This window comes from Hevea brasiliensis, chromosome 4, assembly GCF_030052815.1.
Source record: "Hevea brasiliensis isolate MT/VB/25A 57/8 chromosome 4, ASM3005281v1, whole genome shotgun sequence".
In the NCBI taxonomy this organism is placed as follows: domain Eukaryota; kingdom Viridiplantae; phylum Streptophyta; class Magnoliopsida; order Malpighiales; family Euphorbiaceae; genus Hevea; species Hevea brasiliensis.
The window spans coordinates 27,681,105-27,753,193 of NC_079496.1; the positions used below are offsets into that span (position 1 = coordinate 27,681,105).

The 72,089-nt window shown below is 32.8% G+C and overlaps 1 protein-coding gene across 3 annotated transcripts in view; it reads right to left on the reverse strand.

The window, feature by feature from the left end:
- The window catches only part of LOC110665144 (uncharacterized), an 8,732-nt gene extending 7,632 nt beyond the window's left edge, over window positions 1-1,100 (reverse strand). For 2 of the 3 annotated variants that reach the window (XM_058145665.1, XM_058145663.1), the window contains exon 1: window positions 392-1,098. The gene's annotated coding sequence lies outside the window, so the exon portion shown is untranslated. Of the gene's footprint in view, window positions 1-391 lie in introns of all 3 variants that reach the window. The other variant, XM_058145664.1, reaches the window with a different exon arrangement.
- Between the last annotated feature and the right edge of the window lie 70,989 nt (window positions 1,101-72,089).

Below are 72,089 nucleotides of genomic sequence, written 5' to 3' on the forward strand. Positions count from 1 at the left end.
AAACAGAAGTAAAAAATTCTAAGGAAACTTTGGCAGAGTTTCAACATGACATTATGTTTCTCCAAGTGAAAATCTCAAATGGCAACACACATCTCAAGTCTCAACAAAATCTCAAACCTCCAATAATTAACCCCAAGCCTGAACCATAAAGAAACTCCTCAAGTATCAATTCATCAAATTTAAACCCATTCAGTTCTGACAATGGAAAGAATGAATTATCTGAGATTCTCAAGTCCATACAATCTAGATATCAAATTATGACGAAACTATAAACTCCAATATGACAAATTTCAAACGAATATGTAGATCTAAGATTAGAAATGAAATCAAAGTATCAAAACAATGATGTGAAGGGTAAAGCAAATTAGGGTTTTGGAAGAAAAATTGTCACCTGATATATTTTTGTAGTAGAAGGAACTACTGCCGAGAAAGAATGGGAAAACAACAAGGAGAAACTGTTGCCACAGTGGTTGCCGCCACATCACCAGCGAGTGTTGGATAGTCTCTGGAGGCGCAGCCGGATATTTAACAGAGACTTGCCATGCATTCGCAACGCCAAGAAGAGCGTTCCGCCACAGATCACGTGCCTAGGAACTTCTCTCTTTTGGCGGAACAGGGGCCCATTGGGTTCTGCGGCAGTGCGAAATGAATGAATCGACGACGAAAACGACCAGGAAAGGATGAAAGCAGAGTCAGGTTCGTCGCACCCCTTCGCCCCCGCGATTTCCGCGAGGTTCCCAGTCGCCAGTGGTCGTTATTGGGTATATCAGAAGATGATGTCGAAAACGGGCGTCAAAGCTCTCTCTCTCTCTCAAATGGCTGCTGGAGGAGGAGAGCAGCACCACCAGTCAAAAACTGAAGCGTTTATATGACGATCGGACGGTTGAGATTTTTCACTTTATATCTGAAAAGTGAAACCACATCTGTTTAGGATACAAGGAGATCTCACGACACGTTGTCTAAAAGCACTAGTTCAATTAGGGGTGGGACGGAGATTGCTTTTCCGTTTTCATCCCATAGAAAATTGAGATTTAACGTCTAAGTCGACCTCACTGCATGGGCTAGTTTTGTATTTCACCTCTCATTCAATCAGGATTTTGGATGTTTCGTTGTGGTGAAAGTGGGCTTTATTTGGTCATTGATCATGGACGCACCACATCACATATTAATTAGGGCGATTGGCGTTTACTGTGGCAATGGAGCTGCTGAATAGCAGACAGTAGTGTGCTACTAGGATGCAAGGAGACTTTTATATTTAGAAGTCTATTGGTCATAATTCTGTCAAGTTGTTTTGGTTTTGAGGAATGAAATAGTGATCTTGGAAAGCATTATAGTCAATCGATTGTTTTTTATTGAAAATGTTATTACCCATAATGTCTATTTACTGGGTTGGGGACTCAAACTCTGCTTTTGGTTGAAGAAATTGGCTTTTGAAAATTGTTAGATGCTTATTTGGCACTTAAAATATTGATTCATCTAAGCTTTTCTTTTAGGTGCTTGTTAAGTTTTGAAAAATCATGTATCAAATTTGTTATGTGATTTTGGTAGAGTAAGAGTAGGGAGAGGGTGTGTTAGAGAGAGAAGAAGAAATATATTAAAAAATATCTTTAATTTCAGTTGATAATAATTTTTTTAATTTCATTTTTAACCTTGCAATTGAATAAAGATTTTAAATCAAATAAAATTGTCAAAATTAAAAGATTTAGCTATAATTGAAAATGCAAATAGGTGAAAAGGTTGGAATTTTTTTTTCGTAATTAGGCTTTTTTTTATTATGTGTCACATGAGACTTATAATATAATATTTAAAAAAGCCACCTAAATTACTATGTCAGCTTTCCTAAATCCAATTTAAAAATTAAATAAAATTTTAAAATTAAACTATTTTGCTAAAATTAAAAAATTTCAATTAAAATACAAATAGACAAAAAAAAGTTAAAAAATTTTTATAATTAGGCCTTTTTTTTATAAGAAGTGTAAATTTTATTGTTATTAGTTGATGGAATCTTAATTCATTTTCATGGAGCTTAATTAATTCATTGTGTTTCAATATTTTTATTTTTTTATTTCTTTATTAATTTAATTTGATTTGATTTAATTTACAAAATTTTTATTTTAATTATTTGATTATTTTAATTCGATTCAAAACTAAATCAACGAAGACATAAATCTATCCTTAGCCTTATCTCAACCTTAGGAAGTGTTTCATTCAGCTAGTAGATATAGCTAATAGTTAATGAACATCCAAACAATTGAACCAATTTATTTAGTAAACTTTTTAAGATTTAACTGTTGAATGCAATTGATAGTTGATAGTTATTGCTATTAGCTAATAGTAGGTGATTTAACCATCTTTGAACTAAGATTTTCAACCGAAACCAATGCATTGAATTTGAGCTTTTAAGGCTTAAATTACCCCTTTTGATATTAAAGTTGAGTTTTTCAGGAAAAAAAGGGTAATCCAACCAGACGATTAATAGAGGCAATTTGATGTTTTGATTTTTCATGCATTTTATTACAACATTTGATAGGCACCCAAATGAACATTGCCTAAGGATGCAGACCTCTAATGGAACCCGAGAATCATCAACACCAAAACAAGTTTTCTTTGAACAAAATAAGATGCAATATCTATGGAAAAAGAAGCACCATAATATATATTTCAAAGAGGAACAGATCAAGTGTTAACACAATAACTCAACTTGTAGGAGATTACATTGATCATCAAGTAAAATGGGCAAGTTATCAAGTTGCCTAAGTTCTAGTTCTTCCAAAAACTAGCAAGAAAGAAAACTCAATCTCTCTCTAAGGGAGGCTCTCATGTACAGCAGAAATAAAAACTAAAGAAAGAAGATGGAATCCTCTTCCTTATAAACCTAGGGTTACAGAAACACAAGCTAAAATTATTAAGACAAAAGTTACAAATAATTGTGCCATGTTGGCTATCCTAACAAGAATAGTAAGTGTATTAATTATAAAGACAAAAGATGAGAGCAACATTAATTGCAAAAGGGCAGAAGATAGCAGCAATTAGTCCCTCTTTGTAGTAGAATATTGAGACCCACTTGATCAAAAAGTAGCTCTCTTTAATTCAAATGAACCAGTGAGCTCCCTCCATGTGGCGTGAACCCTACAAACACCTAGGTGGCTGCCAAGTGGACTCCAAGGTGGCATGAGGCATGTCCAAAGTGGCTGGTGACGTGGCTAGTGACATGGCAATGGAATCTGACGTGGCTAGTGACGTGGCAATGGAAGCTCCAACTTGGCACATGGTGATCCACTTAGATTCTTGGAGCAAGCAAGCTAGGCCTTCCTTATGCAGCTCCCCTCCTAAGCCGAAAATCCTTTTATGGCCCATGAGCATGCTTTGAAGTTGCTTAGCTCTTGCCCTAGTGATTGCCCCTTTGAAGGGTGGTGGTGCTCCATGATGATCCTCATCATCCTCTCCCACTTGAAAAGAATTCATTCTCGAATTTATTTCTGCACCAAGGAAAGGAGTAAGATCAGTTACATTAAAAGTATTACTAACACCATAATCACTAGGCAATTCAATCTTATAAGCATTATTGTTAATTCTTTCAAGCACTTGAAAAGGGCCATCACTTCTAGGATGCAACTTAGATTTCCTTTGGTTAGGAAACCTTTCCCTTCTCAAATGGATCCATACCAAGTCACTAGGTTCAAAAATCATAGGCTTTCACCCCTTATTAGCATGAGATGCATATTGCTCATTTTTCTTTTCTAGATGCAACCTAGCTTGTTCATGCATCTTTTTAACCATTTTAGCCTTTTTCTCACCATCCAATGAAGCAACATGATCAATAGGCAATGGTAACAAATCCAAGGGAGTAAGTGGATTAAAACCATAAACAAGCTTAAAAAGAGAGTATCCACTAGATGAATACACAATCCTATTATATGCAAATTCTATGTATGGTATGTATTCCTCCCAAGACTTTAAATTTTGTTTCACTAAGGCTCTCAAAAGTGTGACTAAGGTCCTATTCACTACTTCTGTTTGGACATCAGTTTAGGGATGGCAAGTAGTAGAGAAAAGTAGCTTAGTTCCCAATTTTCCCCAAACAACCTTCCAAAAATGACTCAAGAACCTGACATCCCTATCACTCACAATGGTTCTAGGTATACCATGTAACCTAACAACCTCCCTAAAGAATAGATTAGCAACATATATAGCATCATCATTTTTGTGACATGGGATAAAATGAGTCATTTTTGAAATCCTATCCACAACAACAAAAATTGAATCATGACCCCTTTGTGACCTAGGCAATCCCAATATAAAGTCCATGGACAAATCAACCCAATGATGCTTAGGCACGGGTAAAGGTGTGTATAGCCCATGAGGCATCACCTTAGACTTTGCTCTCTTGCAAGTCTCATATCTAGCACATAATCTCTCAATATCTTTTCTCATGTGGGGCCAAAAGAAATGCTCTCTAAGGACATCTAGTGTTTTGGCAGTACCAAAATGCCCTATAAAGCCTCCATTATGACTCTCATTTACAAGCAATTCCCTCAAATAACTTTTAAGCACACATAATCTATTTTCTTTAAACAAATATCCATCATGCCTAAAGTACTTTTGGAATGAGATTTCTCACATGCATGGAATATGGCAGCAAAGTCATCATCATGCTCATATAATTCTTTAACATACTCAAATCCTAATAATTTAGAATCAAGAGTAGTAAGAAGATTATACCTGCAGGAGAGTGCATCAGCTACCACATTCTCTTTGCCCTGCTTATATTTCACAACATAAGGAAAAGACTCTATAAATTCTACCCATTTAGCATGTTTCCTACTCAACTTATGTTGGCTTTTGATATACTTCAAAGACTCATGATCAGAATGTATGAAAAATTCCTTAGGCCATAGATAATGTTGCCATGTCTCTAATGCCCTAACTAATGCATACAATTCTTTGTCATATGTAGAATAATTCAATATGGCACCATGCAACTTTTCACTAAAGTAAGCAATTGGACGTTTCTCTTACATGAGAACAGCTCCAATCCCTACACTTGATGCATCATATTCAATCTTAAATGTCTTGTCTAAATTAGGCAAAATTAATAAAGGTGCAGAACACAATTTCTCTTTAAGCATGGCAAATGCATGTTCATGTTCTTTACCCCAAACAAATGTCACATTCTTTTTTATAAGTTCATTTAATGGAGTAGCCAATGTACTAAAGTTAGGTATAAATCTCCTATAAAAAACTTGCTAATCCATGAAAGCTCCTAACTTCAGATGCATTTTTAGGTGTTGGCCAATCTCTAATTGCCTTAACCTTTTCATGATCTACTTCAACACCTTTGCTACTCATAATAAATCCCAAAAACACAATTCTTTCTAAGCAAAAAGAACACTTTTGCATATAATTTTTCTTTTCTCAACACATCAAACACAAGTTTCATATGATGCAAATGATCATCAATGTTTTTGCTATAGACAAGAATATCATCAAAGTAGACAACAACAAACTGTCCAATAAAAGCTCTCAAAACATGATTCATAAGCCTCATGAAAGTATTAGGGGCATTAGAGAGACTAAAAGGCATCACTAGCCACTCATATAAGCCATGTTTTATTTTGAAGGTAGTTTTCCATTCATTACCAACTCTCATTCTAATTTGATGGTAACCGCTCTTCAAATCAATCTTACTAAAAAGCAAGAACCATGCAATTCATCCAATAAATCATCCAATCTAGGAATAGGGTGGCGACACTTTAAAATGACTTTATTCACAGCTTTACAATCCACACACATCCTATATGTTCCATCCTTCTTTGGCACAAGCAAAACAGGAACCGCACAAGGACTCATGCTCTCACGGACATGTTCCTTAGCCAAAAGCTCATCTACCTATCTTTAAAGCTCCTTAGTCTTAGCTGGACTACTCCTATAGGCTGGTCTATTAGGAATTTGAGCACCAGGAATGAAATCTATTTGGTGTTCAATACCCCTAATAGGTGGTAAATCCGAAGGTATCTTATCTGGAAACACATCCTGGTATTCCTGCAAAAGAGACACAACAGAAGAAGGAAGATTGGGGTCAAGGTTAGAAACATTTAAATAATTCTCCCTATACATGAGAATGCACAATGGCATCCCACCCCTCAAAGCTCCTCTTAACTCCCTTCCCCCAACATACAAGCTCATCTTTTTCTCTCTTCTCTCCTTTTGTTCTGAGCCCTCACCTTTTTCCATTACACTCACTTTCTTTTCTTTCACTTCTTTCTTTTTCTCTTTCCCATCACTCTTTTCTTTACTTTCTTCACTCTTGTGCTCGGCCTCTCTTCATTTTTCTCTCCAACTCTCTTTTCTCTCCTCAACAGCCCTCAATATTCTCATTTGGTCCTCATGTGCTTGTGATGGTAACAAGGGCACCAAGGCATGTTTGCGGCCATCTTTCTTCAAATTGTAGTGATTCTTCCTCCCAACATGAATCACAAACCTATCCTACTGCCATGGCCTACCTAGCAAGATATGTGTAGCTATCATGGGCACTAAATCACATAAGACCTCATCATGGTAGCTCCCTATAGTGAAAGGTACCACTACTTGCTTAGTTACCTTCACTTTGTTACAATTATTTAGCCATTGTAACCCATAAGGTTTAGGATGCTTAAGGGTAGGCAATCCTAATTTCTCTATAAGTAAGGAACTAGCCACATTGCAACAACTACCCACATCTATAATCATGCTACACAATTTCTCCTTCACCACACACCTAGTATGAAAGATGTTTTCCCTTTGCAACTCATCACTATCCACAATAGGTTGAACACTCAAGGTCCTCATGGTAACCAATGCAAAGTCATACCCATCGGATGGCTAGTGATGTGGCAATGGAATCTGACATGGCTGGTGATGTGGCAATGGAAGCTCCAACTTGGCACATGGTGATCCACTTAGATTCTTAGAGCAAGCAAGCTAGGCCTTCCTTATGCAGCTCCCCTCCTAAGCTGAAAATCCTTTTATGGTCCATAAGCATGCTTTGAAGTTGCTTAGCTCTCGCCCTAATGATTGCCCCTTTGAAAGGTGGTGGTGCTCCATGATGATCCTCATCAACATTATAACAATCCTCTCCATTGTTAGCTAATAATATCCTTGACACAATATTTTTTCGGCCAACATTAAAGTAACTTCTTATTTTCCTAGCTTGTGCTCCGTTAACCGAGAGAATATTACATTCATGTGATTTATTTTGATTTTGCTAAAAAAAAAAAATTTTGTTGATGGGTGAGACTAGTGATTGGTGGCTCTTAAAATCATATCTACATATCTATTATAAAAATTAAAAAAAAAAGTGTTTGAAGATTTGTACTTTTAGAGTTCATCAAGTAGAGCTTTAACATTCACTTTCTCACTTGATTTCTACTCTTTTATTATATTTGTTGGACAAAATTATTGATGTACTAAATTCTCAAGTTTCTCATCTTAAAGTTTTGGCGATGGAGAAGGAATAGGGATGTGGGGGATTTTGAGCTGTTAGCTTAGGCTTGAGATGTCTCACATTATTATACTTCAGGAAATCTCAAGTTAGGAATTATTTTAATTTAATTTTTTTTATTATAAATTAAAAGTTTAGTTTTTTATTATTGAAGAAATTTGAATTAGGTAATATATTTGTATTTAGGACTATTTAAAGAGTTCTATTAGATTTAATATTTTCCTAATTAGTGTTAATTTGACATTCATAATTAAATTGGTTTAATATTTTCTTGTTTTTAGACTTTTAATCCTACTAGTAATGGGACTAGTTATTAATTTAAAAATAGTCATGTAAGAGTTTATTATTGTTGGTATTCACTGGTAGCCTTGACTTGCTCACCATGAAAATTTTGATGATAAGAAAGGATTATTTAAAAAGCTAATTGTTTGCTATTTTATGGTTAGCTAATGGAAAATTAGAGCAAGAAGCTAAAATTCACAAATTTTATTAATAAGGAAAGAATAAGAAGTTGGGCCACACATGGATTGAAAGCTACTTATTAAATTTGGAGGTACAACAAGTGAGTGATGATTTTTTTTTTATTGAAAATAGGACTTTAGTGTCATCAACACATCTTTTTTAGCAAGACTACTGATGTAGAACAAAGAGAAAGAACAAAAAACAAACAATGACCAATCCTGGGAAAAGGGAACTAATTCTTAAAATTGTATTAATCTTAAATAATTGTCGTATGAATTAAGGATCCCAATCTATTTTGGAATTAAGAATCCCAATCTCATTAGGAATCCTAATCCAATTAGGAATACATAATCACACTCCATTATTATTTTCTATATTTCTTCCTAAAATATGTACTCCAAAATTCCTTGGAGTATGTTCTACATCATTCCCCCTTGGTTGAAAAGAACTCAACTCCGTAGAGTTAATTTGCGAATAAACATCTAAGAGAGAATGATGCAAAGTCTAAAATTCTTCTTGTGTGATCCAAGTAGCATCAGAATCAAGATGACCATGCCACTTGATAAGAAATCTATGCAATCCACTTTGTGAGAAAGTAATGAACTCATCTTCAAGCACAATGTCAATGACATCTTTAGACTAAGGAAGTAATGGTGACTTTGGCACAAGCTGACCTACAGAAACATTAAAAGGCAAAGTAGGAGGCTCAAAGGTGCCTCGATAAAGTGACAAATCCTCCATATTAAAAACAGGACTAATAGTCATAACCTTAGGTAAGTCAAGTATATATGCATTAGATCCAAGTTTTTGCAAAAAAGAGAAAGGGCTAATGGCTTGAACATGAAGCTTCTTTAAGGAATTTTTAGGAAATCTTTCAAGGCAAATATGAACTATGACACAATCACCAACATTGAATTGTTTACTCCTACCATGCACATTAACAACAAGTTTGTAATCTTCATTACTTAAAGCAATCTTTCACTTAATCTTAGCATGAAAATCATGAATATGTTGAGCAAAAGATTCAATAGGTTATGATACACGAATATCAAATGGAAAAGAAATAAGGTCAATTGGGGTACAGGGAGAATAGCCATGAACAATTTTAAAAGGGCTTTTACCTATAGAACAATTTACTAAATTATTATAGGCAAACTCTACAATAGAAAGAACCAAATCACAATTACCTTACTTTTCTCCTACAAGACACCTAAGTAAATCACCCAAGCTATGATTCACAATTTTAGTTTAACCATCTGTTTGCGGGTGAAAAGCTAAAGAAAATTTTAGTGTAATGCCAAACAAATTCCAAAGTCTCTTCCAAAAGTAACTAACAAAAGTGACATCCCTATCAAATATGATAGAATAAGGTAAACCATGCAATTTTCTAACTTCCCTAAAGAATAATGTAACTACATTTGAAGTATCATAAGTCTTATTACATGGAATGAAATGTGCCACTTAGAAAACCTATCCACTACTACTAAGATAAAATCATGCCCTCTAGCTGTTTTATGTAACCCAAGAACAAAATCCATACTCATATCTTTCCAAGGGGTATGTGTAATAGGAAGAGGAATGTACAAACCAGTGTTATGCTTATTAGCCTTAACTAATTGACAAGTGCGACACTGTGAGACAATCCTAGCAACATCTCTCTGTAATGAAGACCAATAGAACTTATCCTCAACAAGAGCAATGGTCTTATCCTTTCCAAAATGTCTTGTTAATTCACCTTTATGTAATTCCCATACTAAAAATTCTCTAAGTACAAGGAATGCATAATTTAGTAGCCTTAAATAATAATGACTATCATGAATACAAAATCAACAAAATTATGATGATTACCTGTATTCACTTCTTGAAAAATTAGACCAAAATTAGGAGAAGTATCATGATCACTTTTCATTCTATTGAAACCAATGACATGTGCACTCATTTCATGAAGAATAGTTGCTATATGACTAAGTGAATCAGCTGTGTTATTCTTGATACCAAAATGATGTTTAAGAACAAAGGAGTACTCATTACGAAACTCGACCCACCTATCATGTCTAGAATTTAATTTCTTTTATGAGTTCAAATATCTCAATACTTGGTGGTTAGAAAACAAAACAAACTCTTGTGGTAGTAAATAATATCACTAATGACGAAGGGATTGGATTATAGCATAAAACTCCCTATCATAAGTGGAATAACTTTGTTTAGCCTCATTGAGTTTTTCACTAGAGAATGTTATATGATGACCTTCTTGACTCAAGAAACCTCTAATGCTAACACCTGAAGCATCACAAAGAACTTCAAAAACTTTATCAAAATTATGATGCCCTTAAATGGGTGTTTTAGTTATTTTCAACTTAATTTCATCAAAAGTATTAGTAGCTGCTTTAGTCCAACTAAACTCACCTTTCTTAAGACAATAAGTAATAGGAGTCGTAATTAAACTAAACCCTTTGATGAACCTCCTATAGAAAGTAGCCAACTCATGAAAACTACGCAACTCATAAATTGTTTTAGGTGTAGGCCACTTTCTAATGACTTTTACCTTTTCAGAATCAGCTGCTATACCTTGTGCGAACACAATAAAACCTAAGGAAAGCACTTCAAATTGCATAAAAGAGCACTTCTTAAGGTTAACATACAATTTTACTTCTCTAAGAGTCACAAAAACTTGTCAAAGATAATCTAAATGCTCTTCCATAGATTTACTGTAGATCAAAATATCATTAAAATAAATTACTAAAACTTACCAATGAAAAGTTATAAGACATGATTCATGACACACATAAAAGTACTAGGTGCATTAGACAATAGTAACCATTTATGCAATTCTTCTTGGGTTTTAAAGTAGTTTTCCATTCATCACCTAGCATAATCCTATTTTGATGATGTCCACTACGCAAATCAATTTTAAAAAACACATAAGATCCTACAAACAAGTCTAGCATATTCTTAAGTCTAGAATTGGGAATCTATATTTAATAGTGATCTTGTTTATGACTTTACTATCCACACACATTCTCTAGGAATTATCTTTCTTAGATGTTAAGAGTGCAGGAACAATACATGGACTAAGGTTGTGCCTAACAAATTCTTTTTGTCAAAAGTTTTTTGACTTGCCTATTTAACTCAACTTTCTCTGTAGGGTTCATCTTATAATAAGGAAGATTAAGCAACTGTGATTCAAGAACTAAGTCAATAGCATACTAAATGTCTCTCATTGTTGTTAACTCACTAGATAACTCATTAGGCATAATGTTTGAAAATTCTCCTAGCAATTATTTTACTGTAGGGGAGGTGTCATGGTTTAGAATCACAAGGAACCTCTTTAGCTATCATAGTTAAGCAATATTTACCATCCCTCCTTACCTTATCAAAAGCTACATGATTCAAGATGGTAATTTTCTTTTGAGCCGCAAGGGCATTTAGCATGAGGTTAACAAGGTGTAATTATTACCCTTGTAACTTTTAACCCCTAGTTAATGTTGTTTAGATACTTAAAGAGATTAGGTTAACTTTTTATCTTGTTAATATTTATACCTTCTTGGGGGGGGAGGGGGGGTGTTAAATATTAACCTTGGGAGACTAGGTTAATAATTACCCTCTTTAAATGTTAAACTTATAAGGGTTTGGGAGACTAGGTTAATAATTACACCCTTTAAATGTTAAACTTACAAGGGTAACATTTAACCCTTGATTTTTTTTAACCTTCTACCAAACACATCCTCAGGTAAAGACTTAGGCTTAGATGATGAGGAATTCTTTTGGGAAGGTTTGGTAGGTGTCAAGATAATTTCCTTCCCTTAAATTTGAACACCTAAATGTGGTCATTGCCATGGTTAAGCACCACATGATCATAAAGCTAAGGTCGACCTAAAAGAATATGAGTAACATCAATAGGTAAATTATCACAATAAATTTCATCTTTATAATGACCCATTTGGATGGGGACAAGACATGTTTCAGTAACAGGTAAAGTTTTGTCACCTAAGTGACTCTAAAAGGTTTAGGATGTGGCTCTACCTTAAGGTTAAGTCTAGCAATGGCTTTCTTAGCTACCATACTCATGGTGCTCCCCCCATTAATTACCAACTTGCATGACCTATCCCCACTTTTAACAAAAGCATCAAAGATGTTAGTACGCTTCCAATCATCATCCATAATAGCTGACAAAACATAATGAATAAGATTAACATGTTTATCATCTATGTATAGCTCATATTCATCACTAGAATAATCAATAGGTTCTACAAATTTTTCCTCATAATCAAATGAATGATGGTCACTTTCATGCTCATGCTCACATATTTGCTCTAAAGCTAATGCATGGTGGACACTAAGATGCAATATGGCTCTTATCATGACAATGAAAGCATTTTATGAAAGAGCCATTAGCATGAGACCTACTAGATGCAACAATAGAATAAGCATTAAAAGAAATAATTGCTTTACCTATGCCTTTAATAGTACTATCTTTAGAATTGAAAGATGATTTTGACACAACTTTAGATTGACTTGGATCTATAGATTATGGAGATGACTTAGACTAATATTATCTAATAGACTGTGAATCAAACTGATGGGAGGTGGGGAATTAGTAATATCTCTCAATCTTTAAAGCCTTATAATAGGCTTCCTTTATTGTGTCAGGAGAATGCAATTTGAGTTCCTTTTGAATTTCAAGTCTCTATTTCAACCGAATCACAAAGCAAATCTCATCTAAGCAAAGTTTCCTCAAATTTTTCCATGTACTCAGTTCCACTAGAGGTTGATTGCTTAAGATTCATCATCTCATGTGCTATTGTAACATTCCCACTCTACGTATTCTATACGTTCTATTGCTCTGGTGACCTAATATCAGTCCGGACAAGTCAGGATGTCTGGAACTACACTTCGGTGATAGTGAACAGACATATAATGATGAAATAAATAAAAAGTAAATACAAGAAAAATTAAAGAAAAATAAAAGAGAGAAAATGAAACTAAGTTAAACGAGCCAGCTCCGTAGCAATGGGTGACCGCACAGAGAAGTTACGGCGAAGGCAATTGTCTACCCCAGGACTGCGGGGAATCCTCAGAATTAAATTTCAAGACATAATTAAAGGTTTATTGAAATATAATTGACATTAGAAATATCAAAGAAAATTTAATAAATTAGTATAAAGAAAAATGAAAAATCGAGAAATAGACAAAATCGGTGTTACCGAAAAATCGGGAATACAACCCAAAGCGGGGCATTTTTGTCATTTGACACCTAGAGTTGCCTTTTAATCTCAATCTCTATTAAAAAATAAATGGTATTATACTTTGAAAATGTCATAAAAAATAAAAATAAGATACATAATGTAAATAAAGAAAGAATGGTGGTTAAAGTGTAAATGTTGAAACTTTAAATCATTAAACATTAAACAAATGGTTTAGTGCTCCACTAACTCCTAATTTGGGACACATAAGGGACTTTGGGACAGCAGATCCCACTCATTTCATCTTCTTCTTCTACAATCATCTTCTTGCCGAAATGGAGCTCTCCACCAAAACCTCCATGGATGCACACATTAAAGCTTTCTCTCTCCATCATTAAGCCATAATTTCTGTAATTGTTCTTCATTAAAGTTGATCTACACATCTTGGGAAAACCTTTAGGCAGCAAAAAGTAGAGTAAATTCAAAAAGGTTTTATCAAGGTCAAGTTGAGGTAAGTGTCCAAATTCCCTCCCTTGCTTTAGTAAACTTCATATTTAGGCTGAGGTGAGTTGAATGGTGAAGAGAATGGAAGAATTTGTTGAGTTATGGTATTGTTCAATTTTGGCAGCCATGAGAACCTATGTTTCTTGAGTTTTTCTTACCTCTAATGGATGGAAAATAATGTTGATTTAGTCATTTTAAAGTTGTCGCAATTTTGTTTCCATGTATATGTACATTGTGTACTTGAAATTAAGGGTTTGGAAAGCAATTTGTATATCTTAGGAAACTGCCACTTTTGGCAGCCTTTAACTTCATGAATTAGTATTTGGTTTCATAAATTTTCTTGATGAATTATGGTGAAGATGAATTGAGGGCAGTGTATGTGAAGTAATGGTTGGGAGATATATGTTATAATCAAGTGTTTTCATGTATGTATTATGTTGAATTTGACTTTGCAAATTAGGGTTGTATAATGTACATGGAGCAATTGTATATTCTATCCAAATGGACATGATTGAGATATGATGAATGGTATAGAAGTGTTATGAACGTATATTTATAGTTTTGGGAGGAGGAGAAGTGTCATTTGGAAGTGTTCTTTGTGTACAGATTTTGTGTTGTGAAGGCAGTAGGTAAATTGAACCCTGAGTGACAATTGGTGACCCCAATTGGTGTGAGGCCAATGGGAGGTGAAACAAGACACTAAATAGGCCAACTTTTATGTAGAAATGTTGCCAAAATTCTGCCTAGAAACTGACCTTAAAAATGACCTAATCCAGAATTGGTAAGTGCAGGCCCAGATTTTTGACCATATGAATAGTAGTCACTAAGATGACTATAACTCACTCAAAACAGGTCCAAATGACCTGAAATTTTTACCATGGAAAGTTAAACATAGAGCTACAATTCTTATGAAGATGCCAAAGGCCAGAAATGGCCAGAACCAAGTCAAATTGCTTGCCCAAGTTCGGGTACCAAAATTGCCAGAACTGAATTTGAGCTAAAATTGACCAAATCTTGCACTAAAGATGCAATTTGTCCAGTTTTAGTAAATTGACCATATCTTGGTCTATACAACTCAAAATGACCTGAAATTTATGCCAAAAGTTCAATAAGACATAAAGCTACAATTTTTCTTCTTTGACCAGAAGCTAAAAACCAAGAGAAATAGGACATTAAGCTAGACTAATCTAGCACACTAAAACTGAAAATTTGACATTTACATACAATGAAGCTTGAAGTAATTTGGCAATGAATGCCAACTTGTGAAAAGGGTAAATTGCACTATATTGGCAGCATATTGAATTATAAATTGTGACATGTTGATGCTAGAATCAACTTATCCATATTTCCTAAAAAGGTCAACATTTACATTGACTTGTGAATTACATGATAACTAGCAAACTCAAAAAAATAAAGAATTAAACAATTAATTTGTAATGTGCCCTAGTTTGCCTAGTTGACTAGTTTGGATAGTTTGGCATGCCAATAGGATTCTGCAACTGTTCTATAAATGGCTTCATGCCATACTGTGTTTTTACAGCTTATTATGCTGCACTGTGACTTTAATAGCCTACGGCTATACGTATTGTGTTATTATACTTGGCTTATCGCTGGATTGACTATATGGCTTTTTAGCTACACTGTTTGCATACTGGGAGACACTTTGTGACCGATGGTGTGACAGCCTGAGATACTAGATACCCAGTGCTAGTATATCCGTTTATCCAGTCTGGTCAGTGTATAGGCTACACGGGCAGTTAATTTAAGCATTATTAAATTCAAATAGCTAAATTCAGTTTATTGACATACAACACCACCAAAATTAGCAAAAATGAAAAGTTAGCAAATAAAAGTAGAAATAGTAACTGCAAAGAATATCGATGTCATAAAGTCATAAACAATTCATTTATTTTATTTTAGTATATATTTCTTTACATTTGGCACCACTAAGCAGAATTGCTTAGCGCATTGTTTTTGCTACACGTAGGTATTGGAGACACAGCTGGGGAGCCCAGCAAACCTACGACCGGGTGAGACATCAGATCTACACAGGAGTCCAAAGTCATCTTCACTACACTGCATACATGGTAGGACTTAGGATCTTGTGTAATGACTATCAGTTGTATTTTGACATTTTTTTATGTAATTTTGTATATTCTAAAACTTTAAGGTTGTAATAATTTATATATATTAAACTCCTAGGGAGAGTGTTGGATAAATGTAAATTATGATGGATTGTATTTTGAAACTATGAAATAGTTGAGATTTTGAGAATATTATCATATTGAACTGTTTTTTTTTACAGGTTTAGAAGGACAGTTTATCCGAAATACAGACGGCACCTTGCCGGATTTTTATTACCATTTTTGAAACACTGATTTTATTAAAGTATGAAAATAGAACCAACATGATATGAATTTTACATAAAAGACTTCTTAAAATCAAATTGAGTTCAGGAAATGAGATAATTACAGACTAGGTGCTCCAGCATGCCGTGTAGCATGCCTTGCTCGGCTACGCTGTAGACGGGCGAGGGGTGTTACATTTAGTGGTATCAGAGCACAGTTTAGGCGTTTCTGAACCTAGATAGTTTGCATATCATGCATTGCGTTGTAAGTGTTAACATGACTCTAATGCAGATCTTTTGATTTGTTATTTTGATTAGAATATGGACTCCACATCGCAAAGAGTGGTCGATGAGGAGGTGGAGAGTCATGCTCCATCTATGACTAAACCAGGAGATAGGAGGGAACCTGCTCCACCTGTACCAGATGCACCAGCCACATTTCAGCAAATGGCTAAGTTCTTTAGACAGATGGTAGGAGTTATGCTACCACCACCACCTCCACATCAAAAATCTCATATGGAGAAACTCAGGAAGTTCAGAGCAGTGGATTTTCTGGGCAAAAGGGAAGATGATTCTGTCACAGCTTAAAACTAGTTGGAAAGAACTGGAAGAGTCTTGAAACAACTTCATTATACTCTAGAGCAGAATTTGGAAGTTGCTGTATCACTACTGCAAGATGATGCATACTAATGGTGGGATACAGTGACTAGTGAGGTACCACCATAACAAATAACTTAGGATTTCTTTCTCAATGAGTTCAGAAAGAAGCATGTGGGCAGTGTATACCTGGAAGAGAAGAGAAGGGAGTTTATTGCCCTACACCAGAGACAGCTGACAGTGGCTGAATATGAAAGAGAATTTGTCAGACTAAGCCGCTATGGGCAAGAAATAGTCCCTAATGAGGCCGAAAGATGCAAGAGATTTGAGGAAGAACTTAATGATATATTAAAGTAATGATTATAGCCTTGGAGATTACAGAGTTTGCCAAGTTAGTGGAAGCTGCACTAAAGGTCAAAAAAGTTAAAATAAATGAGCAAAGCAGAAGGGACAGACAGCAGAAAAGAGGTCAAGGTTAGACCGGTATATCTTCTGCCCCTAGTAAGAAATTCAGAGGTTCGCCTACTCAGAGTTTCAATAGAGCACCAAGTCAGGGTCAGTCACAGAGGCCCAAATCTCAGTTTGCACCGAGGAGAGGCCAGTCCACACCTTCAGTGGCTAGCTCTCCAGGGGCAAGGTTCAGGGGACTAGCCCCAGTAGTATCTGTTGCTTGCCCATATTGCCAAAAATGGCATAAGGGGGAATGTTGGAGGATGATAGGTGCTTGTTTATGATGTGGGTCTACAGACCACCTAATCCAAGATTTTCCGCGCAAAACTGCTACATCTACTCTGGTATCAACTGATAGGCCCGCCCCTCTAGCTCCAAGGGGTAGAAAGCCGGGCAAGGCTGAGGCAACCGGTACTTCATAGAAACCTGTATCAGAGTCTGTGGAGAGAGCAGAAGGTAGAAAACCAGCCAGAGCCTATGCTATAAGGGCACAGGAGGAATAGGATGCTCCAGATGTCATCAATGGTACGTTCCTCCTTTATAATACTTTTATGCATGCATTAGTGGATCCTGGATCTACTCATTCATATATTTGTATCAAGCTGCCCGTAGAAAAGGGAATACCAGTAGAGGAAAGTGACTAAGACATTCTGGTCACAAATCTGCTAGGCCACAGTGTGGTAGTAAACAAGGTATATAAGGGCTGTCCATTGAAGATTCAAGGGAAAGAGTTTTCGGCAGACTTAATCGAATTGCCTTTCCATGAGTTTGATGTGATTTTGGGAATGGACTGGTTATCCCATCATCATGCAATGGTAGATTATAAATTGAAAAGAATCACTCTGAAAACTGCTGAGAATGAAGAAATAACAGTTGTGGGTGAAAGGACTGATTTCTTGTCCAATGTCATCTCAGCTACAGTTGCAAGGAGATGGTTGAGAAAAGGGTGTGAGGCCTATCTGGCACACGTGGTTGACACTAGGCAGGGTAAATTTGACTTGTCTAACATACCCACAGTAAGGGACTTCTCTGAGGTATTTCCTAAGGAATTGCCTAGTTTACCACCAGAAAGGGAAGTTGAATTTGCTATTGAGATTATGTCGGGTACAGCTCTGATTTCAATTACTCCGTATAGGATGGCAACTGCTGAATTAAAAGAGTTAAAAATCTAGCTACAAGAATTACTAGACAAGGGGTTCATACCCCCCAGTGTGTCACTATGGGGAGCTCCGGTACTGTTTGTAAAGAAGAAAGATGGGACACTAAGGTTATGTGTTGACTAATGGTAGTTGAATAAAGTAACAGTGAAGAACAAATATCCGTTACCTAGAATTAACGATCTGTTTGATCAGTTGAAGGGAGCCGGTGTGTTTTCTAAGATTGATCTCAGATCAAGATATCATCAGCTAAGGGTTAGGGATGTAGATGTGCCTAAGACTGCATTCAAAACCCAGTATGGGCATTATGAATTCCTGGTGATTCCATTTGGGTTAACAAACGCTCCAGCAGTATTCATAGACCTTATGAACCGTATCTTCCATCCATACTTAGATCAGTTCGTAGTGGTCTTCATTGATGACATCCTGGTGTATTCCAAGGATAAAGCAGAACATGATGAACATTTGAGAATTGTTCTGCAGACTCTAAAAGAGAAGAAACTATATGCTAAATTATCCAAGTGTGAGTTCTAGTTGAATGAGATTGCATTCCTTGGACATGTAGTATCAGCTGAAGGGATTAGAGTGGATCCCAAGAAGATTGAAGCAGTGATGGAATGGAAGCCTCCCAGGAATACAACTGAGATCAGAAGTTTCTTGGGGTTAGCTGGATATTATAAAAGATTTGTAAAGGAATTTTCCCTGATAGCTGCTCCAATGACCAAATTACTACACAAGAATATTAAATTTAACTGGAATGACAAGTGTCAAGCCAGTTTTGAGAGGCTGAAGGCTATGTTGATAGAGGCACCAGTGTTAACACAGCCAATGTCAGGAAAAGACTTCATAGTCTACAGTGATGCCACACATAATGGGTTAGGGTGTGTACTCATGCTAGAAGGGAAAGTGGTCGCATATGCTTCCAGGCAGTTAAGGCCACATAAAAAGAATTACCCTACTCATGATTTGGAGTTAGCAGTAACTATCTTCGCATTAAAGATATGGAGGCATTTCTTGTATGGAGAAAAATGCTACATATACACAGACCATAAGAGTCTGAAGTATCTGCCAACCTAGAAGGAACTTAATTTGAGAAAGAGGTGATGGATTGAATTCCTGAAAGATTATGATTGTGTGATTGACTATCACCTTGGGAAGACAAACGTAGTCACTGATGCCTTAAGCAAAAAATCTATTGTAGCATTAAGATCTCTGAATGCCCAACTGTCCTTAACTCATGACGGAGTTATTTTGGCTGAGTTGCAAGTGAAGCCGAATTTGTTACAACAGATACAGGATGGGCAGAAAATAGATGAGAAATTAATGGTTGTTATGGGCAAAATCACTGAGGGAAAGGAAACTGAATATGAAGTAAAAGAAAATGGATGCCTGTACTATAAAGAAAGAGTGTATGTACCAGATGGTAAAGAGTTGAAAACCAGTATTCTAAGAGAAGCACATAACAATGTGTATGCTATGGACCCAGGAAGCATAAAAATGTACCATGACCTGAAACTTCGATACTGGTGGCCAGGTATGAAGAAGGACATAGCTGACTATGTAACTAGATGCTTGACATGTCAGCAAGTCAAAGCAGAACATCAAGTTCCATTAGGTTTGTTACAGCCCATAAACATACCTAAATAGAAATGGGATCGAGTCACTATGGACTTTGTCAGTGGTCTACCTCTCACTCAGAAGAACATGATGCAGTATGGGTGATTGTGGATAGGTTGACCAAATCAGCACATTTTCTGCCAGTCTGAACTGATTACTCATTGGAAAAGCTAGCAGAATTGTATATCAGTGAGATAGTTAGACTACATGGAATTCTGCTTTCCATTATATCTGATAGAGACTCGAGGTTTACATCTAGATTTTGAAAGAAATTACAAGAATCCTTAGGCACATAACTCCATTTTAGTACGGCTTTTCATCCTCAGACAGATGGACAGTCAGAAAGAATAATTCAGGTAAATTCTGAAACTCATTGAGTTATTGTAAACAATAAATTGAACTAATAATGATAATAATAACCGAACATATGTGATAGGCCCTCGAGGATATACTGAGGAGTTGTGTTATTGAGCTTAAGGGAAGCTGGGACAGATACCTTCCACCGGCAGAATTTGCATACAATAATAGCTATCAAGCTAACATACAAATGGCACCCTATGAAGCACTGTATGGGAGAAAATGCAGAACACCTGTATGTTGAACTGAATTGGGTGAAGATAAGCTAGTGGGGCCAGACCTGGTAAAACAGACAGAGGAAAAGGTGAAACTGATAAAGGCCAATTTGAAAATTGCCTCTGACTGACAAAAATCTTATGTTGACTTGAAAAGAAAGGACATTGAGTATGAAGTTGGCGAGAAGGTATTTCTCAAAGTATCACCGTGGAAAAAAGTGTTGAGATTTGGGAAAAAGAGAAAATTAAGCCCTAGGTTCATTGGCTCATACGAAGTTATTGAACGTGTGGGACTAGTAGCCTATGGATTAGCCTTACCACCTGAGCTAGACAAGATACATAACGTGTTTCATGTCTCGATGCTCAGAAAATACAGATCAGATCCTTCACATGTCATCTCAGCAGAAGAAATAATTGTACAACTTGACCTGACATATGAAGAAGAACCGATTAAAATCTTGGTACGAGAGGTAAAAGAGCTCAGAAACAAGACAATTCCACTAGTGAAAATCCTATGGAGGCACCACAACATGGAAGAGGCAACATGGGAGAGTGAGGAGAAAATGAGGCAATAGTTCCCTCAGCTCTTCACATCAGGTACATTTCGAGGATGAAATTTTTATTTAGAGGGGAAGAGTTGTAACATTCCCACTATACGTATTCTATACGTTTTATTACTCTGGTGACCTAATATCAGTCTAGACAAGTCAGGATGTCTGGAACTACACTTCGGTGATAGTGAATAGACATATAATGATGAAATAAATAAAAAAAAATACAAGAAAAATTAAAGAAAAATAAAAGAGAGAAAATGAAACTAGGTTAAACGAGCCAGCACCGTAGCGATGGGTAACCGCACCGGGAAGTTATGGTGAAGCCAATTGCTGACCTCAGGACTACGGGGAACCCTCGGAATTAAATTTTGAGACATAATTAAAGGTTTATTGAAATGTAATTGACACTAAAAATATCAAAGAAAAATTAATAAATTAGTACAAAGAAAAATGAAAAATCGAAAAACAGATAAAAATTGGTGTTATCGAAAAATCGGTAATACAACCCGAAGCGGGGCATTTTTGTCATTTGACACCTAGAGTTGCCTTTTAACCTCAATGTCTATTAAAAAATAAATGATATTATACTTTGAAAATTCCATGAAAAATAAAAATGAGATACATAATATAAATAAAGAAAGAATGGTGGTTAAAGTGTAAATGGTGAAACTTTAAATCATTAAACATTAAACAAATGGTTTAGTGCTCCACTAACTCCTAATTTGGGACACATAAGGGACTTTGGGATAGCAGATCCCACTCATTTCATCTTCTTCATCTACAATCATCTTCTTGCTGAAATGGAGCTCTCCACCAAAACCTCCATGGATGCACACATTGAAGCTTTCTCTCTCCATCACCAAGCCATAATTTCTGTAATTGTTCTTCATTAAAGTTGATCTACACATCTTGGGAAACCTTTAGGCAACAAAAAGTAGAGTAAATTCCAAGGTTTTATCAAGGTCAAGTTGTGGTAAGTGTCCAAATTCCCTCCCTTGCTTTAGTAAATTTCATATTTAGGTTGAGGTGAGTTGAATGGTGAAGAGAATGGAAGAATTTGTTGAGTTATGGTATTGTTCAATTTTGGCAGCCATGAGAACCTATGTTGCTTGAGTTTTTCTTACCTCTAATGGATGGAAAATAATGTTGATTTAGTCATTTTAAAGTTGTAGCAATTTAGTTTTCATATATATGTACATTGTGTACTTGAAATTGAGGGTTTGGAAAGCAATTTATCTATCTTAGTAAACTGCCACTTTTGGCAGCCTTTAAATTCATAAATTAGTATTTGGTTTCATGAATTTTCTTGATGAATTATGGTGAAGATGAATTGAGGGCAGTGTATGTGAAGTAATAGTTGGGAGATATATGTTATAATCAAGTATTTTCATGTATATATTATATTGAATTTAACTTTGCAAATTAGGGTTATATAATGTATATGGAGCACTTATATATTCTATCCAAATAGACATGATTGAGATATGATGAATGGTATAGTTTTGGGAGGAGGAGAAGTGTCATTTGGAAGTGTTCTTTGTGTGCAGATTTTGTGTTGTGAAGGCAGTAGGTAAATTGAACCCTCAGTGACAATTGGTGACTCCAATTGGTATGAAGCCAATGGGAGGTGAAACAAGACACAAAATAGGCCAACTTTCATGTAGAAATGTTGCCAAAATTCTGCCTAGAAACTGACCTTAAAAATGACCTAATCCGAAATTGGTAAGTGCAGGCTCAGATTTTTGACCATATGAATAGTAGTCACTAAGATGACCATAACTCACTCAAAACAGGTCCAAATGACCTGAAATTTTTACCATGGAAAGCTTAGACATAGAGCTACAATTCTTATGAAGACACTAAAGCCCATAAATGGCCAGAACCAAGTCAAATTGCTTGCCCAAGTTCGGGTACCAAAACTGCTAGAACTGAATTTGACCTAAAATTGACCAAATCTTGTACTAAAGATGCAATCTGTCCAGCTTTAGTAAATTGACCATATCTTGGTTTATACAACTCAAAATGACCTGAAATTTATCCCAAAAGTTTAATAAGACATAGAGCTACAATTTTGCCTCTTTGACCAGAAGCTAAACACCAAGAGAAATAGGACATTAAGCTATACCAATCTAGCACACTAACTGAAAATTTGACATTTACATACAATGAAGCTTGAAGTAATTTGGCAATGAATGCCAACTTTTGAAAAGGGTAAATTGCACTTTATTAGCAGCATATTGAATTACAAATTATGACATGTTAATGCTAGAATCAACTTATCCATATTTCCTAAAAAGGTCAACATTTACATTGACTTGTGAATTACATGATAACTAGCAAACTCAAAAAAATGAAGAATTAAACAATTAATTTGTAATGTGCCCTAGTTTGCCTAGTTGACTAGTTTGGATAGTTTGGCATGCCAATAGGATTTTGACAACTATTCTGTAAATGGCTTCATACCATACTGTGTTTTTACGGCTTATTATGCCGCACTATGACTTTAACAGCCTACTGCTATATATATTGTGTTATTATACTTGGCTTATCACCGGATTGACTATATGGCTTTTTAGCCACACTGTTTGCACACTGAGAGACACTTTGTGACCGATGGTGTGACGGCCCGAAATACTAGGTACCCAATACTAGTATATCCATTTATCTAGTCTGGTCAGTGTATAGGCTACACGGGCAGTTAATTTAAGCATTATTAAATTCAAATAGCTAAATTCAGTTTATTGACATATAGCACCACCAAAATTAGCAAAAATGAAAAGTTAGCAAATAAAAGTAGAAACAGTAACTGCAAAGAATATCGATGTCATAAAGTCATAAACAATTCATTTATTTTATTTTAGTATATATTTCTTTATATTTGGCACCACTAAGCAGAATTGCTTAATGCGTTGCTTTTGCTACGCGTAGGTATTGGAGACACAGCTAGGGAGCCCAGCAGACCTATGACCGGGTGAGACATCAGATCTGCACAGGAGTCCAAAGTCATCTTCACTACACTGCATGCATAGTAGGACTTAGGATCTTGTGTAATGACTATCAGTTGTATTTTGACATTTTGTTATGTAATTTTGTATATTCTAAAACTTTAAGGTTTGTAATAATTTGTATATATTAAACTCCTAGGAAGAGTATTGAATGAATGTAAATTATGATGGATTGTATTTTGAAACTATGAAATAGTTAAGATTTTGAGAATATTATCATATTGAACTGTTTTTTTTTTTACAGGTTTAGAAGGATAGTTTGTTCAAAATACAGACGGCACCTTGCCCAATTTTTATTACCATTTTTGAAACACTGATTTTATTAAAGTATGAAAATAGAACCAGCATGATATGAATTTTACATAAAAGACTTCTTAAAATCAAATTGAGTTTAGGAAATGAGATAATTACAGACTAGGTGCTCCGGCACGCCGTGTACCATGCCTTGTTCGGCTACACTGTAGACGGGTGAGGGGTGTTACAGCTATATTGTCCTTATAATAACTAGTCACATATTTCTCCTTCAACTTACTTTTCATAACAGCCCATTGCATGATAGGAGGCTCATTCAAGCACTCCATATTGCATTGAATACTTTGTCAATATTTTCTAGTAGCTCTAGTCAATTTTATTTTGGCAAAATAAACATTCTCCAAATCAGACATGTGATAAAAATTATAGTAATCCTCTATCCAATCTAACCAATCAATGAAAGCATCAAGGTCCAATTTTCCATTATATTTAACAGCATTTAGTTAAGCTTCCTAGTGATATCAACATGTTTATTATTAGCATATTTAAGAGGTTGCCTATGGTCCCTATCAAAGACTCTACCATGAGGGTCAGGTTGCCTATGGTTCTTATTAAAGGCTCTACCATGAGGATTATAATGCTAAAAATGATGGTCTTGCCTAAAATAAGTGGTGAGTAGTTCATCAAGAATATGCTTATTATACCCAATATGTGTCCTATCTTCAAAGTGCAAAGGCATATGACCAATAGGGTTAAATCTCACTTATTTTAAAGCTACATTACTATCCCTATGAAATGCATGTTGCGTATCTGGTGTATAAATTACAACAGGTGCAGACTCAACAGAATGAGGTGACCCTAGGTGCTGCTTAACAAACTTTTCTTCCATTATAGTTTGTTTATCCATAACTTTCATTTGTGGAGTAAATTGTTCCATTTTCCTTTGTAATTTAAAAAATTCCAGTTGGTCCTGTAATGTGGAATTATGGGATAGTTATAAGGTAAAGGTATAGTGCTTATCTTTAATCATGATGAATGAGGGATGCCCAGTAGACTAAAATTACTAAAATTAATGCCAATAACAAACTCAAAGCGAACACACATCAATAAGAATATTAAACTCAATACTAATGATTATGTCAAAATTATGGTGATTAGTTTGGATAAATGTATGGCAAATAAACGAAGAGATAAAATTAAAGGAATGAAACAGAATAGGACTAATATTAAATGGGTAAGTTGAATTATAAAGCAAATTCTCGGATCTAAAACACCTTACAAAACTACCTAATTTATGAATAATAATAATGTTTCAAGTAGGGAAGCGCACCTTATCAAAAACACAAATCTAGCCCCTTGGAGTCATTTTCTGCAAAAACAGATGTCAAAATTGGACTTAGAACATTGAAATTAGCCAGGTAGGACACTGCTAAAAATTACTAACATGGCAATGTTGTTAATGTATCGATGATATGGTAGGATGATATGGACGCTGACATGATCTGATGATGTGGCACTTTATTGGCAATGAGTTCAGTGTGATGTGAAAGAAATTTGGTGTGAGCAACCTTATTGAACTACTAGTGAACTTATCTCTTTCACCCAACGAGTTGGCTAACCCAACTTATTGGTTTTTGCTCAAAAGGCACTGAAATTTAGTTCTGACGGTGGGAATTGACAACTTAGTGGCTAACGATGCATAAGAAAGGTCTAGATGCTATAAGCAAAGAACTCAGGCAAGTAAAATTTTCATATTTGGATTAACCCAAATAGATTTAGAGTTTTGGTGAGTTCTAGATGACTAGATAGGCACTGTTTAACTCACCTCATGCCAAGGAGGGATTTACAATAGAGGATGGGATATTAGAAGGCCCAATGATGGTTGGTGTAAAGGGACAGTGACATCGGATTGGGTTTTCTTTTTAAAGGTTTTTTTTTAACAATAAATGCATAGAATTTCAAAGGAAGGCTAGAACACGTAATTTGAGGCTTTGATACCAAATTAATGTGGAACAAAGTATAAATAAAGACTAATCCTTAGAAAAGAGAACTAATTCTCAAAATTGTATTAGTCTCAAACAATTGCCATAACAAAACTAAAACATAAAGAAAATAATTAGGCTTATATATAGTATTTGTATATCCCTATGTATCCAATTAAGAACCCTAATCCAATTAGGAAAGCACAATCACACTCTATTACTTTTTTATATTTCTTCCTAAAATATCTACTCCTAAAATCTCTTAGAGTATGTTATTCATCAATTATCGAATTTGAAAATTTACACAGATTAATAGAACAAAACTGAAACATAAAGAAAATAACTAGGCTCATATATCGTATTTGTATATCCCTAAGTATCCAATTAGGAACCCTAATCCAATTAGGAAAACACAATCACACTCTATTACTTTTCTATATTTCTTCCCAAAATATCTACTCTTAAAATCTCTTGGAGTACGTTATGCATCAATTAGCGAATTTGAAAATTTGCAGAGATTAATAGAAATTTCTTTTTTGGCTTGAAATTTTTATAGGAGATAGTCACATTACTCTATTTTTATAACTAAAAGAAATCATGATTGGAATTAATGTTAGAGGCTAAAATGTAAATTTGAATAAAAAAATCAGTTAACTATTATGTCACTGAAAAAAGAATTTTTTTTGGGTTTTTTAACTGAATAGGAGTTTTCATTCAAAAGCAATAGAACAATTACAATTTCTCTCTATACAATAGAGAAGATAACTAAGGAGGAGGATTAAAGACCCAACCCCTAAATAGATTACGAACTTGAACATGATTAGCTATCTAATTTGCAAAATAATTAAACGGGGACATGAACAATAGATAACAAAGGATAGTTTGACTTAATGCTAAGAATATCTTAAATGATTGCCTTAATTTCCCAAGGGAAATCTAAGTTTGAGGAAGATAGGAGTTGAACCAGCTGTAGAGAATAAGTCTCAACCACATAAACAAATAACCCCTTTCTAGAGACAAAGAAGAGAGCTTCTTATAGGGCAATATACTTTGCTGCTAAAGTAGTTGAACGCAAGAAGGAAGCTTCACAACCATCCAATAGCTGACCTACAGAATTTCTAACCTACAACTTATAGAAGAGGAAAGGGGATCAAATGATGCATTAACATTAACTTTCAAGGATCCAAGCATGGGAGGAGACCAGGTTGATTGCTAAGGCTCAAGACTCCACTACTTAGGCAGAAAATTATATTGTGGAAAAGTTAAAGAGGACCATTCCTCAATCTCATTTCGAGCTTTAAAATAGAATTGAAAATGGCATTGTTTCCTGCCTTCCATAAAAAGCAATATAACATAACAACCAATCTCAATTCCTTTTTACCTGGTCAATGCTTAATTATTTTCAAAAATATTTAAGGATTTCTTTTGCACTCTTTTTCAATCTCCTCTATATTTTTTCTCTGATTTTACATTTATTTTCTAATTTGAAGATTCATACAAAATTTAAAAATATTGATTGATGCTTGCTTATAGAGTTCAAATTTACTTCAAAAGTGATGAAGGGATGAAATTTTTGTCGTTATTGATAATTTTGAAAAATTCTTTATCCTTCCATATAGAAAGTCATATAAGGAATATCTTTTCTACTTTTAAATTTATAATCTAAATAAAACCCACAGAAACTTAAAATCTTAATCTGATAATTTCCAAAACATCCTTGAGCAGAGTCAAACCAAGCTTATTTGTACGAGGGGTAGTATATACTCATGTGAAATCCCTAATAATGAGACCATCACAAAGTTGGCAGTAAGAGTAGGAAAGATCAAGAACTTAGCTATGAGTATCTCCCTTTTAGGTACATGAGATAAGAAACAATTTTTTGAATTTGCCTTGTATATACTGATTATTAATATTTTAAACAACAAAACCTTCAATTTAGTATGATAATACCTTATTGTACTAACAATTAGGTAATACATTTTAAATGCATGCCTAAGCTAGAAAATGACACATCACTATTGGAATTGGTAACTTTCATTTGTCTTGAGTATGGTATTTTTTTTTCCATTAATGTTTCAATCTTGCTTGGTTTATTACTGAGTTTAAATAATTAATGGTATAACTCAAAAGTTATAGTTTTGTTGTGAAATTGTATGCATGTTTTGTATGCCTATACTATAATAAAGTATTTTGATGAAGGGTGTTAACGTCTTTTTAAAGTTGATTGAAATGTATCACCATGCATGTAGTACTATTTTTTGTTCATTTTTGCATTGTACATGTTAAATCTTTTACTACTTGTAGTTATTGTCTTTAGCTTCTTGTACTTTATTGACGCTTTAATAACCTCCATTTGGAATATCCTATATAACTTAGTTGCTATTACACAATAAATTTGGTAATAGGTAATGAACTCTTTAAATTTAGTTATTATTACAATGTTGTGGTTGGTGGCTTGATAGCTTGAGAAATTTTAGTATAGTTTCACTATTTTTTACACAATTTATTTGTTAATGAAGATTCACAAGGTATTAAACTAATGGTGATTTTAGTTTTAGATATGCAACTGTGAAGGTAAAATTTAATAAAATCACTCGTGTACAGTGTTCTAACACATTAAATTGGAAATTGGGTAATAATTTATGTAAAATATGTCAATTTGCCCTTGAATACAAATGATAAAAAGATGGTTAGCTAAAACTCTTTAGGAGTAATAGCTATTGCTTCAGATGGATAATATTCCTGATATTTTCACACTATGTGCTAGATTGGAACTTTTTGTTATAACAAGCATGCAAATCTACGACACACACACAAATCGCACAATCATACAGTATTGAAAAGAGAAGAAGAATAACTCAAGATTTAATGTGGTTCAACTGTAAGGTCTATGTCCACGAGCAAGACAAGAGAAAAAGGTTCCATTATGATGAAAAGAGTAAGATACAATCAATTAAAACTCTCAAACCCTAACCCCAGTATGTTTCCCGAATATCTCACAACTTTACCACAAAGGGTAGAATATTACAATATTTATACTGGTCCATACCGTGGGGGCGTTGCCCCTACACCCCCAAGGAGATTAGTGGTGGGCTTCAGGCCTGGGCCTATCGCCTTATGCCCTCCACTACCACTACAGATATCACTTTTTATCCCAATCGGGTTGCAATGTGAAACTTTTGAGTTGGATCACAATTTGGGTCCATAAAAAAATATATCCAAAATTCAAGTCACAAAAATAACAATTCTTCCCCTTAGCTTGAATTCCCTTTATCATCAATAAAATAACCACAAAAAAACTCTATCTTGCCAGATGCCCTTGCAAGGGCATTACTGAGCACTATAAACACCAACCAAGTTTAGGCAATGCCTAAACTTGCTGACTGGGACTCCCTTAGTCATCATATCTGCTGGATTATCATGTGTAGAGACTTTCTGCACAATTACAGTCCCCTAAGATACAATGTCCCTAATGAAGTGATATCTGACATCAATGTGCTTAGTTTGCTCATGATACATTTGATTCTTTGTAAGATGTATTGCACTCTGGCTGTCACAAAACACCATTGCTTTGTTCTGTATCAACCCAAGATCACCCACCAAGCCTTGTAACCATAAAACTTCCTTTACTGCCTCTGCTAAGGCTATATATTCAGCCTCTGTGGTAGACAAAGCAACTGTAGCTTGCAATATTGCCTTCCAACTGATAGCACTTCCAAAAGAGTAAACAAATAACCTGTCAAAGATCTCCTCTTCTAAGTCCCTTGTAAAATCTGAATCCACATAGCCAATAACTGAATCACTCATCTTGGCCCTGTCAAATGTTAGACCAACATCTATAGTACCCTTCAAATACCTCAAAATCCATTTCACTACCTGCCAATGCTCTTTCCCAAGACACGCCATTTATCTACTCACAACACTAACTACATGTGAAATGTTAGGTCGGGTGCATACCATAGCATATATGATGCTACCAACAGCACTCGAATAGGGAACACTGGAAATGTGCTCCATCTCCTCATCTGTTTTGGGTGACATGTCTACAGATAACTTGAAATGGGTAGCAAATGGAACAGTCATAGGCTTAGTATTATTCATGTTAAAATGCTTAAGTACTTTCTTAACATAGGTCTGTTGAGACAAGAAAAGCTTCCCAACACTTCTATCCTTGGTAATTTCCATTCCTAATATCTTCTTTGCAGCACCCAAATCTTTCATCTCAAACTCATCACTCAACTGCTTTTTCAAAATGTTAATTTGTGACATGTTTTTAGCAGCAATAAGCATGTCATCCATATACAACAGCAAATAAACGAAAGAATCATCTGAAAGCTTCTTATGATGCACACAACTATTATATGAACTACGATTAAAGCCATTACGAACCATGAATGAATCAAATCTTTTGTACCACTGCCTAGAAGACTGTTTTAGACCATATAAAGATTTCTTAAGCAAGTAAACACGGTTTTCCATACCTGGAATGATAAATCCCTTAGGCTGACTCATATAAATTTGCTCCTCCAACTCACCATGCAAAAATGATGTCTTCACATCTAGTTGCTCAAGCTCTAGATCATGAAGAGCAACCATAACAAGTAAAACTCTGATAGAACTGTGCTTCACAACTGAAGAAAACACTTCATTAAAGTCAATCCTCTCCCTCTGAGTAAAGCCTTTTGCTACCAACCATGCCTTATATCGAGGTGCTTCAACTCCTAGAGTGCCTTCCTTTTTCTTAAACACCCATTTGTAACCTACCACTTTTTGTCCCTTAGGCAATGTTACAAGATCCCAAGTTTGATTCTTGTGAAGAGATTTAATTTCTTCACTCATAGCACCGACCCATTGATCTGCATCTGAACAAGAAATAGCTTCTCTATAATTGTTGGGTTCATGCACATCAACTATTTCAGCAATTGACAAGGCAAATGCAACTAGATATGCATATGCATATCTCTGTGGTGGTCTAATCTATCTTCTCTCTCTACCAGTTACAATGTTATATGATTCCTATTGTTGTTGCTCAGGTGCATCCTCTTGTTGATCAGGATCTTGCACCTCATCCTCTGAATCACTGGACTGAACTGCTGAAGTATCAATATCAAGCTCCACCTATTCTCTGACACCGTGATCTGATTCTGCTATTGACTTCTCCCTCTGACCATCTAATGAAGCTGACTCATTAAATGTCACATCCCTGCTAATAATTAATCTTGGAGACTTTGGATTATTGCACCACAACCTGTAGCCTTTTACTCCAGATACATACCCTAGAAATATGCATTTTCTTGCCCTTGGCTCAAGCTTACCATCTCTCACATGAGCATAAGCAGGGCAACCAAATACTCTCAGCTGAGAGTAATCAGCAGGTGAACCAGACTAGATCTCAAAAGGAGTTTTGCACTCAATAGCTATAGATGGAGATCTATTAACTAAGAAACAGGCTGTATTAATTGCTTCAGCCCAAAAATCCTTTCCCAATCCTGAATGTGATAGCATGCTTCGTGCTTTGTCACAAAGAGTTCTGTTCATGTGTTCTACAATACCATTCTGTTGTGGTGTCCATGTACAAGTGCGATGTCTCACTATACCTTTATTGCTGCAGAATGCATTTAACTCATGATTGCAAAATTCCAACCCGTTATCAGTTTTAAGACGCTTGACCTTCTTTTCTGTTTGCTTCTCAATCATCATCTTCCACTTTATAAAGGCAAAATACCTCATCTTTTGTTTTCAGAAAATACACCCACACCATCTGAGAGTAATCATCAATAAAAGTTATGAAGTACCTGGCACCACTCTTGGAAGGGATTCTGTTAGGACCCCATAGATTTGAGTGAATATAATCCACTGTTCCTTTTATCTTGTGCATTGCCTTTTTGTCGAACTTCACCCTGGTCTATTTGCCAAACACACAGTATTCACAAAAGTCCATAGATTCTATTTTCTGCCCGTCTAACAAATCCCGCTTACTTAACATAAATAATCCTCTTTCACTCATATAACCAAGATGCATATGCCACAATTGAGTCTGATTCCAATTATTACTTCCGGATGCTACTGTAACTTCCCCTGAAACTGTACTGCCCTGAAGAAAATACAATCCTAAAACCAAACTGCTCTTTATGAGTACCATAAAGCCCTTGCACATTTTGAGAACTCCATTCTCTTCACGGTATCTGAATCCATGAGAGTTAAGTGTCCCAAGAGAAATCAGGTTCCTCTTTAGTCTTAGAACATGCCAACACTCTATAGTTCTAACAACACCATCAAACATTCTTAATCTGATGTTACCAATTCTTTCAACAGATAATGCACGATCATTGCCCAGAAACACCTTGCCACTCATCTGTTTGTAAGTGACAAACTAGTTTTTGTGTGAATACATGTTATAAGTAGCACCAGTATCATGAATCCAGGAATTTTGTCCATGATCTAAACTCATGGATAAAATTTCTCTAGCACTATCATCACCATCAAAATCTGTAACACTCTCCCTGTAGCAATTCCGTACATTCTACCATTTCAGTGATCGGTGTTGCTCCGGATAGTTAGAACGTCTAGAAAAATATTTAAACTAAAGTGAGGAACCATAATTAACTCAAATATTAATAAAAAAAATTTAGAAAAAAATTTTAGAAATAAAATACAATCAAGTTAAATGAGCCGGTGCCCTAGCGATGGGTAACTCAGTAGGAAGTTGCGGTTCTCGCAACTAATAGCCCTAGACCCAGGGAAAAATTCATAAAATAATTTTTGGGACTCCAAAGAAAAGTCATTGAGAGTTATATGGAATTAGAATGCCAAGAAAAGGCTTAGAAAAAATTTTCAATCGGTACAGACAATTTTGGTCTGTTAAGCCAAACGGAGGGCATTTTGGTCATTTCGTCTTCAGAGATGATTTTTGGCCGACTTGTCCAGTTAAGTGAATAATTATTATGACATAAAATATGAATAAATATTGCTAAAAATTAAATTGAAAATGAGTAGAGAAGAAAAGAAAAGAAAATGAGAAAAATGTCAATTATGACATCACCATGAGGTCATTAAAAGTGCTGCCACCAATCACATTTGAACAAGCTATTAAAAACCAATTAAAAAGAAATAAAATGAGATAAAAATTAACAAAACACAATTTGCTCTTACTCACCCCAAACCAGACGTTTCCCTTTCCCATACCCATTCCACCACGAAAGCTCACCAAAGCTCCCAACCTCACCTCATCTCACCTTAAAACCACTACATAGCTTCACAAAAAATTTATCTTGCAACTTGAACATCCTCTAGGCAGCCAAAAGAGGAAGGAAAAAGCAAGTTTGGTTAGCTTAAAATTCAGCTCCAACAAGGTTAGTGTCCAAACTTTTGCTATTTTTGATTAAATTCATGTTTAATGGCATGAAGTAAGTAGGAAATGTAAGAAAATAAGAAAAATGCGTGTGTGTGCACTCTAAAAATTTTGGTAGCTAGGGTTGGTTAGAGTTTGGAAATTTTGCTTGATAGAAAAGTGGTAATGAGCAGCCCTTGGTTTTAAATGAGTGATTGAACATAGTTGTAAGTGAAATACAATGATTATGCATGTATGAACATGAAAAATTGGACATTTGAACACCATTAGGGTTTGCTCATACAATGGTATGTTAACCTTGTAATGGTCAATTAGTGACCATTTGAATGTGTGTGAGAAGGAATTGAAATGAGTAAGGGTGTTGGAGTTGAAATGAGGTGTGCTGCCTTTTGTGACCTACAGGATTGGGTGTGAGTCCAGCAGGTTTGGGCAACTATAAATGGAGTTGCAGAGGTTCAATTGGTGCAAGGCTAATTGAAAAATGAAACTAGACACATAATGGCATAACTTTGGTGAAGAAACCCTGCCCAGAAAAATAAACCAAGTTGACTAAAAAATTGCCCTAATCCGGGTGGCTTGCATTCTGCCTGGGCAAAATTACCAAATGAACAGTGTCTATTCATTTGATCATAACTCAGTGTAGAAAGGTCCAATTGACCTGAAATTTTACCAGCAGAAAGCTGAGACATAGACCTACAACTTTCATTAAGAAACCAAACCCAAATTTTGATCATAACATGTTTAAAAATTGACCTACAGTCAGTGTACAAAACACTATAGATTTAGTTCTGTCTAGAAAATTTTGGAAGTTTGCAATCCAGCTAGTTATGGTGTTTAGGTCATAAATTGAGCTACAAAACTCCAAATGGAGTGATTCAAAAAAAGAAATGTAACTAGACATAATAAAGAACAACTTTCATGAAGACAACTTTGCCAAATTCCTACTGTACAAATGACCAATGGAACAGTAAACATAATGCTTGAAATCTGAAAATTGTGAATAGCTAACACTAAGCTTAGAAATGGTATTGGCAACCAATACCAACAACTTTAGAATGCAAAATGTAGTATGTTGGGAGAATTAGAACCAATGTATCTATTGTCTATGCAAAAGTCAACATTTTAGTTGACTAATGAAATGAATAGTAATGCCTAAACCTAAATTTCAAGAATTATAAAATTTAAAAGTGTAACATGCTCTAACACACCTAGTAAGATTGGTTTGGATAGGTTGACATGCCAGTAGGGTTCAGTTAGCAGTACTGCACATGGCATTATGCCATTCTGTGATTTTATGGCTTTTAGCCATTCTGACATTGTGATGATACTTGGGCTTGTGCCTAATGTTATTATAGCTTATTAGCTATTTTGTTGCACACTGGGAGATACATATGTGACCGATGGTGCGACGGCCTGAGGTACTTGATACCCAATGCCAGTTTACTCGTTTATCCAGTCCAGTCATCTAGTATAGGTTACTTGGGCAACCAAAAAATAAAAGTGGATAAATTTAATGAAATAATGAATATAACAAGTACAAAACAAATAAGACTACAAATAATTATCGAAAAATTGTCTGCATAAGACATCAGAACACTCACTGCATATTTATTTTCTGTTATTTCTTTTTATTCTTTTATTGGCACCACTAAGCATTTTTGCTTAGTGCGTTGCTTTTTACCACGCGTAGGTTCTGGAGAGACCGATAGAGAGCCTAGTAGACCACAGACTGGGTGAGACCATCTGCAGCTCTGCATAGTATCCGTGTCACCTCACTGTCTTCAGTGCATTGGTAGGACACTAGGTTTCATTTTGGTATTTTGTAATTAATTTTTATTTTCTCATGTGTAATTGAGACTTATGTAATGTATTTTGGTATTAATGTAAATAGTGGAAATATTGTTTATGAATGAAAAATTGAATATTTATTCATGACTTGTATATGAATATCATATGAAATGAATGAATGAGAAATGGAAAAGTTGTTGAAAAATATGGAGATTTTGTTGATGAAATGGAGTTTGGGAATGATTGAAAACATATTGGAAGTGTTTTTCATAGGTTCCGAAGACCTGTTTTCTCCATTTTTAGCCAGTACTCTACCGAATTTTCTATAAAATTTTTGAAACCTCAAATAAATTTATGATTTCAATAAATGACTAAAATGAATTACATTTCACAAATTGTACTTCATAACTATAAAAAAAATAAATTAGGAAGAATAAAAATGAATGAATTAAAATAGGGTGTTCCGGTACACTGTGTGGCATATCTTGCTCGGCTACACTGTAGATGGGTAAGGGGTGTCACAGAATCCATAAAACTATCAACCACATTCGCAGAACTTTTTGGTTGCTTCCCCTTTTTATTTTTCAACTTGGAGCAGTCTCTCTTGTAGTGACCTTGCTCTCTGCACTGAAAACAGTTGGCCTTTTTCATTCTTGACTTAAATCTGGCCTTGGATTTCTTCCTGCTGGAAGAACCCTCCCTTTAATGTGTTCTTCCCCTGCTCACCAAACCTTCCCCCTCAAATCTTTCTCTATCATTTGGAAATTTCTTTTTCAACTCCTTCGATTTTAGAGAATTACTAACATCATCTAGTGAAATACAGGGTATCAACAAAAGTTTCATAGGAGGGTGGCAAAGAACATGACACAATAAGGGCCTAATCCTCACTATCAATCTCAATATCAATATTCTTCAGATCCATAATGATTGAATTGAATTCATCCAAATGTTCTTTAATGGGCGTACCTTCGCTCATTCTCAGATTGTAAAGTCTTTTCTTTAGATACAGGCGGTTGGTCAGCGATTTAGTAGAGTATAACTCCTATAATTTCTTCCATACCATAGATACTGAGCTTTCACCAGCAATCTCGCATAGGACATTATCAGTTACGCTTATGAAAATCGCACTCAAGGCTCTCTCCTTTAGATCAGCCTTCTCCGCCTCTTTCATACATTCTGGAAAGTTATCCTCGATTGCCTTCCATAGACCTTGTAGGATCAAGGAAGATTTAATTTTAATCTTCCACAGACTGAAACTCGATCCACCATCAAACTTCTCCATCTCATACTTCATTGAAGACGACGCTATTTGTAAACCCTAGGTTTTGCGCACAAAGCTCTAATACCAGTTTGTTGTAATAAGCACACAAATCTAAAGCACACACACAAATTGCACAATTATACAGTATTGAAAAGAGAAGAAGAAAAACCCAAGATTTAACGTGGTTCATTCGTAAGGTCTATTTCCACGGGCAAAACAAGAGAAAAAGGTTCCACTATGATAAAAAGAGTAAGATATAATCAATCAGAACTCTCAAACCCTAACCCCAGTGTGTTTCTCGAATATCTCACAATTCTACCACAAAAGGTAAAATATTACAATATTTATACTAGTCCATACTGCAGGGGTGTTGCCCCTGCACCCCTAAGGAGATCAGTGATGGGCTTCGGGCCCCGGCCTATTGCCCCATGCCCTCTATTACCACCACAGATCTCACTTTTTATCCCAATTGAGTTACAGCGTGAAACTTTCGAGTCGGGTTACAATTCGAGTTCATAAAAAAATATATCTAAAATTCAAGCCACAAAAATAACACTTTTAGTAACTTATGTTAATGTTGAAAATGAAGAGAATTTTTAAAGATTCATGTCTTAATAAAGTATTTTGTGCTAAATTTTATCAGTTTAGATGAAATAATATATGTGGCGAATAGGATTGATTTGATGAAAAATGGTAATAATCACAAAGATAGTGAATTATGTCAATTAAATAATAATTTACAAACCTAGATGTAAATTTTGTTCCTAAACATGAAAATTGTACATTTTTTTATAATCTATAAGAGGCAAAACCTAGAGATGCCTACTATTTATGTTGTGGGCTTACTGGTCATTTTAGGCATTTGGGTTTTTGTGTACAGGTATATTTCGTTAAGTATATTAACATGTTTGGAAATCATATAAGTTCTACTTCTAATCATATTAACATATTTTCAACAACTTAAAAAAAAAATAAACATATTTTTAGCAACAATGTCAATTGTCTTTTTTTTTTCTTTTTGAATAAAAGTATTTGAATGGCAAATCTAATTCATTTACTACTGCATTTCCATTCTCGCCCTTAATTATGAGCAGTTTAACAAAAATATTCATGAAATTTAATAAAAATATTAAAAAAATTTATTGGATAATGAATCTATACATATACTCCCATATAAATATGAAGTAAAATAGGTTGTTGATAATATTTTTCCTTGTTTGTAAATAAATCAACTAATTAAAGTCATGTTTCTATAATCAATTTAATCTCCGATTGGATCAAGGGGCAAAAACTTATGAAAAGATTGCTTGGACTTATTGGGGCAACATGTTATTTGATTTGTGCTTTAGTTAGTACAAATATGAAGTTAAACATAATTCTTAATAGTGTTTACATAAAAAAAAAATTTAAATCCTAATATTGAAGAGATCAAACTACACCTCAATCTTAAAATCTAAATCATAAATTTTTTTTTATTAATTATGTTCTGGCTGAGATTTGAACTCATATGCGCATAAAATGGAATAATACGAAATCCTGAATATCTCTATACAGTGGAGTACATCAAAATGAGAAAAAAAATCTAGGCAAAACCTAGATATGATTACGTGATTATTTAAAGTGGATATAATTATATAAAGATAATAAATCATATCAATTGAATAGTATTTGTAATCAAATTGGTAACATGTAGGAATTAATTGTATTAAATATTCATAGTTTTTAATTAAGTAAATTATAAATTATTTTGATGAATTTTTTAAATATATTTGATAATTGTCATTCATGTTTTTAATATTTCATCAATTTAAACTTTTTAAAACAAAATCATTTTATTATACAAAGTGGATACAATTATAAATATTTAATAGTAAAAAAATAAATTGTTAATGACTATATGCTCTTTTTAGTTATTTTGCAATTAACAACATTTTAATTAATAATTTTAACAAAATACATAACAAATAGCATTTTGGTTTAACAACATTTTTTTTATTTTATTACCAAATAGGTCAATAACTTTTTTAAAACAATAGTTTTGTAATCAGTAGTTTTAAATAGCAACGTTAGACAACATTAGAATGCAACAATAGTGCCAAATAGACCTTTTATGGACTTCAAATTTACTTCTAAAGGGATGACATGATGATTTGCTATCAAGAGACCATTTTAAAAGTGCAATGATTTTATTGCAAGTGTTATTAGTATTCTTGAATCTAAGTATTATAAGCATTCTTATTTTCTAAATAATATATTTAATAAATATTAATGTATTAGCATTTTATTATTAGGTATCAAAGCTATAAGAATTAGTTAACATATTATGGAAGGATTGTTGATTCTTCTTTTTGCAAGCACGCATCATCAAGAATTCTTGCAGCTTTCCATTGATAGTATTGACTTTTTTGCTATTTGACTTTCATATATAGATTTATTCTAATTTTTATTTATTATGATATGGTATGTAATGAATATCCTTGAATTTCTTTAGTTTTGTATTCAATTTTTTATAGTAAGGCCCATTTTCAAAATTTTGGATTTGAGAAGTTTTTGTTATCTGAGCCTTTGTAATTTTTTCCTTTGTAATTTTTTTCCTAAAATTAACCTGTTTTATATATATATATATATATATATATATATATATATATATATATATATATATATATATATTACCATTTTGTATAAAGTTTTATGTAATCTTTTCAATCTACAATTATTTTAAAACATTTCATTTTTCTTAATTTTTCAAAGTAAAATTTTTACAATAACTTAATATTTTTTAATTATTTTTACGTAAAAAAGAAAAATTAACCTAATAAAATTTAATAGTTCATGGGGAGAAACTACCAACAACAATCATCATGTGCTTAAAGTTACAATTATTGTTCTTCTTAAAGAGTTAGAAGTCCAAAGAAGCAATGTGTACAAAGGCAGCAGCTTGTAAGATAGTAATTTTTGCCAAAATAAAATAGTAACTTTAAAACCTATAAATTAATAATTTTAAAGAAACAGAAAATTCTTTCTTTGGATTTCTAGAGAGATCATCTTTCTCTCGTATGTTTGTTATTTAGAAACTTCTATTTGTCTCTCTTATTGCTGATCCTTTGCCTTCCTTGCCCTATCTAGGCAGGAAGGCTCCTTCCATGTCCCAAAGTGTGGGTTTCTCCCTTCCTACCTTCAGGTTAGGTTGTGAATATTTTTTTGTTGTGTGGTTTTTTGCTTGTAGTTCATGTGGCTCATCGTTGTGGGTTTAAACCAAAGATCCATTATGTTGCCCAATAGAGCTTGAAATCATCTTGGTCTAATTTTAGGTTAACCATACAAGAGGATGCTCTGATTTAATCGCTAGGAACGGAATCTTTAGGTTTATACCGCTGCCTTGGTACTAATACTCATCATTCCCTTAAGGCTATAAGAGATTAAGACACCATTGAGCCTTGCCTTTCCTTGCTAATCACCCAAATGGATCTAAGTTTTGGTATTTCTTAAGGTCCTTATTGTTTAGAAGAATGGGTTCTATGAGTGGCTTAAAGGGCTTTCTTGCATTTTGGTTGATTTTTCAATAGTGAAAGCCTCATCTTCCATTTTCAAGCTTTAATTTGTTAGCTATATTTTCTATGTTTGTGGGCTTTGGGCCTTGTTTATGATTTGGGCTAACTTGTTTGGGCCTTAGGTTTTCTTTTTTTTTTTTTTTTTTTTTAGTTTTCTTAGGCTTGTTTTGTTGGTAGTGTCTGTAGGCCTTAGGCCTAGTACTAATTTTCTCATATCAATAAATGAATTACTTATCTTTTGTTTAAAAAAAAACCTATAAATCATACTAAATAAATTACATGTGTCGATATAACCAACGAATAAATGGAAATGGTAGCATCAATAAAGTTATTGAATATCATGAACTTGTGTGGTATTGTGATGCAAAATCTTGGACTACTTGCATACAAGGGCGAAGTTAGGATTTTAAGTCAAAGGGGACAATTTTTTTAAAATAATTTTTAATTATTTTAAATAAAGACTTATAGTATAAAAAATTATTCAGTAAAATAGCTAATTAATATCAACTATCTTTAATATCAATAAAATAACTAGTTAATGTCAAATATCTTTAATATCCTTTACATTAATGTAAAATAAAAAAAAAATGATAGTGTCCTCTACAAGTTCATGCATTAATAACATTGCATAATAGTTTCATTGTCAATCTTATAAAAATTTCTTTCTCAATATGTGTGATTAAACAATTGACAACTATTTATTCATTATTTTGATAGCAAAAAATGTCCTTTTAATTAATACAGTTGCAATAAATAAGACCAAAGCCAAAGTTTTTTTATAAAAATGAAAAAATATTTCATTAATTAGAAATAGAGTACAAAAGAGAAATACAAATAAACATATTATATTTTTACATAAATGAAACTAACTGTTCATACAAAAAATAATACAAAGAATTTAGAAAATTCAATAATGTTGATAGAGCAAGTAGATATAAGTAGTTGCACGTTTCACTCTTCAACTTCATGTCTTTTATGAGTCTCATGAGATGACCTTTCAAATTTTGATATCCTATTGAATGAATAATCTATACCTCGTAAAATACTTTCCAAAAAATAAAATATCTTAATAACAAAAACAAATAAAACTTCATTAAACGAGAGAAAAGAAAATCACAAAAACTTAATATAAATGTAAGGATTTATTCATTAAAATTCTATCAACAATGATAGATCTGAGGAGATATGATCAAAATCTCTCCTAAACGGATGCAGATTTATGTATTATTGAAAAAAAAAAGAAAAAGAAAAAGAGAGGAAATGCTACTGGTAAAAACACTCATCGATAACCACCCAAAGAAGATATCAAAAGAAGAAAAAGTAAAAATATAAGAAAAATTGATGAGAAGAAGAGGTTTTTTAGAGAGAAGACAAAGCTCTTCAATATATTCTTTTATTATATATATAGAAAGAGAGGGACCAAAGCCAAAGTTATAAGCTTGTAAACTAATTGATACAAAATATATTTCTTTGCCTTTACTGTTTTCTCAAAAAAATCACTAATTTCGATTATATTTTAAAACTCATAGTTAGATTTTTTACATCAATAATATTATCTTTATCTAATTATCAAGAATAATAAATTTAAATTAAAATGAGGCAAATCCTTTAAAAATAATTTTTTTTTTAAAAGAAGAAAGCAAGTCTTTTTTAAAAGAGAAGGAGGGTAAATGTTGAGTTTAAATTACATGACTTACAAAAAAAATAAAGAAAAATTTTTAAAATTTTTTAAAAAAATTGCCCCTTCTCTGTGGTGCTTTGCTACTGGAGGAATACATGATTTTTTTTTTTCATTTTTTAAGTGATTGGATGTCCTAAAAGTAATATGCATACAACCTAAATACAAAAAAATTCTAATAATAAAATATGAAATAAAAAAATTGAAGTGGAATTTTTTTTTTCCATGAATTGCAATTAGCATAATGTAATAGGTTAATAGAGAAAATATTACACTCAATGAGAATTTTTTTTTAATTTTTGTTATTAGAACACTAATTTTGTTGATGAGTGACTTTTGATTGGTGGCTCTTAAAGCCATATTTACTATGATTTCTTTTTTTTTTTTTAAAAAAAATAGTTTGAAGACATTAAAGTGAGGAGTGCTTTTGGAGTTTATTAAATAGAATTTTAACATCCACTTCCTCACCTAATTTCTACTCTTTTGTTGTATTACAGTGCAATATTATTGATATATTAAATCCTCAGTTTTTTTTTTTTAAATTGGAGAAAGTGACTTACTATTCATCAAAATAAAAAAAACATTATAACTCTTTAAGTTCTTTCTGTTAAAATTTTGGTAGTGAATGAGGGTGTGGGGGGATTTTAAGCATTAGCTTAAGCTTAATATGTCTCATATTATTGTAGTTTAGGAAATTTTAATTTAAGAATTATATGTGCCTATGTTACCAATGATATTGAAACCTATAAATTCTATTAAAATGAATTACATATGTTTATATTACCAATGAATAAATTAAAATGGTAACATCAACAAAGTTGTCTCTTATAATGAACTTGTATGTTGTGTTTTTTGCATTATAATGCAAAATCCTTAAATATTATGGTACATAGCTTTTCATTTTTAAGTGATTAAAAGTTTTAAAAGCAATATGTGTGTATCCTAAATACTGTATAATCTTTTCCTGGCTTAAACATTATCTTATTATTAGAACTGAAATCTTAATAGTAAAATATGGAGCAAAAAATATCTTATCAATAAAATCTTAGTAGTAAAATTATTTCTAAAGAAAATCAGGAAAAAAATATATATATTATAGTTATCTCTTTTTTACTCTTACAACTAGGAAGCTTATCACATATTGAATACACTCTCTGTATAATTAAAATTTAGTTTAGATACTTGTTACTTTAGCATTATATTCCTTGAATACATTTTTAGAATTGAGAGAATACATGAAATTATTTTAAAAACTCTCAAAGTTGTCTCAAAATGAGTTTTACTATTTAGAATTAATACAAAGCTTAACAATTCACAAATATTTACCACCTATAATAATAATAATAATAATAATAATAATAATAATAATAATAATAATAATAATAATAATAATACGTAAAAGAAATCCATATATCAAAGGCCTAATCGTACTCAAAAACCAAATCTTTTCACTCTTTTGTAATTTAATCCAATCATTTCAATCTTGATACAAAAATACAAACTTTCAAATATTAAAAAAATTTTATCCACTTGTGAAATTAAATTTGGAAAAAGTTGATACGGCATTTTTTGTTATTAAATAGTGGAGCCAACATGCTACATCACTTAAAATTAAAGGCCAAATGATATAGTAAACTCAAACATTTACATATATTACTCATTTTATCCAAAACTTTTAATTTTGGATAATTTAATCATAATAGTTTTAAAATAAAAGAAATTTTATCCAAAATCCATAATTTAATCTGGAGATTTTGACTTTTACTACTTGGGATGCCAAGTGACTTAGCAACTCACAATTTTTAATTTTTTTTTATTTGATTCATCTTTTTCTCTTTATCTCTCTCACATTAAATAAAAATTATTGGGTTTATTTGTGAGACATGGAAAACTCATCCTTGGTAGTTGATAGGCAAGTTAAGCTGCAAAAACCTTACCATGCAATCAGACACATTGAGCTGAATATGCATTTTCTTTATGGGATGAGAAACTTAGTTGGGGGCATCATTGGACTGTGACACTTGAATGTAGAAATTAACATAGATGAAAAGCTTTGCATCCACTTTTTTGAAAGAGATTAAGAGCAATAAAATTAGATCTCTTGAACTCTCGAAAATTGCTAGCTATATTATTGAACTTCAACTAATTCCTACATAAAAGTATTATATACTCAATCATTTATTTAATAATAATCCTAAAATTTTTTTTCCGTGATTTTCACATATTTTACGAGTAGTGTTAACTAATATGGAAGTTAGTTTATTCAACAAAAACTCGAGACAACAACAACTGATAAAAATTTTTTTTCAAGTGTTTTATATTAGTTGTTAAACACTGTTTATTTGTTACAAAAGCTTTCCAAACAATCTGTTTGGTTTTTAGAGAATTTTGTAACTCCATAATTTTTATTTAGTGTGAGAGAAAAAGAGAATGAGAGAGAGGGCAAGAGAGAGGGAGAGAGAGATGAATCAATTAAAAAACATTAAAAATTATGACTTGTTAAGCCACTTAGCATTCTATGTAGCAAAAGTTAAAATTCTCACATTACATTATGGGTTTTGGATAAAATTTTTTTCAATTTTGAATGTTTTGATTAAATTATCCAAAATTAGAAGTTTTGAAAAAAAAAGAGCAATACATGTTAATATTTGAATTTATTTTACCATTTAACATTTAATTTTAAGTAATGTGGCATGTGGGTTCCACTATTTAGTAATAAAAAAAATATCAAATGTCATGTCACATCTACTTACCCCAAATTCAATTTCACAATTGAATAAAATTTTTTCAATCTTTGAAGGTTCATATTTTTGTTCCAAAATTGAAATGATTGAATTGTATCACAAAAGAGCGAAAAACTTTGGTTTTTTAGTATTATTAAGCCTATATGAAAGCAAGGCTAATTACAAAAATCAATATTATCTATGCAAAGCTACAAGAATGTTAGACAATACACAATGAAGAATAAAAATTCCTACTATACTCTATTTACTAATTCTTACAAAAATTTGGTACTTAGCAAGTAACAATAAATGGCTAACATATTAATATTTATCAAATATATTACTTAGAAAATAAGAATGCTATCTTAATGAAAAGTCAAGAAAGACTCGGTGTTTATAAATTATATACCAATCTTCAAATTTAAACATAAATGTTTAAAGAAAATTAACACAACCAATTTGAGAAGTATAGCCTAAAATATTCTCTTAGCATTTATAGTGATTTTCTTGCTGTGACAAGTTTAAGTTTATATTAGTCTATCATTTTAAGTACCATCTCAAGCATGATAAAGACACATTGAAAAATCAATACACATATACTAATTTTAAGAACATTTTCAGTAAAACCATCTAGCAATAGTATCAAACAAGCTCAAATATTAAATAGCTACATGTGTTTTTATGTGCATGATAGAGAAGGTTTGTCAACCTAACTCTCAAATAGATTAATCAAGTTAATATTCTGCGATATAAAACTAATAAATTATTAGAAAATAATTAATTCATTTAATACAAAATGAAAGATAAATTATTTAAAAATAATAAACTAAAAATACAGTTAAAATTAAATTTAATAAGTAAAATATACTAACATTAGTATATCATATTTTAATAAATTTTGATCTACCTAATTCTTTACTTATTCTACCAGACCCTTCATTAGATCATTGATCACCCAAATTTCTAATTTTCCAAAATTTATTTTCTTCTAAATCAATTCCTATTCCTGTAATGGTTATAATCATGATTGTAAAAAATCGAAAAACTTGGTTTTCCAAAAAAAAAATAGAAAAAAAATGCATGATAATCTACTTGGTCTTTAATTTGTGTTGTTTAGGGGCATTAAAAATTTCCTAGAAAAAGATAATAATAATATTATTAGGTTTTTAAAACATAAAAAAGATTCAAAATTTAAAGTTTTATCCTTTTTTTTAGTTGAACAATTCATTGCATGAATCTAAGAGTCCGAAAATAGGGTCCATATTTAACCAATTCTTCCAATTCCACACTAATTTTTTAGTGATGACAATTAATAGACCTTGATGTGGTTATAAGTAAATACATACATACATATATATATAATTCATCATATGGAAGATCAAAGTAAAAAAAAAAAATTAAAAATCAAAATAACAATACCATCACTTTTTTTAAACTAATTGACCTTTGGAGGGTTGGGGGCTTTACGCCTAATTAAAAATCAAAATAGTTGCAATTCTCCTCCAAACAGACACTATCAATCATCAAAAACTTATTCAATGCTTTGATATTAAATATGAAGTTTTAATCAAAATTATTTATAAAAACTTGACTAGAAAGTGATAAGCTTTACTAAATAGAGAGATTCCTTTTTTGTTCCACCTTACTTCTATAACAGTAGCAGCCACTATTGCCCAGCACACATATTAATTATAATATAAAAAAATAGCAATCATTACAACAAAATGAAGTTTTAATAATTAAAGTTTAAAGTTCTAACTTAGTTATATATAAAATTGCTACTATTTAGCTAACGTTTAAAACTTTTATGTGTTGCTCTTCAAAGTACTAATTTTAATTTTATTTTGTCACTTAACTTAAGTAATTAAATAATTTCCTTTCTATTATCACATAGGATTATGAAGTTATGCAAAGTGAAAGTTTATTTGTGAAGAAAATTTATAAACCCAACTTATGTATTTAATTACATGAATCACAATCCATGTTCGTGCAAATTACAATAGGATCTATCATTTGTTTCACTAGTCACAATATAATTACATAAATATATGGAGAGTATTGTAAAGGCCACAGTCTAAATGTACCTTAAATTGTAAAAAAATAGTTCTCCATAAAATTGCATGTGACGAAAGTCTAGATGCCAATCTTTCTCTTCCCTTTTTCATTTTTTTTTAATATTTTGCACTTAGCAAAATCAATTTATAACTTTTCCTTTGTATTTAAGGTTGTCATCTCTCTCTCATGCGATATTTCATTAGGGAAGAAAGTCTTATATATAGGCATTTTATGAGACTTGGATAAAAGTCACCTTTTGGCTAAAATGTGACTGTCTTAAATGTCCTCCTATTTTTTTTATATATTTTATTTTATTACTTTGACCAGAGTTAATGAATGTAAAGAATTTGAGTTAACCCACATGGGTCCCCAAATTCCTTCATTTCCCACTCACACGTCATTGCAATTTTTGCAAATTTCATACTTAACAAATAAACTGTGTGAGTAGTGTATACTTTGAGAGCTTAGTTGTCATATATCTATTAGGATAATATAACATTTTGACTAATAAAGCTAAAAGTATATACAACATGCAATATTCAAATCATTTATAATATTTAAATCTCTTCCAATTTCATTCCTATATCCAGAGTTTATAATTATATCTTTATCGCAAATACAAACATAATTGGCATACCAATGAACACAAATTAATGTGATAATTCTAATGATCTTTCTTTTCTCATGATTCTAATTCAAATAGGACTACATTCATAATTTTAGTTGAATTAAATTAATTTAATTCAAATCCTAATTGAATTATAATTAATTTTAAATCTGTAATTGTAACACAAGGCAAAAAAACAAGTGTTAGTCAAAAGGCATGTTTGTAATTAAAAGCAGTAGAAAAGTTTGTAATATTTTGTTAAACTAAAGGTACTACAAAATTATAAATTTATTGAAAATTAATGGCAATATCCAAAGGCCATTCTTCTTCCTTAACCCACAAAGACTAGCATCAAATTTGCATGATACCCACATCAAGCCAACATTATGCAACCATGCATTACCCAAATAGGGAATAGCAAGTCAGAAAAGGCCTACTAGCCTCATCCGTAACCGACCCAGGAGCACCAAGCCCATTCACCCCTCTTTGCCAGTAAAGGCCTACTAGCCTCATCCGTAACCAACCTAGGCACACCAAGCCAATTCACCCTTCTTTAATAATAGTAACCTGGGAATGTCAAACATGGGTTTTCTTGGTTTAGACTTCCTAAGAATGAAGTTACATGACTTTTTCAAATGTTTGAAGAGCCATAACTCTCTCATTTCTTAATAAAAAAAGGCATACATTATACAGTTCAAAAGAGCGTAAGATCTACTTTCTAATGATACCATTATTGCACAAAAACATGAACTAAATAGGAAGATATAAAAGCCTAAAGTATGGCTTATGATTATTTTGACAAAAACCAAAAAATGTACCATTAAAATTCTACAATCAATATTCATTCATTCTAACATTTTGAACATTTGAAAAACTCAAACTAGGAAACAAATATTAAGGCTCTAATATCAATGAAGAAAAATTATGAGCCTAACTTATGAATTCAATCACATAGATCACAATCCATGTTTATGCAAATTATCCTAGGATCCATCATTTGTTTCACTAATCACAATATAATCACATCAATGTATGCAAAATATTGTAAAGGCCACAGTCTAAATGTACCTTAAATTGCAGAAAAATGGTGCTCCACTTTTGCATAATAAGCATGTCTTTTTCTTATTTCTTAATAAAAAGAGTAGCATTCACTTTTCCTCTTTTAAAATCATTTTGAAGCAAAATTTTACAAAGTCTCTCATACCATGCTCTAGGAGCTTGCTTTTAAACCATAGAGAGCTTTAGTGAGTTTAAAAACATGATTTGGAAAATGTGGATCTTGAAAACTAGGGGGTTGAGCTACATAAACTTCTTCATCAATATATCCATTTAAGAAAGCACTTCTAACATCCATTTGATAAAGCATGAAATTTTTAAAGCAAGCAAATGCACATAACATTCTAATAGCTTCAATTCTAGCAACCAGAGTAAAGGTTTCATCAAAATCAATACATTTCTCTTGGTTGTATCCTTGAGCTACTAGTTTAGCATTGTTTCTAATTAAATGCCCTTTTTTATCCATATTATTCCTAAACATCCATTTAGTTTTATTGATAGAATGCTTTTTAGGTATAGGAATAAGTGTCCATACTTTATTTCTCTCAAATTAATTAAGTTCCTCTTGCATAGCAAGAAGCCAACTCTCATTATTTTGAGCTTCATCACATGTTTTAGTTTTAAATTGAGAGAGAAAAGCAACATTCCAAAGTATCTTTTAAGTTGAGCTCTAGTCATCATCTTTTGTGATGGACTATTAAGGATGTCATCTTTTGAATGATTTCTATGATATCTCCATTCTTGTGGAATATCATGATGTTAAAGTTCCTCAATTTGTAGTTCTTCTACATTTGATAGAGGTTCTTCTTGAATTTTAATATTTGTAGATAGTGGAAGTTCTTCTTCTTTGTCATTTTGATCAACCTCTACTAATTATTTTTGCTTAAGCTCATCTTCATTTGAATTTATGGTGTCAAAAATTTGCTCATTTTCATCATCAAAAGAATCTTTCCTTTGCAAGGAAGGGTTAGTCTCATCAGAAAGTACATGCATAGATTCTTCCATGGTCAAAGTTTTCCTATTGAATATCTTAAATGCTTTGCTATTTGCAGAATAACCAAGAAAAGATACCTTCACTAAATTTAGCATCAAATTTCTTGAGGTTACTATCTTTGTTATTCAAAATATAACATTTGTAACAAAAAACATAAAAATATGCAATGTTAGGTTTTCTTTCTTTCCAAAGCTCATAAGGTGTTTCTTTAAAATTGCTCTTATGGAAACTCTATTCAAAATATAGCAAGCTGTATTTACAACTACTGTTAAAAAATATTTTGGCAAACTGTTTTCATTTAACATTGTTCTTATCATCTGTTGTAAAGATTGGTTTTTGCTCTCTTTAACTCCATTTTGTTATGGAGTTCTAGGGGCTAAAAAGTATGATAGATACTATTTTGAAAATAATAATTTGCAAACAAATTGTTTTTAAATTTCTTTCCATGATCACTTTCAAAAAAGTAATACAATATCCTTTTTCATTTTGAACTCTTTTACAAAACGTTTCAAAAATTCACTAAAAGTTTCATCTTTATAAGCAAGGAAGAAAGTCCATGTAAATCTTAAAAAATCATCAATAATCACAAAATGTATATGCTTTGCCTCCTAAACTACTAGGTGTGATTGGACCAAAAAAATTAAGATGCAATAAACTCCAATGGTCTAGATGTAGGAATAACATTTTTCGGTTTAAAAGATGACTTTGTATGCTTACCAAGTGCACATGCTTTATATTGAAATTCTTTTTCAAAATTTAACCTTGGAAGACCTCTAACAAGTTCTCTTCTAGAAAGTTTAGCAAGAGTATTCATACTAGTGTGTCCTAACTTTCTATGCCATAACCATGCACTATCATCAAGAGTCATAAAATATGTTTAACAATTTTGTTTAAGACCTTTTAAATCAAGTAAGTAAATATTATCAACTTTAGCACCAACAAACATGATATCATTTCTATGAATCTCACAATGTGTGAGAGTAAAGATAACTTTAAAACCTTTATCACAATGTTAACTAACACTCAAAAGATTATATTTCAAACCTTGTACTAATGCAACTTCTTCAATGCAAGGATTCTTACTAATAGTTTCACTTCCAATGATCTTTGCTTTACTTTTGTCATCAAATTTGACATATCCTTCATTTTTTAGAGTGAGTGAGAAAAATTTACCTTTATTTCCAATCGAGTGCCTAGAGTAGCCACTATCTATGTACTAATGTTCTATTTCTAGCATACTCAAGCAGATTTAAATTAGCTAATTGATTTTAGGTATCTAAACAACTTTGGGTCCTTAGGTGTTAGTGATATTAGGTAAGTTTCCTTTAGGCACCCAAACTTTCTTTCCCTTAGAGATTCCTTTCCTAATAGGATAAGCATTAACCATATAATCTTTATGATTACAATAACAACATACAATGCTTGGTTGGGAAGAAGATGACGCGTTAATAAAATAATTTTAATATTTTTCATATTTCATAAACCATCATATCCAATTCTAAATTTTTCACTTGAAAGTCTTTGGTTTCCAAGAATTAAACCAAGTGTTTCTTTTTCTTTTATAAATTTAGTTAAATCTTTTGTTAAAGATTCAACCTTTGCTTCAAGAGCTTTATTTTTCTCAAAAAGTTGCTCACAAATTTCTTTTAATCTTTTAAGCTCATTATCTACTTCATTAAACAATTTCATTTGAGATTTGTAAAATTCATTTTCCTTTAAAACCATACTCAAAGAAATATTTTTCGATTACAAATCACAATTTTCAATTCTCAAAATTTTGCATTTCTTTTTAAAAGATCTATATTTATTATATGTTTTCATAAATGCAAGTTCTAACTCATCAACATTAGAAGGTTCAAGATTTACCTCATTATCACTATCTTCAATATGTGAGCTTTCGGCTTTTTCTTCAATTGCCATCATGCAAGTATTTACAATATCTTTGTCACTTGTATCATTATTTGATGAAGAGTCACTATGACTCCAAGTAGCTGCCATTGTCTCTTTGCTTTTATCTTTCCTAAACTTTTTCTTCTTTAGTGTAGGACATTTTGGCTTGATGTGACCTAGTTTGTTGCACTCATAACAAATAATTTCACTTAAATCTTTTGGATTTGGAGTCTTTGGAGTGTACTTCTTTATGAACTTTTTATACTTACTTCCACCTTTCTTGAATGCTCTTGTGAACCTCTTAACTATCATAGCCATATTCTTATTGTCATCACTTGAAGCAGTTGAGTCATCACTTAAACTAGCTTTAAAAGCAACACCTTTCTTTTTCTCTTCCACCTTTTTGGATTTGAAAGCTATGCCTTTCTTTTTCTTTTGATCACCTTAATTTTCATCCTTCTTGTAGATCAGCTCATGTGCAATGAGGGAACCAATTTGCTCATCATAAGTGTATCTCCAAAAATTCTTAGTGTCTTGAATCACGGTGGTCTTTGCTTCCCATGACTTTGGTAGTAATCTTAAGATTTTCTTCACAAGTTTTAGTTCTTCAAATTTCTTTCCAAGAGCTTTAAGAAGATTGATAAGATTCGTAAAGCTTGTACTCATTTCAGCTATAGTTTCACCCTATTTCATCTCAAATAGCTCAAAGTCAAGGACAAGGAGGTTTGCCTTTGATTCTTTTACTACATCAGTTCCTTCATATATGACTTCTAGTTTGTCTCATAACTCTTTTACCATTTGATAACCTGAACTATGGTTATGTTCATTAATATCAAGAGCACAATGAAGGATATTAATGGCTTTGGCATTAATAACAATTTTCTTCCAATCATTATCATCAAATTCCACTTCGACTTTAGGTGATTGCACATTTCCTTCACCACTTTTATGAGGAACAGAAGGACCATCTTTAATTATCCTCTAAGCATCAATATCAATAGGTTATATGAAGTTTCTCATTCTAGTTTTCTAAAAAGAATAGTTTGTGCTATTAAAAAGTGGTGGTCTAGTGATAGAGTAACCTTCCGCTAAGAGAGTAGGTATGCCAGTAGAATTGCTAGATGAACCAGCCATATGTGTGGATCACTCTAAAATATTTAAACCTTAAGCAAGAGAGACAAACTCTGATACCAAATTAACGTCCCAAATATGTCTAAGAGGGGTGAATTGGACTAATGCAATTTTTCAGTTCTTGCTTAAAACCTTTGAAAAATTATGGCTTGGTTCAACTAAGTGTTCTAATGTGATGTGTGTGTGATAAATAGCTCAAATAAACTATTTATGCAAACCTAACTCAAAGCATGCTCAGCATACTATTCAAACAGAATATAGCAGTATTCAATAAATAGAACAGTAAACTGACTTAGAACACATCACACAAATTGAATTTAACCAGAAAATAAAATATAAAAATTTAAATAGTAAGGGTTAAGAAAATAGAATACTGAATTTTTATAGTAGTTTGTCTTAAATAGCCTACATTCACTCTATCAAAGGTGCCTCTTTAAGTCTTTACTTCACTATTCTTTTCTTTTAAAGGAAAGAGGCAAAAGCCTTTTACAAATCTCCACTCTAAAGCTTTACAAAGTAGCTTCAAACTTCTCACAAGTGTTGTCCTAAACGCTTTACAAGATTAAGCTTCAATTGGTCCTTGCTAGACCTCTCATAAATGCTAATGAAGTGTTTAAAACTCACTCTCACTCATTACAATAGAATTTAGAAAGAAGAGTTGAGTAGATTTGCCAATGAAGAGTAATAAAAACAAGTGGGAGCACTTTGAATAAAAGCTTTAAATGACTTCAAAGATTTAGGAATACTATAGCAACTTTCATTAAATACAAAATGGCCAAGAGTAAGTGTATTTATTGTCCCAAACTATTTCTGATCGTTTGAAAACTTATTAGAACGTTATAAATTTAAATTTCAAGAAACTAGCTGTTATTTTATAATTTTCTATAATGTTGTGTAGACTTGAGTCTGTTAACAAACTAGTTAACATACCAAAGATAGTAGCAAACCTGTAAACCTTTTCTGCTCAAATTTGAAAAATTAAAAACTTCGCTTCAGATCACAGTGAAATACTTTTAAACCATTCAAAACTTAAAAACAAGTTCTAAAAACTTAGGATAAAAATTTGAGGGATTAAAAGTTAATTTGATTGGCTCTACTCCTCAAATCTTTTTACAAATACTCTTAAGATACTTAAACTATACTCTAAACTATGTACCTTTATTTTGATCTTCAATATAGCTTGGAAGATAGCTTTTTCCTTCCTGTCTTTCTTGTCTTTGATTCATCTTGAATTGCCTTAGGCTGTTATATTTCTTCAAAGCATAATTTTACCAACTCATGAATCTTTCTTTTTATCCTTAGGAAGACATATCACAACACTTAAAGAAAAGTTAGTTTAGTTCTACTTGAGTTTTGCTATTATCAAAATCCATGCTCCTTTGAGCTCATGGGGTCAACAGATCAAAAGCCTAAAATTTTTTCAATAACAGTGGTTTGTGTCTTTTACACATGCTCACTGTTTTAAAATTTTTAAGTAGTAAGTACTTTTTAGTTTAAGATCAAGTTACAAATGCAACTTTCCAAAATTATCCATTTGGATCTTGGACTCTTATTAATTTTGGATTATACTGAATAAAGAAGCTTTTGTGATGTTTTGGTATTGAATGTTAGTAATGTAGGTTGTTATGAAGCTTTATGAGCTTTACTTGTTCACTTTTTTGTTTGATAATTATAGTGGGCGGTATAATTTTCATTCCAAAGATAGTAGATTACCTAAATTGTTTATTATTTTGAATCTTTATTAACAAATCCATTTTGATCAGATGAAATACTCTTGATATGAAAATGGATATAAATGAGTTATGATTTGATTTATTAGACCATAAAATCAAGTATATAATGCATCATTTGGACTACGGCTATATCAAAGATTTATAAAGTTTATCAAACTAAAAATTCCAATATCGTGTCTAATTAACTGACTAATGAACTGTTATTTTAGATATTTTCCATAAATATGAAGGGTTCAATTGGAAGTCTTATATCTTTGATCAACTGGTTTAGTTATTGGATTGTTTCCTACATTTTCAATTGCTTAATGAAATGGATCTCAACTAGTATTTTTTTTTCAATTTTTCTTTTTTTGTTGTTTTACTAACTTTATAAGTGCATGCATGTATGTGCTTATTTTTTCTTTAATTTTTCCATAGCCTAATGCAAGTTACCACCCCTTTATTGTTTTAGGAACATTTTATACGCAGACTCGCAGAGGAAAGAATAGTTATGATCAAGGTATGTATGCTTGATATTTCATTATTTTCCATATTCTATCTAGCATCTTATTAACAAATTAAATACATGCTTTGTCAGAATAACATGCTTAATAGCCATCCATACCTATATTGTAATGTTGGTACATTCAAGTTAGCTGCAATACTATATTGACTCTGCAATAGGTTTAATTTGTAAGCAATAGGTTTAATTTGTAGGCAATAACATTTTGGCTTTTACTAATTCCTTAGTGATAAGATTTATCATTTATATCAAGTAATAAAATAATGTTGTAGATAGAATGATTCAAGCTTTATTATATTGAATTACTCCCTGATTATAGTGAGAACTTTAATCTGGCTTTAGTTTCTATCAATAATGATCAAGTTGTGATCTTTCTGTTGTGATGTATATTGCAAAGGTATATGTATAAACATATACATTACCAAATTTTAAGAACAACGCTTTTCACTTGACTTATATTTTTAAGTTTTGATTTTATACTTGTAATTACAAAATATATTATATTTGTATTTTGATTTAGTAACTTAAAAAAATTAATTTGTTAAAATAATAGTCTTATTTTTTTATTCTAGATTTCAATTGGTCATTAAATTAAATGATTTTCTTTTCCACATACTAGCTATTATAACATATGCCTTTTACACATTCTTTAGCTTCTAATTTCTCCCTAATATTATAAGAAAATTTAATGTAATTGATTTGTTTTTATTGAATTTGAAATATATTATTGTTTAATTATATATTAATCATGAATGGTGGTTGAATTGTACTTTATTTTTTCCTCTTTGACAAACTGGTTATTGAAGCAAATAGATACAACTTGAGTAATTGTTCATGAATTTCATCTTCTAGGAGTGACTTTTGAGCAACTATTTAGAATATACAAAATAATTAAATTACATAATGATGTATTTTACTATATTAAGTTTTAGGACATTGTAGTTTGCATAATGATATCAAACATTTATTTAGGTTGAACTGATGTATATGTAATATTTTTTTATGATATTAATACAATTATATATTTCTTCATTTATAAAATGGTTTATACTATAATATTTTATTTTTAATTATATAATTGCTCATATTAAAGCTGATGTTGTGCTAATAAATATAAATATAAATTTATACTTATATATAAAATGAATTAGAGACAAAAAGAAGCATTATTAATAATTAGTGATTAGAAGAATTAATATGTAAAAGCAAAATACTTTGTCTCAAAATATTATTTGAGACAAATCTACTTGATTCTGAAAATAGATTTAGTAACAGAAAAATTAGTTAATATAAACTATTAAAAACAATTTAATTTGTCCCTAAAAATAGTTTTAGGGGAAAATAATATGGCATGTAAAAATGTATAAAAAGATAATTTTTTTATCCCTATAAATTATTAATATTGACAAATTTATTAATTTTTTTTGTCCCAATAAGTTATTAATATAGACAAATATATTTATTTTTGAAAGTTAAATTAGTATCAAATATATGTTTCTCTTCATATCTAACTAATTATATTTAAGGACAAAAGTAAAAAGGATAAATGATTATTTGTCCATAAAAAGATATAGAACGAATAAATAACTTTTCGATATAAAATTTTTAGTTTCAATATAATATTTTTGGTGTAATGTTAATGCCATAATAAGTAGCCATTATTATTAATTAAGTTACAATATACCAACATATATTTATTTCATATACCTATAATTTTAATATATTACATACATATAATTTTATTTCATATGCATATACTTATTGCATTTTTTCCTTTTGCACTATCTTTATATTACATTTCATTAATATATTAAGAAGATATAAAAAATTTTGATATTTTAAAATGATAGAAATGATCATATGATTTAACCAACCTTAAATTGTTCTATATTTTTAATCAATATTTTTATTATATTTTTGTATTTTTTTTATTATTTTTATTGTGAAATCTTCATTAAAATTTGATAGATACAAAGTTTAGTCTATACAAAAAGTAAAAAAAACAAAACATGAAGTAACAAATAATAAATTTAAAATATTATTTTATTTTCATATATTAAATTAAAAATTATGTAAATTAAAATTATTTATATCTTAAAATTATTATATTAGGATTAAAGCTTACTTATTATTGTTTATAATTTTGTATTAAAATTATTATTAGCCATGTGTAAAAAGCACGTGCAATTTCATATTTTATATATATAAAAAAGATAGGTTTTCCTTAATGTGACTATATGGCACTTTACATAAAGAGATTAGCCAGCTAATTAATAGTTTTTTTAATTGATAATTAATAGTTATTTCCTATTAAAGTGTAATTATTTCTATACAATTATTATTGCCTTATAAAGCATTGTTAATACCATTATTATACATTTATTTTTACTTTTTAATAATTATTTTCATTCTTTTACTTAGTCTTCAATAATTTCTTTTAACCAACAACAATATTTTCAAACTCTAAATTCTAGATAATTAACACATCATATTACTCCTACCATATGTAAATTTCATCTCAAGAATTTCTAAGACTTATAACTTAGAGTCTCAATTGAAAGAATATCATCAAAGTTTAAAGTTTTATATATTGAAAATGTCTTAATTAAAATCATCAAACATATTTTGCTGTTTAAATTAGAGATGTTAAAATGTTGGCATCACATTTCTTTTATTACATTATTTAAAAATTAAAATTTTAATAAAAATATTATATATTTCATTTATTTTTATTTTAATTTTTAAACTTTTCTGAAATTCCTTTTCATTTTTTTAAATTTTAATATTTATTTTATTATAAAAATTTATATATGATATATCATAAAATTATTTTAAAAAATAAAATTATATAAAAATTATAAATAAACTATGCAAATTTTACTAGTATGTTATCTTCTCATTCTCTAATAATGAAGTAAGGTGTGTGTACATATATGCCAATTTTTCTTTTAAATGTGCATTGCGTGTCTTTTGTACACATTATATATATTTGTGATTTAATATATTTTTTATTAATTTTTTTATACAATATAATATTATTATAATATATTGACTATTTATATGATAATATAATAATTTTTTATTTTTTAATGACGTGTGTTATAAACGCATCTTATCACTTTTAGATTTAAGTTAATAAAAATAAAATATATCGATTGAAATAAAAAGTTATAAATTTGTGAGTGAATATGATAAAAGGTGAAATTTATTGTGAAAAAAACGATGGCCACAAATTTTGTCATATTAAAAGGTTGAGCAAATTAATTTATAGTACATGATAAGTTGCAAAGGAACCTATGATCTGGAAAATTATAATATGAGAAGAGAATGCAAAGATCTCAAAACTAAAGCATAGTCACTCATTATTCAACTTTTGCCCTATGTAAATAATGAAAACACAAAAGATCACTACAATCTTATTGTTACTATTATGTATTTGTTATATAAAGTTTTACCTTTTGCTCCATTTAGGGATCAAGATATACTTTTAAGATTGACTTAGGTCCACAAATTTTGAAATGTCAATGCATAAGAAATTCATCTATTTTTAGCTTTTCAATTACTACCTTAATTATATTACTTTACCCTATATGTTAGTAACTGTCCTACTTAAACTTCTGATAAAAATTTTATTTCAATACAAGTAAAGTGAATTCAATGACTGAAGGCTCTTTCAGTTGCTAAACACTCACAACTTGCTCAATGCTTATTTTGGCAGTTGAAGAGTGTTAAGTTGCCAAACCTGAGTTTCATTTTGAACCTTTCACTCTGCACCCATTCATTCTCTCAACCTTGCATTTTTTGGGCTTCATTAATAGTTTTCAATCAAAACAAGCAAACAATGCACAAATAAATGATAAAAATGTCAAGGAGTCTAGGATCATCTAGCAGTAGGTGAGGTAGTAGAGTCTAACAACTCAAGGTAAGTAAAACCTACTAAACTCATTTTAAATAAATGTTTCTTTATGCATACACATGCATTCATGCATAATGATATATTTTATTAGACACAATTGCATCCTTAAGTTAATTTATATAAATGTATATTTTGAAATTGCATTATTAATTATCTTGTGCTAGAAATTCATGGATGACCCATTGGTTTACAATGGGAAAAGTAAATGAAAAGGAAAGAAAAAGGCATGAATACATATGAGCTCACAATGATCATGTTGTAGGGATGTCAAGTAAGGCAATTTCAAGCATTTGGCATCAATTGTATTTATGAATGATTAAAAGGAAGTTCTGAGGAGCTTCCGCTGAGGCATGGGCACATTAAATCTATGATATATTATGATGTGGGATGGGCGAACCATTGGTGATATGAATTACCTTAATGTAATTTATCTATGCTATGAAAACATTATGTGATTACTACATCTCCATATGCTTAAATTTAATTATTTAGTTGTGTTTTATATTCTCCTAAGTAGGCTTTTACTTACTAAGCCTCTAGTTCACTCCCTTTCTTGTGCCTCCCCCCTCAGAGACAAGAGTTAAAGATATAATCAACATATTCAGGTTATGAGTTCAAGAGGTTATTGCCTTATTATGTTTTAAAAGATATATGTAAAGTTATGGAACTCCTTTTTATGATATGTAATCATAAAGAGGTGTACTGTGCTTGCTATTAAATGTTTTATGATGTAAATAAAATGTTTTCATATGTTTGAAAGTGTTTTGTAACTTATACAGGCAATATGAATTTTTATGAAAGTAATGTAAGGGTTGTTGTGGGTTTTGGCGGATTCTTGCCTACTCGTTCCCTTAGTGTTAAATTAGAGCACTAAGTTTATGAGCTCAGACCTAGATGCTAGTAAAGCAAAGAAAAAAGAAAAGAAAAAAAAGTAAAAGTACAACCCTCTTATGTGAAAGAAAATGATTTTTGAAATGACAAGTACAGCAAAGTTTGCATTCATGTCTCATGATTTTTGAATGCTGACTACATATTTAATATCATGGTCCCTTCTAGTAGAAGTAAGGTCTAGTAGTCAGTAGGGATGTGCCTTAAGTGAGGTCAAAGTCCATCAAGTCAGTGAGAGTCCTTGGTTGTGGGACCACAACTAAGTGACACTAGAGGGATTCCTTTCTAGTGTTGAGATCTGAACTTGGGTTTAGAAATTAAAAAAAAAATGAATAGGAAAGGAAAAGATAGATCAAGAAACTATGTAAGGATTTTGGGAGGCAATTTTGGTCACCAAAAATAAGTTTGGGCAGTAAGATAAAATGGAAAGAAAGAATGTAAAGAGAAAAGAGGCTTGGGTAGTCGAAAATGCCTAAAGAACAAACATTAATGTTAACCTTCAACCATTCATTTATGTAAGACCAAGTTCAAACTCAGCACTAATGGGAAAAGAAATTGTAAGGGAATGAAAGTCTAAGGTCTAAGTGGTATTAAAGTGAAACACAATATGATGTCGTGCCTACTCAATAAAAGGCACAAGTATGTAAAACCAAGTTAAGTCACCATGGTTGCCTTAAATGAGGGCATAACTACAAAAAAGGGCATATTGATGTGTGGATGCCATATTAGGGCGTGTCTTTTTCTTAAGTATTGAGGAAAGTTTAAACATCAAGCATCGAGTCTGTTAGGAAGTATTGCAGTCACCTATGCAATGTTCTTAATGTTAACGTTATAAGCTACAGATTATAATACTGATATGAGAATGTTGTATATAGCTGCATGCATTCTAATAGAACCCCAGTAAGATGTTATTTAGTTTTTTCCCACCATAGATTAGTATGCTTTAGTACTAGAGTTAGAAATTCCTGGTGATGGATTATAGCCCTTATAACAAAATGTTAAAAAAATAATGAAAGGTAATAAAATGGCAACAATTAGATCAAGAAACTCAGTTACTTTAATAGGAACACCTAATCTCTAGGGTGGGACCTTAGATAGTTTTGGTACCATAGTAGCAGTGCTATCTAAAATTTTTGCAAGATATTACCCTCCTAAGAGTCGTAAAGGTACATAGCTACATGCTAATTGTTGACATCCCAGGGGAATGTATGTATGTAAAGTTAACTACCCTTTTAGTCCAGTTATGTGTGGGGTTTGAGTATGTCTTTATAGAGGAATCAAAAACTCTTAATAAAGATTTAAAACCTATGAGACTATGGGCTAAAGACAACAGAAGAAGATAGTTGGAGCAAGTGACTTTGTCACTCTAGTGAGAGTATCTGGTCTCTCGAAAGGGACCATAGATAATTAAGGCATTATGGTAGCATTTTACTGAAGTTAGAAGGGATGGTACCCTTTCTTAAATGTTATTATTATATGCATCAAGATAAATAGAGAGTTATGAGTAATGTTCATAACTCGTAAGTGATACCTCAGGAAGGATGGCAAGACAATAAGCGAGTAAATGTCTCAGATACCTTAAGGGTGGCATGTGTTCCAAAGAAATGAGGTAAAATGGTTAAACAACTTTTTGCCTGGTTTTACAACCCCGCAAGTGCACGGATCGCTAACAAGTAATAAAGTGATAAGTAGAGTATCGTTCCCACGAGGACCTTTGTTTAGCAAGTACCAATCTACACAGTAATTTTGACTATCTAGGCTATCGAATATTTAGAGAATGAAGTTTGTTAACTGTAAACACTAAAATAGTAAACTAAAAATGAAGTAATCTATTTTGGGAACAATTCTGGAGTTAAGATTTCATACTTGAATCTTATTAGGGATGTTATCTCTTTTATCTACTGAATTGATGATCATTTTCCTTGATGGAAATTAGCCCTAAGTTATCCTAAATCCTCTCTCAAGGCATCTAGGGTATAACTCAAACCCTACTTTCGTGGTGATCAAATTAATTAAAATCTTTTAAGACCTTTGACCAATTTTTAGGTTCCACAATGGTATCAGCCTATGTCTAGGTCAGAATTCCTAGGTTCAAGATCTTGATTTTCTAATGTTAATCTTCACCTTTCAGTCCTTCAATCAACATCTAAAATTATGTTTAAGTGGGTATCAGCACATAGCATGCATTAAGATCACAAGAAATTAAATCAAGAAACGAATCTCAAATCCAATAAAAAAAACTCAGTGTTCATCCATAATAATAATTATAAGAGATACTCTCCCAAATCCAGAATAAGAAAACTACTCACTCATGGTGAGTTCAGCAAACATTATGCTATAAGGTAAAGACAGCAAAAAAAAAAATCACGTAAAAGAAATAAAGCAATAGAAATCTGTCTAAGGGGATGAAACGAAGGAACCGAAGATAGTTTGCAGCTTTGATCTTGTGGAGCTTCAGCTGGAAAACTTCTTTTGGTACTGATGCGGAGCCCGACAGCAACAGCCTTCGGCAGCACTCCTTGCGACCGTGACCTACCCTCTTCCTGATGTTTTCTTTTCTATTTATATTGGTTGCCCTAGGGTTAGGTCATTTTGAGTCTAAAAGGCTTTAGGAGTGTCGTTTGAATCAGATAACAGGAGGGGAATCCGAGTTATAAAACTGGCTGCGGCATAGTACATGGCCCGTGTGTCACTACACGAGTCCCGTACTGTAGGGCCGTGTAACTTGTTGGAGAAGAATTGCAAAATTTTGTTTTGGCACAGGAAGTTACACGGGTATGCACCAACTACACGGGCCTGTTTACTGTTGTTCCCATAAGGTTCTTCAAGCTTGCACCAGGCAAAGACTTACACAGGTCCCCACAGATTATATGGGTCCACTTACACGATCCATGTACTTGTGTTTCTCATCGATTCTCTTGGCTTTCTTCTGGCAGAGAGTTACATGGGTCTGGGGCTTGGTTTACACGACCCGTGTACTTTGTATTAGCAGCAATTCTCTGTCTTTTGACTTCTCCAAGCTTTCCTTTGCACTCCTATGCTCCGGGGCTTCACCCAAACACCTGAAATGATGCAGAAAACATGGAATTAAGGGCCTAACAATAGAAATTACAAAAACTAATGAAATCAACTACTATGCATGAAAATACTTGCCTAAATCCTATGAATTAGTATATAAATGTGCTTAAAAATATCTATACAATTCAAGTGTATCAAATACCCTCAAACTCAAACTTTTGCTTGTCCTCAAGCAAAGCAAAACTCTATTTTAAAACACATTTTAGGGGATACTTAGGAATACAACCATCAATTTAATAAGCATAGAATTGAACTCCTCTAACCTTCATGCCAATTTCCCTCTTTCAAGGCATAAGGGTTCTAATAGCTGCCTGCTTGGAACTTCAACTCATTTAATGGTGTTTCGACTAATTATTCCTCTATACAAGGCCATTAATAAGTCACAAATAACTTGTTTTATGAGGATAGACTTGAGAAACACTTACTCCCCCAAATTTGCCTCTATTGTGGGTAATTGTAATGAAGTGATTCAATTCCAACTCCATAGGCATATCTCAATTTTCTATCTCCACTAATGTAGCATACACTTTTCAAAAGATCAAAAGGTCTTTAAAAGGGTTGTAATGGGGCTAAAGGGATAATGACTTGGTTGCTAATGAAAAGTTTTTAGGGAATGCAAATATGAGGATAGTATGTATGCATAAAATACCAAGTATACTAAGTTTATTCTACTGATTTTGTATGGAGAAAAGGGGCTTTTGATTTTTTTATAGTGCCAAGCATGCTTCCATGATACTTATCTTAGGACTTCTTCTTCTTCTTTTCTCTCTTTTTTTTTGTTTTTTTTTTATGTCCCTTTTTTCCTCTCCCCCAAACTCATTGCTTTTACTGGGTTGGAAAGGCAAATTTTTCTTTGATTTTAATTGCACACTTACATTCTTTCTTGAGTTCTACATCCTCTCTCCACATTTTTTTTATTGCACTTAATATACTTTTTACTTATGCATTTAGCTTCCTCAAAAGGGTAGGATAGGTGTTTTGGCTAGGGGCTAGGTAAATAATATGGGTAAGCAATAAATTCTTAGGGATAAATATAGGCTACAAGGGATATTCATTTTAATTAAGGGTGCCTAAGGCTTAGTAAGGTTATATCAAAGAATGCCTTAATCATTTCTTCATCAAGCATATGCTAGGATTTCGCCTTGATAGGTCCAAGAGAGATGTTCTAGAGCTAGTGAGGCATTTTTAGGTTTACTTGTATTTCAAAAATTATTCTCCTAATTTTACAAGTTCAATGTGATAAATTAATAGTTATGAAGAGGTTTAACTAGTCTAGTTCCATTAAAGAGATTAGTTTCTTCACAAACAACATGTTAGAATCCCTTTTTGCCTATCTAGATACGTTCATTCCTCTATTCCGTGGAGTCCAATTATTAGCTTATTAAAATTTTGTTATAGTGCTAAGTTTCATAATTTAAAATCCAAAAAAAAATTTTCAAATATTTTGATACGCAGGAATAATGTAGCTAAATTTAAACAATGCAATGATGTGCATGTAATGATATGCAAATGCAATTGTATCCCCCCCAAACTCAAACCAGACATTGTCCTCAATTTTAACATAATGTTCAAAATCAGAGCAAACATACAAAAATTTTAAGGAAGCATATTATTTATTAACATGGAAAATTTTTTAATATAAAGAAAATAAAAGAGACCTATGGTTTCAAGTTAGGACTAAGTCATGTAATATATTACAATAAAGATCCTATCCTATAGTCCTAGTTCTAAAAGGCCTCCGATGATGATGATGGGGATGCTGGTGATCCTGGCTCCTCTTCCTCCTCATCCTCCTCATCTAGTTGTCCATTAGCATGTCCAGCTTGTTGTGTGCTTCCTGGAGGCTATCCTTGATAGCTTGCATACTGCCGTATATTATGCTCTCCATGCGTTGGACGTATGCGAGGACCGGATCTGTCGGTGGTGGTGTGTTTGGGGGCACTTGAACGGGGGACTCTTCAAACATCAGCCCTTGCCCTTCTTCTTGAGGCTGTGAAGTCTCGCTAGGTCCTTTTTTTACCTCGTCTCTCCGAGGGATGGTGTTTCCTTTGGCATCCACCAAGTAGCATTTGTTGCCCACCTTCTTACATATCCCTATGGATATACAGATAGTTTGATCAATTCTCGACGTTCCAGTAACAAAGCGCAGTCTGTGATGTCTTGGAACAAAGTCGAAGTGGAGGATAATGGTTGTGACAAGGCCTCCAAGTACAATGTGCCTGGTAGACTGATGGCAAAGGCATCAGAGATGGTTACACAAGAAGAAGCCGGTGCTACACCGCTATCCGGTGACCATACACCTCAAAAAGAAAAGCTCATTGGCATTGACAACGCCCATTATGGTGTGGGCGGTGAGCCGATGCATATATCGCAGTGCTGGACTAGTGATGCCTGTGGATTTAGATTTGCTAGAGTTGTACGGCTCTGTGTTTGGTGCAATGGAATCCCAAAAGTTGATGTTGTTGTACAACATGCGGTTCCTAGGGATCTCTTGGTGTCCGACACTGTCAAAGCCAAAGATGGCAGTGAACTCGTCCATGTTCATTACCCTGTCTACACCAAGTAGGCGAAACTCAATCCTGCCCCTATCCTCCCTGTCGGTAGGCCATAAGTTGGCCTTGAAGCTACCAAAAAATTCCAGCATGGTGTCTTTGGAGGCCGAAAATTAGAGTTGGGCGAACCTTATCCACCCAATGCTGTCAAGTAGCCCATTGATTTCATCTTGCAACCCGATTTGCTCCAAAAGCAGAAAATCCATGTATTTGGTGGAGGATATTTTTAGGCATGAAGTCGGGTGCACATTGCTTTGTGGGCATCATCTCAAAATCCCCAAGGAATAAAGATTTTGGGTTGTGGAGCGGGTTATGGCTGTGGTTACGGTGGAGGAGGGGCTTATTGAGATGGTTGGGGAGTGGCTACCCCCGTTCTTGAGCGTTGGGTTGGAGGCTGGGGTGAAGAAGGTGAGGATTCTCCTCTTTGCCTTGAAGAAGAGCCGATCCTTCTTGCAGATCTCTTCGCAAGAGCCATGGATGGGTTTTTTGGGAAGGAGAAGAGTAGGATTTTGGTGAAGGAAGATGAGATTTGAGAAGTTTTTATAGGCTAAGAAGGGAGGAGATCAAGGGTTTTGTGTTTATGAAGGGATTTAATGCTAGGGGTGTATTTAAAGAGCAGTTAGAACTCTTCATTTCGCACATTTCACCTCTCAGGAGTCGCGTCTGCGACATGATACACGGCTCGTGTATCACTACACGGGTCCTAACATGTAGGGCCGTGTAAATTTCTGCCCAAAATTTTCAAAATCTGTCGTAGTACACGGCCCGTGTAAATGAGCTCTGGGACCCGTGTAACTTTCTGTTTCTCGAGTTTCTTTGTTGAATATGTTACACGGCCCGTGCCAAATACAAGTAGGCCCGTGTAACTTTCTGTCTTCTAGTTTTTCTGTTAGAGACATTACACGGTCCATGTAAAATGGTCTATGGACCCGTGTAACTTTCTGTCTCTCCCAGGGTTAAAAATGCAGGGAATTTATGGACTTCCAGAAAGTTACACTACCCGCGTAAAATCAGTAAATGACCCGTGTAATTTTCTGATTTTTCAAATTTTTGTCAAATGAATAAAAATTATCATCACAACTCATGAAATGGATGTAAAGTTTAGTAATAGAGCTACTTCCCTGGTTTTGTCCAATTTTCCCTTTTGTGGTTTTGACTTGGTGATTCCTTTCCTCTCTTGTTCTCTATCCCTTTTCCAAAAATTCCTACAAAATTAAATACTAATAAGTATAAAATAAAAAATCAATATGAAAAAGAAGAAAAACAAAAGTTCAGAAAAAACTTTTGGGTTGCCTCCCAAACAGTCTTTGTTTATAGTATTTAGCTGGATTTTGCTTGTTTATGGTCTGTTGGTAGGAGGTTCGAGAGTGCAATTGGCTCCCGTTTCTATGGGTTCTCTTTGAAAGTAAGGCTTTAGCCTTTATCCATTGACCTTAAATGCACCAAAGGTTTCGCTCCACACTTCCACTGCTCTATGTGGGAAGACTTGGGTGACCTTGAAAGGTCCGGACCATCTTGATTTTAGCTTCCCCGGAAAGAGTTTCAATCTAGAGTTGAATAAGAGGACAAGATCTCCTTCTTTTATCTCTTTCCTTGCTATGCGCCTGTCATGCCATCTTTTGGTTTTATCCTTGAAGATTTTGGCATTTTAGTATGCATCCTGTCGAATTTCTTCCAACTCATTCAGTTGTAAGAGCCTTTTCTCACCAGCAGCTTTGAGGTCAAAGTTTAGGATCTAAATTGCCAGTAGGCTTTATGCTTAAGTTTAACAGGGAGATGGTATGATTTTTCATAAACCAGTCGGAAGGGTGTTGTGCCAATTAGGGTTTTATATGCAGTGCGGTATGCCCATAGTGCATCATCTAACTTCATGCACCAGTCCTTCCTGGATCTGTATACAGTTTTCTCTAGAATCTGCTTCAGTTCCTTATTTGATATTTCTAGTTGACCGTGTAGGAACGGAAGCGTGAAAAACACAAGTTTATACCATTGAATTCAAAAATTTTCACCTAGGGTCACATGCATCATGCAAGATTTATTTTTATCTATTTGATTTCAATGATAAACAACATATTAAAACTTTTTTAATATATTTTTGGATCTGTATTTGCCATTTAAGATTTTAAAATTAATCAGATTAATTTTAGAACCCTAGATTAAATCAAGAACGATTACACTAACCTCTTGATATGCTGCAGCGTGTCTGCGCCTTTGAGATTCGTCTTGAGACACGGATGTTGTCCCTCTAGCTTGTCCACACCAAGAACACCTATGGCAGCCCTTGAACAGCTTCTAAAGCCTTTTTCTATTAATTAGAAATTCAAGTTCTGCCTTTTAAGAGATTAGAGATGTAAACAGGACACTAGAAACAATTTCTAGTGTTCTTAATTCAAGAGATTGATGGCTAATCTCTTTGAATTGATGAGAGATGAAGAGAAATAGCTGGAGAGGCTCCAAGTGGTGTGACAAATGAGAGGAGAGGCTGCTGGTTATTTTTTCTTTTCATAACCACACTTAAATAGCTAGGTTAACACATTAAACCCTTGCCACATGTCACCCTTTGATTAGCTCTAGGTTTAAGTGACCCAATCAAATTGTGCCAAGTGTCAAACCTATATTTAATCTTGATTTTATTCATCTTAAATGATGAAAAACATTTGGCAAGCTTATGTGTTATGCCATGTGTCACCATCTCATGATGCCACGTGTCACACTGCAAAATGACCAAAATGCCCCTGTGTCTTAATTTTGAGTTCTCAACCCAAAATAATTATTTTTCTTCTTCTAATTAATTTATATCAAATATAAATTAATTAATTAATCTCTATTAATTAATTTCTCATTAATTAAATTCATATTTAAACACTTTAAATATAAATTTAACTTATATTATACATCCAATAATCTAGATTTGGTTTCAAGTCATGCTAGGGACTTTGCAATTTAATTGCAAACCAAACCTATTTAATTAATCAATTAAACTCTTTAATTAATTAATTAAATCATATTTAAATAGGTGATAACTTGTGTATGTGTGTGACTTACTAGGCTCATCACTAATTGGCAATGAGACATGATATCAACTCTTAATATCATCAGAACTCTTTCTTACCATAAATGATTTCTCTAAATCATTTTATGAACCTCATAGACCATGGTTAACACCTAGCATAGCATGCCATGGCCACCCAATTAGTAATAAGGTTTACTTTAAATGAACCTATAATCATATGTTACCATGCACTAGAATCTCTCTCTACATAAAATCCCAACTCAAGCCGGAGTCATGGTTTATGTCAAACTCCATTTGCTATGAATATTATGTTCTCTTTTAATTCCAGTTCTTGATTAAAAGATTTTCTCATCGTAAACTCTTTTCTCAATAAATCTATCTGTCTGGCCAGAACTTGAAACATCAAGAACAATTAAATGAACATAGGATTTTATCTCTATTTACTTAGAGGAACATATTCCATCTTGATCAACACCTACCTCCATATAGAACTAGTAGGAGCCAACACATACCCATATACCCATACATAGTACAAGTATGAAAGCAAAGATCAAACTCAAACTACCTATATACAAGATAATCTGCTATCTCAGGTCTAAAGATTATATGCACTGATATGATTTATGACAAAACATTGACAAGAGTAAACTCCATGTGCTTGTCATAAGCGTCACTGGTTCGGCCTACTTATCATTTATAAGTGCCTATCATGTTTGTTATATGGCATGAGACTCACCATTCCATCTTATTTATATCTCATATAAATAACTTGGGAACAAACATGAATACAATCTTTCTGGATAAGTCATGTCCTTATTATGAAGTATCCTCGATTGTGAACCTATTGATGATACTTTGTGCTAGAAATATTGTCACTCATATTCTTAACAACTTAAGAATAATATTTCTAACAAAATATCAATGGACCTTTTCTATTACACATAAATATATTATGTAAACGGAAAAGTGGAAATGCCTTTTATTAATAAAATTATGTACAAGATACATACTAAATGATATGCTCTATGGCATACTACTAACAATCTCCCACTAGCACTAGAGCCATTCATTACAATATCTTAGACCTATCTTCTCAAGATGTCGGTCTAACTGAGTCTGTGACATAGGCTTTGTGAATGGATCAGCTGGATTTTCAGCTGATGCTATTTTCTGCATGGCTACATCGCCTCGCCCAACTATTTCTCTGATAATGTGGTAGCGCCTTTCTATGTTTTTGAATTTCTGGTGAGACCTTGGTTCCTTAGCCTGTATGACTGCTCCATTGTTGTCACAGTGTAGTGGAACTGCTGACTCAATGGAAGGAACTACTGTAAGTTCTGTCACGAACTTCTTTATCCAAACAGCTTCTTTTGCAAAGATTCGATGCAAAGAATATACTCGATCCTCGAGTGGAATCTGCAATGTGCTCGCTTTGGAACTCTTCCAACTGACTACACCTCCATTACAAATGAACACATATCCAGAGGTAGACTTTCTATCATCGATATCTGATTGGAAATCAGAATCAGTATAACCATCCAATTGCAAGTCTCCACCTCCATAAATCAAGAATAAATCCTTAGTTCTTCTCAAGTACTTAAGGATATTCTTGACAGTTATCTAGTGTTCCAAACCTGGATTGGATTGATACCTGCTAGTCAAACTAAAAGCATATGCGATATCCGGCCTAGTACACAACATTGCATACATTATACTTCCAATAGCCGAAGCATATGGAATCCTAGCCATCTTATCTCTTTCTTCAGGTGTCTTTGGAGACATCTCTTTAGAAAGATGGATACCATGTCTTACTGGTAACAATCCTCTCTTGGAATCAAGCATGTTAAACCTCTTTAACACCTTTTCAAAGTATAGACTTTGGGATAAACCAATTATTCTTTTCGCTCTATCTCTATAGATGCGAATCCCAAGAATATAGGTTGCCTCCCCTAAGTCTTTCATGGAGAATGTATTTGACAACCATACCTTTATAGTCGTCAACATACCTGTATCATTACCCATCAATAGTATGTCATCCACATAGAAGACAAGGAAAGTGATAGCACTGTCACTAACCTTCTTATATACACATGGCTCATCCTCATTTTTGATAAAACCAAAGGATTTAATGGCTTCATTAAAACGGATGTTCCAACTCCTCGAAGCTTGTTTCAACCCATAAATGGATCGCTTTAGCTTGCATACCTTGGAACCATCTTGGGATTCAAATCCCCTAGGTTGTTCCATGAAAATGTTTTCTTCAATGTATCCATTGAGAAAAGCTGTTTTGATATCCATCTGCCAAATCTCATAATCATAGTATGCAGCTATTGCTAGTAAAATCCTAATTGATTTTAGCATGGCAACAGGCGAGAAAGTCTCCTCATAGTCGATTCCTTGCCTTTGGCGAAACCCTTTCGCTACTAGCCTTGCCTTATAGGTCTCTACCTTTCCATCAGAACCAATTTTCTTCTTGAAAAACCATTTGTTCCCTATAGGTATAATACCTTCAGGTGGGTCAACAAGATCCCAAACTTGATTCTTATACATGGAATCAATCTCGGATTTCATAGCATCAATCCATTTTGAAGAGTCTATATCTGATATAGCTTCTTCATAGGTAAGTGGATCATCTCCATGATCTACTTCTTCATGAGTAGACAACTCTTGTTCTTCTTCATGAAGAAAACCATATCTCACTGGTGGGTGAGATACCCTGGTTGTTCTACGACGAACAGCTGTAGATGTTTCATCAACGGGTATTAGTTGACTAGATGGATCTATATCCATCTGATCTGTTGGTTGGTCAGAATCCTCCAATTCTAACTCTATTTGCCTTCCTTTGCCTCCTTCTTGAACAAACTATTGTTCAAGAAATGTGGCATCTCTACTTATCACAACCTTTTGTGAAGTAGGCAAATAAAAATAATATACAAAACTATCTTTTGGATATCTAACAAATCGACCCTTTTCTGATATGGTCTCCAATTTATCGTTGTTGACTTTTGATATAAGTCGGACAACCCCAAATCTTAACATGCTTAAGACTTGGTTTTCTTCCATGCCATATCTCATAAGGTGTGAAAGAAACGATTTTGATGGAATCCTATTCGAATATACAAAGTCGATTCTAATGCAAATCCCCAAAAGCAGATTGGCATATCAAGATAGCTCATCATACTACGTACCATATCCAATAGGTACGATTTCTCCTTCAGATACACCATTCACCGTATGGCGTTCCTGGAGGAGTCAGCTGAGAAACAATGCCATGCTCTCTCAAGTATTCATCAAATTCAGTACTCAAATATTCACCTCCACGATCTAATCGAAGAGCTTTAATATTCTTTCCTGTTTGATTTTCTACTTCAGATTTAAATTCTTTGAACTTTTCAAAAGATTCATGTTTGTATTTCATCAAATACAAATACCCAAACCTTGATTTATCATCAGTAAAGGTAATAAAATAATGAAAACCCCCTCTAGCCATTTCTTTAAATGGACCACATACATCACTATGTATTAGCTCCAAAATATTTTCAGCTTTAGCCCTTGTCCAACAAAGGGTGATCTAGTCATTTTGCCCTGAAGGCAAGATTCACAGGTTGGAGTAGGCTCAGAGCCCAATGAGGATAGAATCCCCATTTTCTCCAATTTTGCAATCCTATCTTCTGCAACATGACCTAACCTTAAGTGCCAAGTATATTTTGAACTTGAGTTGGTTTTCACCATGGCATTGCATTCTTTTAGATCACTTGCATTCAATTTGTGTTTGTCATTATTATCCAAATAATAAAGACCATCATTCATATAACCCGAACCAACATATTTATTTCCAAAATAAATATTGCAAACATCATCAGTGAACTGAAATTCATAGCCATTTCTAGTCAAACTAGATATAGAAATGATGTTCTTAAAAGCATCAGGTACATATAAAATATTATCCAAACACAAAACATGTCCAAACATGTAAAAAGATTTAGATCCTATGGCTAAAGCTTCAACAGTTGAGCCATTGCTAATCCGGACTCTAATATCTTGAGAACGCAAGCTGCTACTGTTTGCTAGTTCCTGCATATCATTAGAAATGTGAGAACTGGCACCAGTATCTAAAACCCAAGCTGTAGATGAACTATAAGTATCATCAGAATCTAAAT